Source organism: Nicotiana sylvestris, chromosome 3 (genome assembly GCF_000393655.2).
Source record: "Nicotiana sylvestris chromosome 3, ASM39365v2, whole genome shotgun sequence".
NCBI lineage: Eukaryota > Viridiplantae > Streptophyta > Magnoliopsida > Solanales > Solanaceae > Nicotiana > Nicotiana sylvestris.
Genome location: NC_091059.1, coordinates 29,610,677 through 29,682,765, shown reverse-complemented (window position 1 = coordinate 29,682,765; position 72,089 = coordinate 29,610,677). Strand labels below are relative to the sequence as shown.

Sequence of the window (72,089 nt, the reverse complement as noted above, 5' to 3'; positions counted from 1 at the left end):
GAAGGAAAGCATCGGAAGAAAAGCACCGGAAAAAATGCAAGAAGACAAGAAAGCAAGGCAACAAGAAAAAATGCAGTATAGCCTAGCTTCTTGTTTTCTTTTAAGCAAGGTGTAACAAGGAGATCGGTAAGCAGTAGTAATAGCATGCAACAACAGTAACAATGCAGTCCCACGGTAGTCCCAGCTACCAAAAAACTTCCCGAACTACATTGACCTGATTCCTGTTTAGCCCAGGATATGTAGGAAACCTTTGAAGCAAAGGTTCGGTCAAATCTTTTTCAAAAAAATGCTTCACACGGAGTACTCGGATGGGCAAAAAATCGCTCGCTTTATCTTTGCACGAAAACCCTTCGTGTCTTCGGGCAAAGAGGGACAGCTGTAAGCACGTGATTTTTGCCCAACATGAGAATTACTCCCAAAAAATTCAAAAATAAAATAATTTTCCTTGGTGTGCAATTTTTGTGATATTTTGTGATATTTTGAATAATTATTTGTATTTGTCTGTGCATGTTTATTTGTTAAATTAATAAAAATACAAAAATATGTCGCATTTTGCATGTAGGATTTAATTCTACAATTGTTAGTAATTAAGTTTGTTTTACAAAAAAATAAAAATTACAAAAATAGGCATCGTTTGCATTTTTAGCATTTAATGTCCAAATATACAATTTTATGCTTAATTATTACTTAATTGTGCGTTAATTGTTATTGGGAGTTAATTTGCGCTTTTATAACTTAATTTAATTCTTAATAATAGTTTAAGTATTTTTATAATTTAGTTTTAGAGAAATAAAAGAAGAAAAGAGAGCGAAAATATAAAGAAAGTCGGAATTGGGCCTCTTCTTCGATTTCAAGCCACAGGCCCAAAAAATGGCCCAATCTTCCCTACGACCCAGTCCATTTCGAACTGGGTCGACCCAGTCCATAACCCAACACCCCCCTATCTTGTAAAACAAAACAAAAGAAAAAAAAACCAAAACCCTAAAAACTTAAGTCATCCGCCCCCACCCCTCCTATCTTCTTCTTCTTCCTCAAGCTTCTCCACCTCTCATGGCTTCCCTTTGCCTTCAACCTCAAGAAGCCATGGCTACACACACACATACGCACGTCACCCTCACGACCCCGTCTCAACCAAACGACCTCCGAACGCGGCCGAACCAACAACCTTCTCCAACCCCATCGTTGCTTCGTCTTCGACAACCAACAACCAGTCCGTCGAGCTCCACCATAAAAGCCCACAGTTGAGATTTCCGCTGCTGCTTCAACGTCGCAGCTGCTTCCCGCGTCCGCCATTGACGCAGCCATTTCTGCTCCTTCACCTGCTGCTCGATGTGCGCTGCTGCCATGGACGTCGTCGTTCGAGCTGCTGCTTCATCTTCCTCCTTGACGAACAGCTGCTCGACATCCCGTTCGAGCCAAACAGACCCATCAATCTGCTACTTCTGTTTCAACCTCGCCGTCCGAGCTGCTGCTGCCTCACTTCGTCTTCTTCAGCTCGAACAACTATGGCCATGGATATTGTTGGTGCTCGAGCACAATTTCTGCTGCGTCGACTGTTGCTGTTCCTCATCGACGACCTTAGTTGTTGAACGCAGCAGCATGTTGACGACCATAGCTGCTTCAGCTGCGTCCGCCACAGTCCGTCGACCTTGCTACGTCCAACGCCTTCTTCATCTTCTTCGTTTGCTTCGGATCGTCTCCGTCGTTTGTTCGTTGTTGAGTTCGTTGTTGAGTCCGGGCAGATTTATTCCCATTTGAGGGTTGTCGAAACAGTCCATACAATCGAATTCGTCGTTGTTCATCTCCGATTAGTAGTTTTTGAGTTTTATTTTGTCCGTATTTTGTTTTGATATTTTCGAATCTAAAATCGGCAAATGTTTGTTTTGTTCATGTCTATGGTTAGATATTTGATTTTTTTTTTAGTCATGTTCATATGTTTTGTTAAATTAATTTTCAGATTTCAAATGGAAGTTAATTAGTTGTTTTTCATGTTTATTTCATGTTTGTATTGTTGTTAGAATAAATATTTGTTAGTTTAATGTTTGTTAGATTCAAATTGAAATCTAATTAATTATTTCTTCAATTTGTTTCATGCTGTTATGTATTTTCCAGAAATTATTAATGTTGTTTGAATCATTTAATCCGTCATGTTTGTTGTTTTAAAAAATGGATTCATTCATGTTCATACTTTGATCTTGAATCCGAAATTTGTATAGTTTGATTTCTTGTTTATCATTTATGATTATTTCTTGAAATTGTCTCATAATCTTGTTTAAAGTTTAATATAGGAATTGTTTGTTGTAATGTTGTTAGAGTTAATTTTAAGTTCAATATTATTGAATTTAGAAATCTAAATATGCTTGTTTGATTGTTGTTGTTGATTGAATCCGAAAATAGGTTTGTTGTTGCTAAAAATATTGTTCAAACAAATCTTAGTTGTTCTTTGTTGTTCAATTTGTGTTCATGTGATATTGTTGTTATGATGTTCATCCGTGTTCATATTGTTGTTTGAATTTATATAAAAATTGGTCATATTGGCTATATTTTGGTTGAGTGTGATTAATTGATGTGTTATAGCTGATGGGGTAGTTTGGTAATTTGCAGTACGTTTAGGAGTTAGTTTGGTAATTTCAGTAAGGTCGGAGGGGTAGTTTAGGAATTGTACATTTTGTAATTTTTTATATGAAGCATGAGGGACAAAATGTAATGGGGTGGGTTGTGATATGGTTATTTAATATAAAGGGGGGACAAGACAAAATTTAGTGGGGGAATCTTGTATTATTTTATGTTAGGCATGGGGGACAAAATATAATGGGGTGGTGTGATATGTTTATTTAATGTAATGGGGATGAGTGGGAAGATAATGGGTTGGGTAGAGAAAAAGTATTAATTTTAATTAATTGAAAGATTTATGGGATGGGTTATATATAAGAAGTCTTGAAATCAGAATAAGGGGAGAGATACGAGAGAAAAAAAAAGAAGAGAATAACAGAGAGGAACGAATCTGAAGAAAAAAAAAGAACAGATAGACAGAACAGAAAAACACAAACAGAGAAAAAAAAGAGCTGAATATTTAAGAGAGAGAAAAATTCCGAAAAATATTCAAACCTTCAAATAAAAAAAACAAAAAAAATATTCTGCTTTCTTTTATTGTTTGAAATCAGCATTAATTGTTGTTGTTTCATAAAAGTTGGAAGCATTTGTTTTGGGATTACTACTCCACCGGTCTGTTACTGGGTTGTTACTGTTGCTGGGCTGTTGTTGCTGTGTTGTACTGTTATTACTGCTGCTGATTCTCATCTTCATTTTCTTTTGCTTCCAATATCAGGTACACAACTGAAAAGCTGGTTATTGTAATCCGAATATGAAGCATGAATACGAAAAATGAAGAGTTGAAATTCTGAATTAGCTTTAATTATATTCTGATTTTTATTTGTATGTACAAATTATTTAGCTTGCAAAAAATCAGAATCATGTAGCTATTTAATACACATAGTGGAACATTCGACGATAGCTTAACAGTTGAACTATCTGCATATATTGCCTAAATAAATAAATGGTGTAGTAACTTCGTCGAGTCAAAAATCAAACGAATAGGCCATCTAGTAGGAACTTGGTAGAAATATTGTTTAGTTTTATGTCATACACGTTGGGCCTGGGCCCGCAGTGGCAACGGACTGTCCTGTTTGCATCATTTTCAGATTTTATGAATCATATTCGAAACCCATCTATAACAACTCAAGCATGTAAATAAATTAAGACATTTTCTCTTTTATTTTGTAGAGACAAATTTAATAAGAGAAAAATGTAGGCATTTTAGGACTGTCCTTTAAAAATAAAATGAGATGAGCCTCGCCCAATAAAATGCACCAATTGCGGGGCCCTCAATAAATGTTTAATTGAATATTTAGAATTCGGGATGGACTGTTTAGTGAATTCCACGGTCTTACCCAAAGTAAATGATACGCTAGTCGCTTTAGGCGCGCCTTTAATAATTTAATTTTCTTAAACTCGGGTGCACATTTATGTGACACAAATCCAAATCTCAACAGAGTTGAAATATGCCCACAACCACGGGTGCATTGATGCGACGTGGTTCGAGATGTGTTTCCACGATGTTGCAATTCTTGATAAAAATAACAATAAATGATAAAAGCGGTTAAAAGTTAAATTTTGCACATAGGTTCAACATGTATTAAATCAGATAATCAAGCCGAATATGACAGTTGAGCGACCGTGCTAGAACCACGGAACTCGGGAATGCCTAACACCTTCTCCCGGGTTAACAGAATTCCTTATCCGGATTTCTGGTACGCAGACTGTAATATGAAGTCATTCTTTTCCTCGATTCGGGATTAAAATTGGTGACTTGGGACACCTTAAAATCTCCCAAGTGGCGACTCTGAAATAAATAAATAAATCCCGTTTCGATTGTCCTTTAATTGGAAAAAACTCCTTGCGCCCCTCGCGGGGGCGGAAAAAGGAGGTGTGACAGCGGCCATGTTGGTCCATGATAGTTGTAAGAAAAATATGAGTTACAAAGTGGTTCGCTCGGGCCAGTACGACACCGGGTTCCAACCACGCCTCCCCAGGTTTGTTGGCGTGATAAAGTGGTATCAGAACAGGTCATATCTTAGGGAGTCTACAAAGCGGTACCTAGTAGAGTCTTACTTATGAGTGTGTTGCACACCACATTTATAATTGAGATGCTATAGGGTATTTAGGAAATGTCACCCTTCTTTTGTTTCCAGATCGTGCCATAGAGTTAAGTCTTAGCATCATGAATACTAAACATGCTTAGTACCTTCTGTATGTACTTTTCTTGAGACAACTTTAAGGTTCCTTCCAACCTATTTCTAGTAATCCTCATCCCAAGCATTTGCTTAACTGGTCAGTCTTTCATTTCAAACTCCTCCTCCAGTTGTTACTTAACCAAGTTAATCTTATTTATGCTAGATCCTGCAATTAGCATATCATCAACGTACAACAGTAAAATGATATAGGATTCATCAATATTTTTTATATAATAGCAATGGTCCATCTCACATCGTGTGAAACTATTGTTATCCATGCATCCATCTAATTTCTTGTAACATTATCGGGGAGCTTGTTTCAAACCATACAAACTCTTCTTCAACTTACACACAAGATTTTCTTTATTAAAAACATGAAAACTTTCAGATTGCTTCATGTAGATGTCTACTTCAAGGTCACCATGCAAGAAAGCGGTTTTAACATCTAGCTGCTCCAAATGCAAATTTCTACAGCAACGATACTTAGCACCAACCTGATAGTTGTTAATTTAACTACAGGAAAGAAGATATCAGTGTAGTCAATTCTACTGAAAGCCTTTTACTACTAATCGTACTTTGTATCTCTTCTTACCATCATGCTCTTCCTTGACTCTGTACACCCACTTGTTTTGTAATGCCTTCTTTCCTTTTGGTAGCTCTATAAGTATCCATGTTATATTATTTTGAAGAGAATTCATCTCTTCTTTCATGGCTAGCTTCCACTTATCAGAGTCTATCACCTGCATTGCTTCAACAAAATGCTCTGGTTCTCCAGCATCAGTCAGAAAAAATAGTAAAGAGAGAGAGTTAACCTATCTGGAGCATTCGTGACTCTTTTAGATTTCCTTTATGTATGTTCAAGAGTAACTGATCCCGAATTTGATTCAAGTCCTGACTCCAGATTTGGTTCTGTATTTGATTCTATCTCTGATTTCGATTCTGGTTTTGATCCAGATTTGGCTTCTTGTTCTTCATCTTCAATTTCAGAATCAGTTATAATCCCTCTAGCCACTTCATTTTCTGAGATTTCTTCTAACTCAACTATTTCAGATGTATGTTTGTTGGTGCTGGTTGGTTCTACTTTAAGCTTTTCCTTGTACATCACATTATCATTAAATGTGACATTCTTGTGTCTTAGGACCTTTAGATTCTGATCATCCTAAAATTGATAACCAAAATTATCATCACCATAGCAAATAAAGAAATATTTTTTGGCTTTAGGATAAAGCTTATTTCTATTATTAAAGTTTACATGCACATAAGCAACACAATAAAAAAAATTCAGATGTGAGAGAGTTACCTCCTTTCCTATCCATACATCCTCAGGAATTTCAAAATTCAGCGGTACAGAGGGTCCCCTGTTTATGAGTTAAGTTGTTGTGTTAACAGCCTCGGCCCAAAAATACTTCGGCAATCCAGAATGTATTCTCATACTTCTGGCTTGTTCATTCAGGGTTATGTTCATCCTCTCAACAATGCCATTTTGTTTCGGTGTTCCAAGAACTATCTTGATCATTCTGATCCATTTTCCAAGAAGAATGCGTTGAACTCTTGAATATCATATTCTCCTCCATTGTCATACTTCAGACATTTGAGCTTTACACTTGTGTGATTTTCAACTTCAGTTTTCCATCTTTTAAAGGTAACAAATACATCAGATTTATTTTTCAAAAAATAAACCCAACCCATACCTTTCTTGTGGAATCATCAATGAAGGTGACATAATAGGGTGAGCCTCCTAAAGAAGTTACAGGAGTTGGTCCCCACACATCTGTATGCACTAGTTCCAGTTTCTCTTTCTTTGGCGTCCTTTCCACCTTTGAGAAACTAACTCTCTTTTGTTTCCAGTAAATGCAATCTTCACACAAACCTAATTCAACATATTTTAGGTTTGACAACTTTTCTTTGAATGCCAACAACTTCATTCTCTTCTCACTCATATGCCTGAGCCTCTGGTGCCACAATATTGTATCACGATCATGATCAACTATTGTTATAGTATCTCTCTGTATTGCAGTTGCATACAGTGTTCCCTTCTTGAAGCCTCGTGCCATAACCAATTTTCCTTTGGTTATCTTCTACGATCTGTTACCTAATGTTGTTGTATATCATTCACTGTCAATTTGACGCATAGATATAAGATTTTTCTTGAGGCCAAGAATATGTCAGACATTTTGTAATTTCTTTAGTGTTCCTTGTGAAGTCCTTTCCTAGCAATGTCTAGAGGTTCGTCGTCTGCTAGATAAACTTTTCCGAATTTTTCAGTAGTATAATTATGCAATAATTATTTGCATGATGTAGAGTGAAAGGATGCACCTGAGTCTGGAATCCAAGATTCGACTGGACTGTCTGCACAATAAATTAGTGTATCACCAACTTGTTCAGCAATTATATTTGCTGAATTTTCTTCCTTTTTCTTCTTTGGTTCTCTACATTGACTAATGTAGTGATACTTTTTATCGCAGTTCCAACAAATAATGTCTTCGCGGTTTTTCGATTGCCCTTTTGTCCTTGACATTGATCTGTCACGACCATGACTCTGTCCTCTTGGTTGCTTCTCTCCCTACTTTCGGTATTAAAAGCAGATCCTGGGAATCACTTGATTCTCTTCGGCGAATATCTTCGCTTAGAACCAAGTCTCTAATATCATTCAATTTGAGTTTGGCACTTCCCGATGAACTGCTAACTATAGTTACCATTGCAGACCAACTCTCCGGTAGAGATGATAGTAGAATCATTGCCTGATTTCGTCATCAAATGTCATATTAACAAAACTCAACTGAGTTAATATTATATTAAACTCATTGATATGTTTCGTGACAGATCCACCTTCTGTCATCTTTAAGTTGAACAGTCGACGCATCAAATAGACTTTATTTGAAGTAGATGGCTTCTCGTACATATTTGATAACGCCTTCATCAGGCCTGCAATGGTCTTCTCGGTAATGATTTTAAACGCCACATTTCGTGTTAGCGTCAAACGAATCATGGCGATCTAATATATCTCAATCCGCTTTGGCCATAGTCTCTGGTTTAACTTTGGTCAGAGATAAGTGTAATTTTTTCTAGTACAAATAATCTTCTATTTGCATTTTTTAGATTCCAAAATCTTTGTCATTGAACTTGTCAATCTTAACCTTCCCTTCTTCCGATGCCATTTTTCACAAAAAAAATTTATATGAATTGTGCATGTGAATAGTAACGATGATCAATAGTGTCGCACTATTCTTGTGAATAGTACCTGCAAAAATACCATACCTTTCTACCAGAATTACACTGTTTATGCTCAAATATCAGTTGTTGGGAAGCGTGTCAGGCTAATAGAAGGGAAAATATTTAAAAGAGAAGCAATAAATAGCACAAGACAAGACAAGATTTACGTGGTTTGACAATTTTTGCCTACTCTACGGCCACACAAAGAATAATTCTTTATTAATTGAAGAGAGAAAGAAGAAGTTGAGGGATGATCTGCAAATGAAAATGCAGACCCCTTTTATAAGCATTTGAATGTCCTGCCGTAAGCGCTTACATCATAAGAATGCCAACGTAAGCGCTTACATCATAAGAATGTCGACGTATGCGCTTACATCATATATTCATCTCTTTTTGACTTTTCCTTTTTTGTTTTGTCTACTTTTCTTTCTTTCACATATAACAACAGGTTTGCTCCTATCATGATTCAGCTGTAAAATTTGCGAATTGCCCTCCATCTAGAATTTCACCCATTGTTCAAGATTCCTCAAGGACTTGGGAATCATGCCGGATAGCTTGTTGCTGGATAGATCCAAGTAGTCCATTGAAACCAAAACTTCAAATGATTCAGGTATAGGACCATCTAACATATTCATGGCTAAGCAGATTTTGAAGTTGTCCAATTGTGCTTGGAATTTGACCAAAGAACTGTTTACCAGATAAATGTAATATCTGCAAACTCCTTGAGTTTTCAATTTCTATATAGTGCAAGAGATCCATTTAGAAAATTGGAGGACAAATTGAAAATTGAAATATCTTTATTCCTCCATAAAGTTGATGGAATACCGTAAATTAGCACATTGGCATCTAAGTAGAGAAAGATTTTCAAAGCAACTTGATATTTAGGGATGACATTTCTTCCCAAAGCAACTTGGTATTTAAGGATGACAATGGGGCGAGCGGAGTGAATTTGAGCATTTGCAGTTGCGATGAAGGGTGATGCACGTTGAAACATAGTTATTTAAAATTCAGGCGGGCGTGGGATGGTTGCATGTTGAGGTCATGAATTGACTACATATTGCAACGAAACATTGTAGACCGTCCTAAACCCATTTATTTTGTTCTTTTGTCCTGCATTATAAAGAACACCAAACTCATTTACTTTTATTGGAGATTCATAATCTAATCTTTTATTGTTTTGTTTTAAAATTCCATTTCTTTTCTTGTTTTATACCCAAATCAAGCAATAAATAATAACAACTTTCCTCCGTCTTCGTATATATTCTTCCTTGGTCTTCCTTTTTTTTGATTTCTAGTATTCAAATAAGGATAAAGATTTCCTTTTTCGAGTTAAACGATATTTTAAACGTGGATAGGACTTTATATAATTAAGCAGTAATTAGGGATGACAACGGTGGAGGGCGGTGCGGGGCGGGCCCTGTTTCAACCCGCCCTGCCCCGCATAGGACTTTCACCCGCGTTCACCTGCCCCACATCTATACCTGCATCCACTCGCCCCGCTGATTTTTTTTTTCTTTTCATTTGTTAGTTTCTATTTAAGCTTTTGACTGGAATTTTTATTGTGAACAGGATTTAAACTTGGGCTGAAAATGTCGAGGTGTTTTTTTATAATTTCACAATGGTATACACTATAAAATCTTTTTGTAGTAGAAACCAAAAGCCATAAACAACTGACTGGAAACATTGTGTCTATTTTGATTCTATTTAGGTTCTATTTACTTAAATTTGAATTGTAAGCTGTCACGTATGCAGAGGAATTTGAAGTGCTAAAAGTATTTTCAATTAAACTAGGACAAAAGTTGATTAAGATAAGAAAAAAAATCTAGTCAAAAGTTTTTTGTATAAACTATACAAGACTAGAGAACTTCAGTCATCATAGATTAGAACAAAGAGAGGAAGGTCACCTTCCGAAGAAAATAGGATAGCCGGAAAAGTTGTAATTTTGTAAGAAATTTTAATCTTAACCCGCACCAGCACAGAACTGAAAAAAAAAATTATTTCAACCCGCTCCGCTCCGCCCTGCCCCGCCCCGCATATATCTAAACCCGCACTGCTCCGCACCTGCACTGCGCCATTGCCATCCCTAGCAGTAATACATATCAACAAATTGATAGTGAAATATCAAAGCGTTGTACTAGCTATCATATATATGACCATTTTTGTTATCTGGAAAAGATGGATAACGCCGAAGGTATGCCAAGGCAGTTATGACGATTGACGTGACCAAAATATGACTTGCAATATTGTGAGGAAAATAAATCATGGTGCATTAAATATTATTATGCAACATTTTCAGCCAGTATCTGATGGTTATATGTCCATGATATGAGACATATAAAGTTACACAGAAAATGAAAAAGAAAAATATATATATATATCGAAGAAAAGGATGTTGTTTTACGTCAATCTATTTTTTGGTGAAAGACTTGGTCGCTGAAAAGCTAATAATTTTTTTTTAAAAAAAACTTAAGCGGGGTGGTACGGGTGGACATGGGTGTAGGTGCGAGGCAGGTGAACGCAGGTCCAAATACTATGCGGAGTGGGGTGGGTTGAGAGTTTGCCGGTTAAGACCCCTCCCCACTCCTTCCCCCCGCCCAAATTCCTAAACTAGGATCTCTTATCTCTCACCCGAGAATAGGGATGGCAAATGGGGTGGTGCGGGTGCAAGACGGATTTAAAACTATGCGGGACGGGACGAGTTTAAGCTATGCGATGTGAGATGGGTGCAGAGCAGGTTAAGATTATTTTTTAAAAGACCGATGCGGTGCTGGGCAGATTGCGGGTCTAGGCAGGTTTATGCGGGGTTGCATAAATTTTCTAGATTTGGCCTATTGTACAAGTTATCCGGTGCGGCAAACCTTAACCAGCTTGTTTAAATATTTGATAATTCATAGAAATAAAAATAAATCATTTTTTAATTTTTTTTTCAAATATACCTTTTAGTGAAATGTTAATTAAGTTAGAAATTTTGAAAAAAAGAAAAAAGTTAGACATTCTAGGGAATATAAAATGTTGTTCAGACAAATATTTTTATGATTAAATTATTAACGTTTGTCACTTAAATAATCATCTAATGAAAGTTCGTTACACAAAAAATACTATTTTAATTTTTGTCACTTAAAAAATCATATAACTAAATCCTGAATTTATATTTATATTAAACTAAACTTCATTTTTATTTCGAAATTAAAAGCATACAACATAATACAGCCAATCAGAATTGTAGAAGTTTGAAGCCACCGATTCCCACATTTGTTTTCAAATTCCAATACCATCGGCAATAGTGTTCTGGTTTTTGTCATTTTTAGTATTCGCTCTTTTTCATACAAAATGAGGGAATCCTCAATTCTAATTGAACAAATTTAGTAACATAGCAACAAAAGAGCCTTTCATTTTTTGGTTATGAAATTGAAAATCAAGCAAAAAATTAATTAAGAAAAACTAGGAAAATGAAAAGAAAAAAAAAATAACTATGCGGGCAGATGAATGCAGGTGCAAATGCTATGCGGTGCGGGGCAAGGCGGGCGGGTTGAAACCTTCGCGGGTTTAGGCGGGTTTGCCCTGCAACCGCATCGTGTCGTTTGCCATCCGACCCAAGAATACAACTTATTCAAACTGTTTGCAACTAATTTTCAACATATGAAAAATAAACTGCAATCACAAAATAAGAGAAAAATATTTTTACTAATTAATTATGAGTACAATTCTTCTTCTCCCTTGATTCTTCTCTCCTGAATATTTCTGTGATTCAAAGGCTGAAACCGATTATTTCTCGAATGTAGGATGATACAGACCTTCTGAGGTTAGTATTTGATCTTCAGCTCCTTGAACTATTTGCGTGACAGTGGTTTAAAGGTAGTCTCTGAGGTCTAATTAATTACAATTCTTAGATCATTAGTTTACTTATTGTCAAATTGAGTCCTTAGTTATTTGCTGTTAAGTCCCTGAAGATAGAAGCGTAATTAGCTGCTTTCTTTATATTCCTTTGCACTCTCCATTTCTTGAATGAAAAATCAAATTTTATCTTTCGCTTGTTCGGGAATCGCTACATTTGGTATCAGAGCCGACAATTCTCGGTTGGCCATCGGTGTTAATGGCGGAGAGACAGAAAAATATGGAGTCCGGCGGAGGTTCGAATCAGTTAGAGCAACAGATCCAAGCTTTCATTGATAGATCGAACAGAAAGTGCAGCATATAGAAGAACGATATCAACATCTTTGCAAGACTTCGTATAGTTCACCAAATCAGTGTGGGGTTCAAAGGTCGCAGAGTGGGCAACGGGTTGCCAGCGACCCATTCACATATCATCAGTATTCGGGTGCAAATACACATTCCTATCGAGAGTTCTCCGAGGTTGAGCATTACAATGAAAATCCATATGCATACACTTACTTTCATCAGTATTACAGTCTAGCTCATCAGTATCACAGTCCAGACCTAAGTTCCAATTCCTATGGCTGTGAGTATCACTATGGCGACTCACATCCGTACTCTTATCATGTTCCACATGCTTGTCAGATTGACAATAATAACCCAGGTTTTTATTTCGTTCAATTCCGTGATGGTTCGGTAGAGTCGATGACTGCGGCATGGCTGGAGAGCTTGCTTAACTCTAGTGCCAAGCATTTGGAGACTGGTCACCCTTTAGCAAGCGATGAGTCACCAATGAAAGATGATGATTTAGCAAAGGAACATTCTGAAAATATCGAATACCAGCTGTTCGACAAATTGCCCCAAAAGAACGGAACTGAATCCCTGGTTAAGTTTCAGTCTACAAACGAGAAGGAGGAGATAATGGTGGATGTGGTAGGTTCTGAGGTGTTTGCTAATGGAGTCGGGGGTAATTCCACTGGCCTTGGGCAAGAGGATTCGGGAAAAGGAGTCGACACTTTGGATGAGTATAGGGACTTACAATCAAGGTATGCTGAGGAAACTTCAGGTCAAGCAGGTCAACAGGATGGGGGAAAGGTAATTGAAGATGCAGGATTAATTATCATTTTTCCACCAGGTGTTTCGCCAGTTGCTACGCCAGTATTGGGCGCTAAAATTTCTGATGTACATTATACATCCCTTGCATTTTCCAATTGCAATAAGGACCAGGTTTTTGAAATTGATCCAGATGTTGTGAAACCAGAGAATTGGAATAAGGAGGTTCCAGTTGGGATCAAAAGTGAATATGAGGAAAGTTCTGTAAATGAAGAGAGCCAAGTGTTTCACAATTGTTCCCACGAAGATAAAACTGGATTTCCGGCTACTATAGTGACGTTAACCGATCTTTTCCTTACAAAAGCTCAAAGTGAACTCAATTGCGAGAGTTTTGTATTAGCTGAACTCTGGTTATATGAGCTAGGGGGAAGGTTCTCTAGTGCTATTGATCAAGCCACACGGGAGGAGTTGAACGAAACTGAAAGGCTTAATGTAATTCTTCGTATGAGCCTCATCAACAATGTGACTAGTAAGTTGGTTTGTGACTAAGTTAGTCCGTGATAGTATGGCAAGTCGAAAAGAAGCTGTAGCTAAGGGTCGTGGGAGAAATCTATATTATATTAAAAGCACGAAGGCCCTTAGCGAAATGTCGTTCGCCTTTTTCACCCCTTTAAAATAGAATTTATACGGGACAAAATAGTGATTTAATTATCTTTATATATATATATATATATATATATATATGATTAATTATTTAATTTAGTTTCCTAATATTTTGGAATGCTTATTTTAATTATTTTCCTAATATTTAGGACTTTTATTTAGAAAAGTAAAAAATTACATTGATTCCTAAAATTCCTACCATAAATAAATGAGAAAAGTGTTATAAAATAAAAGCAATTTAGTAAAACATGAACAAGAAATAGAGATAGAGAGAATGAAGAGATTTTCTTCTTCAATTGTGTATTTTTCCTATCTATTACAAGGCCTTTATATAGGCATAAAAAGTGAAGAAAATATGTCATGGAATATGTCATTGAACATACAAATTATGTCATTGAATATGTCATTAAGCATTTTAGATGAAGATCATGGAAGAAGAGTAGACATCCACCATAATGTGATATTCATCATAACACTCCCCCTTGGATGTCCATAGATAATGTGCCTTGTTAAAAACTCTCTAAAAAATATTGGGATGTACATAGTTATTTATGATATGCATTGCTTGCTGCCTCATTAAAAACCTTACCAGGAAAACCCAGTGGGACAAAACCTTGGTTAAGGAAAAGAGTGCAGCGTATAGTTACTCCCCTGATGAAAAATCACTTAATGTCTCGAAGACGACGCATTCCAATCTTATATATCAGCTTTTCAAATATTGAGGTTGGTAATGCCTTAGTGAACAGATCAGCCAAATTATCACTTGAACGAACTTGTTGTACATCTATTTCACCATTCTTCTGAAGATCATGAGTGAAAAAGAATTTTGGTGAAATGTGTTTTGTTCTATCTCCTTTGATATATCCTCCTTTCAATTGAGCTATGCATGCAGCATTGTCTTCATACAATATTGTTGGAATATTCTCTTTCGAAGAAAAACCACATGTTTGCTGAATGTGTTGAGTTATAGATCTTAACCAAACGCATTCTCGACTTGCTTCGTGAATGGCTATTATCTCTGCATGATTTGAAGAAGTAGCAACCATAGTTTGTTTTGTCGAACGCCATGATATGGCTGTACCTCCACTTGTAAATAAATAGCCTGTCTGAGATCGACCTTTGTGTGGATCAGACAAATATCCTGCATCTGCATAACCAATCAATGATGGCTTGGATTCGTTTGAATAAAATAAACCCATATCAATGGTCCCTTGGAGGTATCTGAATATATGTTTAATACCATTCCAGTGTCTTTGTGTTGGCGAAGTACTAAATCTTGCCAATAAACTTACTGAGAAAGCTATATCTGGTCGGGAATTATTGGCAAGATACATTAATGCCCCAATTGCACTAAGATATGGTACTTCGGCACCAAGAAGCTCTTCATCATTTTCATGAGGTCGGAATGGATCTTTCTTTATATCAAGTGATCTCACAACCATCGGGGTACTCAATGGATGTGCTTTATCCATATAGAATCGCTTTAAAATCTTTTCGGTGTATGTTGATTGATGGACAAATATTTCCATCTTTCATATACTCAATTTGTAGACCAAGACAAAATTTTGTCTTTCCAAGATCTTTCATTTCAAATTCTTTCTTCAAACAGTCTACTGTTTTTGGAAGCTCCCCAGGAGTTCCAATGATATTTAAATCATCAACATACACAGCGATTATAACAAATTCAGATCCAGACCTTTTTATAAAGACACAAGGACAAATTGGATCATTCTTGTACCCTTCTTTCAACAGGTATTCACTCAGGCGATTGTACCACATACGACCTGATTGTTTCAATCCGTATAAAGATTTCTGAAGCTTTATTGAACAAGTTTCTCGAAAACTTTTATATGCTTCTGGCACTTTAAATCCCTCAGGTACTTTCATAAAAATTTTCGTTGTCTAATGATCCATACAAATAGGCTGTAACAACATCCATTAGATGCATATCAAGTTTTTCTTGCACTGCCATATTTATGAGATACCTGAAGGTGATAGCATCCACTACAGGAGAATATGTCTCCATATAATCAATTCCAGGCCTTTGGGAAAACCCTTGTGCCACAAGTCGTGCTTTATATCTAACGACTTCATTTTTATCATTTCGTTTCCGCACAAAAACCCATTTATACCCTACTGGCTTTATGCCTTCAGGTGTTCGAACTATGGGTCCGAAGACTTCACGTTTTCCAAGTGAAGTTAACTCTGCCTGGATAGCGTCTTTCCATTTTGGCCAATCATTTCTCTGTCTACATTCATTGACAGATTTTGGTTCAAGATCCTCATCTTGTTGCATTATTTCAACAGCAACATTATAAGCAAAAATGTTATCGATAACAACATTATTTCGGTTCCATCTTTTCCCGGTTGAGACGTAACTTATTGATATCTCTTCATTTTCATTATTTTCAGGTACCTGGACCTCCCCTAAGGTCTTATCATTTGTTACGTCTTGGGGCTCTTCTTGAGCCACTACCTCCGTGTTATGTTCACTTTGATCATTTGCTCCTTTTCTTCTTCGAGGATTTTTATCTTTAGAACCGATTGGTCTACCACGTTTCAAGCATGGCTTAGACTCATTTGCTTTAATTAATTGTCCTGCCGGGATATCAACTCGAATTGGTGCATTAGCAGCTGGAATATGTGACTTGGTCACCCTTGGTAGGTCAGTGAATGCATCTGGCAATTGATTTGCAATATTTTGCATATGAATAATCTTTTGAACCTCTTGTTCACATTGATTTGTTCGAGGATCTAAATGAGACAGTGATAATGCATTCCAATCTATATTCTTTTTCAGCTGCTTATTTTCTCCCCCTAATGTTGGATATACTGATTCATCAAAATGGCAATCAGAAAATCTTGCCGTAAATAAATCTCCAGTCATCGGCTCTAGATATTTTATAATTGAAGCAGATTCATATCCAACATATATCCCCAACCTTCTTTGAGGACCCATCTTTGTGCGTTGTGGTGGAGCAATTGGAACATATATCGCACAACCAAAGATCCTAAGATGAGAAATATTTGGCTCCTGACCAAAAGCCAATTGCAATGGGGAGACTTTATGATAACTTGTGGGCCTTATCCGCACAAGTGATGCTGCGTGCAAAATAGCATGACCCCATACTGAAATGGGAAGTTTTGTTCTCATAAGCATTGGTCTAGCAATTAATTGGAGGCGTTTGATCAATGATTCTGCTAGACCATTTTGTGTATGAACATGAGCAACCGGATGCTCAATTGTTATCCCAGTTGAAATACAATAATCATTAAAGGCTTGGGATGTAAACTCACCAGCATTATCAAGACGGATTGTCTTAATTGCATAATCTGGAAATTGTGCTCTTAGCTTTATTATTTGAGCCAACAATCTCGCAAATGCCATATTGCGAGTTGATAGTAAGCACACATGTGACCATCTTGTAGATGCATCTATCAAAACCATATAATATTTGAATGGTCCACATGGAGGGTGAATGGGCCCACATATATCACCTTGTATACGTTCCAGAAATGCATGGGATTCCATCCTAACTTTAATAGTTGATGGTTTAATAATTAATTTTCCTTGAGAACATGCAGCACAAGAGAATTCCTTAAATTGAAGAATTTTCTGATTCTTCATTGCATGTCCATGTGAATTCTCAATTATTTTACGCATCATATTAGAACCAGGATGGCCCAACCGGTCATGCCAAATAATAAAATTATCTTGATTAGTAAACTTCTTGTTTACTACGGCATGTGTTTCAATCCTGCTAATACTTGTGTAGTATAAGCCGGAGGAAAAAGCGGGTAACATTTCAAGCACATATTTCTTACCGGACGTTATTGTAGTAATATAAAGATATTCAATCTTTTCATCATTTGTAGTCTCAATATGATAGCCATTTTGGCGAATATCTTTGAAACTTAATAAGTTTCTTTGAGATTTACTACAATATAGTGCTTCATCAATAGCCAAATTTGTTCCTCCTGGTAGTAATAAATTGGCTCTTCCAGAACCTTCAATTAATCTTGTACTACCGGATATTGTATTAACATTCGCTTCTTTCATTACCAAATAAGAGAAATATCTCTTATCTTTTAAAATAGTGTGTGTTGTAGCACTATCCAGAAGACATATATCATCTTTATTAATCTTGAGTCCAACTGAAGACTGGGGAATTTTCATATTCTTCATAAAAAAGACAAATAATACATCATAAGAAATATGAAAGACAAGCAAAAAAAAACATTAAGAAATACATTAGAAATATAGAAACTAGCAATACATGATGCATTAGGAAAATACACTCAAGAAAAAATAAACTAGTTGCAAACATAAACATAACAACTTTTATAACTTCATTCCCCAGTAAGATGATTCATTCTTCAGTCAATATCCTCAAAGAAGTCTCCAACTTCTAAATGAGTAATATTTGTTAGGCCTTCAAAATCATCATCTTTATATGCAGGATGTGCCTTAGAATCATATTTATTTGAGGGACCTGCTTCATCATTATTATTTTGAAAGGTCAAGTGTGCCTCCACATTATTTTCTTTTTTCTTGAGGGAGGCTTGATAAAGTTTGACAAAATGTTCTGGCGTACGACAAATGCGCGCCCAATGACCTCTCATACCACATCGGTGACACATACTAGCTTTACCTTTTGAATGATTAATTTGAGAACCCTTATTGTTCTCCAATTTATTTCCACCATAATGACGATAATTGTTTCGCCCCCTGCCACGTCCACGTTTACGACCATGTCCACGACCACGGTAATTATTTTGTTTTCTTTCAAACTTATCATATGTTGCTACAGCATTCACTTCCGGAAATGGAGCTGACCCAGTAGGACGGGCTTCATGATTTTTCATTAATAGAGTATTATTCTGCTCAGCCACAAGTAGGCATGTGATTAACTCAGAATATTTCTTAAAACCTTTTTCATGGTATTGTTGTTGTAGCACCACATTTGAAGCGTGAAAAGTAGAAAATATTTTTTCCAATAAGTCCTCATCTGTGATAGTGTCTCCACATAATTTTATAGAGAACTTACTTTAAAGATAGCAGAATTATACTCACTTACAGTTTTAAAGTCTTGCAACCTTAAATGTATCCACTCATACCGAGCTTTTGGTAATACCGTAAGTTTTAGGTGGTCATATCGATCCTTCAAATTAATCCATAATTCAAGTGGATCTTTTACTGTTAAATATTCAGTTTTTAACCCTTCATGTAAATGATGGCGAAGGAAAATCTTGGCTTTCGCTTTATCCTGATTTGATGCTTCATTTCCTTGTATAATCGTATTTCCAAGACCTTTAGCGTCGAGGTGAATTTCAGCATCAAGGACCCATGATAAATAGTTCTTCCCGGTGATGTCAAGTGCCACAAATTCAAGTTTTGATAAATTTGACATAGTGAAAACTATCATAAAAGATGAATAAGTTAGAGAAATAATTATAATAATAAACAATTAATGAAACAAATCGATTAAGGTAAAACAAATGAAAATAAAGCTATATCATGTTAGCAATCTACTATTTCATTTTATTCATGCCATAAAATAGAAACTATATATTGTTTCATTTCACTTTATATTATTGATATATATATATATGTTAATAGAATTTAACGTTTTATTAGTTGCAGTGACTAGATAATGTATACACTACATACATATGCATACATTTTTTTTAATGGTATTGTGTCAGGTGTGAAAAACAACATGATAAACAAAAATATGAAAAAGGGAACAACAACATGAATGATGTAAATTATCAAAAATTGCAAAGAAAAATTTAGGTTGTAAGAATTAAGCATATGATATATGTACTGCCATAAATAAAATGATTATAATGATACATACCTCAATAAAATATGGCTCAACTTAGCTGGAGTTAAGAATAAAATTAGAGCTTCGTGCTGATAACGTGTTATAAAATAAAAGCAATTTAGTAAAACATGAACAAGAAATAGAGATAGAGAGAATGAAGAGATTTTCTTCTTCAATTGTGTATTTTTCCTATCTATTACAAGGCCTTTATATAGGCATAAAAAGTGAAGAAAATATGTCATGGAATATGTCATTGAACATACAAATTATGTCATTGAATATGTCATTAAGCATTTTAGATGAAGATCATGGAAGAAGAGTAGGCATCCACCATAATGTGATATTCATCATAACAAAAAGTATGTTTTAGAGAAGGAAATAAACTGTTTTCAATTCCTAAAACATAAGTTAATGAAAAGAATATACATATATTTTCAAGAAGGAATCAAATTATTTTAAATTCTAAATTTCTCCTATACGTAGAGTAAAAAAAATATATTAAAAGGAAAGTCTTAACCACTTTTGGTATGAGTAAGGTTTCGGCAACTTTGCTGCTTGTCAAACAAAACTTAGAATCTTTTTTTTTTTTACCTTCTTTATTTACATGTTAAATTTTTACTTACTAATTATACATACAAAATAATAATACTATTATAATAGACTAAACATATTCATAATACTTTCTAATAGCAAAGATCCTCTCTTTATTATTCCATTTTTTAACTGTATTCTTATTATATGCAATTAATTACCTTTTTAGTTTATTTCCTAAAAAGAAGTATAAAGGTTATAGAGGAACTGAAAGTGAAAAATATTAATACTACAGGTATTTTACATTGTTCTTACTCTGTTTGGGTTTCTCAATCAAATACAAAACTCATGGATCGAAATTACAATGAGGCATATGAGGATTTATGTGGAGTAATATTTTTTTAGTTATAGAGTTAGCTAAACAAAATCAATATTGTCATTTTTTTAAAACTTACACTTTCCTTTAATTTTTATGTTATAAGGAAGATATATTTCTAAATAATATTTACGTCATTTGCGAAAAATATTACTCATTGTTATGGTACTGGGTACACGCGCAACACACATATAATTTCTAATATTTTAGAACAGTTAGTTAGTTAATTACATAATATTTAGGAGTTGAAAATCAAGTAAAATTTTGCATATTAAATTTTTCCTTATTTGAACTGGATTGAAAGTTCTTATATTTAGAACTTTAAATAATTAAATTTTACCTTATATAAATATTACATTTAAACTATATATAAATTATAAACAAAATGAACAAATGAGATAATAAAAAATATGAAATAACGAGGAAGTATAGGGTTTTGGATAATAATGGAGGTGGTCAAAATCTTTTTATAAAATTTTATATGCTTTGATTTATATAAAATAATTATCAATTATTCCAGTAAGATAATTTATAAGATATTTTAATTTTTCTAAATAAGGTTAAATTTGGATGAATATAAGTGGGGTTTTTTACTACAATTATGGCTTGCATTTAATTTAGAATTTATTTATAGTATATAGTGATTGTTAATTCTTTGAGATTTACGATGTATTTCTATTGCTTTTTTTTTCTTCTTCTAGACCATGTCATACATGGATTTTTTTTACCTAATTGATTTTTTGTCATTTGAAAAAAAAAAATCTTATGAATAAGAATATAACTACAACTTAATATTTAAAATTTGGTATGAGTAATATGTTTAAATATTAATCTCACTTGAATAGTGACTCTTCAAAATCAAATACACACTTCTAATTCTAATTTCCGTCATTAGAAATAAATTTTCAGTCGAATTATTGACTGATGATTGAGTATTTATGTTGGGCAGTTTCTTTTTTTAAAGAGATAATTATGCATGATCAACATTCATCATTTTCAGAAATTTATATTGTTATTTTATAATTTAAAGATAAATTAAAAACAAAATTTTAATTATTGAGATAGGTACACGCGCAAAGCGCGTACACAAAGGCTAGTCTTTAAAAAAGTGTCTGGTGCTAATCGATACATTTGGTGCGCCCAAAATTACTTCGGCATGTATAAAGGAAATTTGTTAGAGGACACGGCAATACTACTGGTGAACATGGACAGTAATTCGCTGGACACATGGCAAGCAATGGTGTTAATATGCTCAAGAGAGAGCGACATGAAGCCTCGCTTTCCAATGATAGAATGTTTATTAGCGGCAAAGACTAATCCATTGGATGTAAGCAGTTCTGAAGTAATCCGTGATGCTAATAAGACATTAGTGTTGTGGTTTTCGCAATTTACGTGTTCGAACAGGAAAGTAATTATGGCTAATGATATTGGAGGAGGCACCTCTCTTCAATCAGGATGTGAAGACAGTGATGGTACCTTTGAGGTGCTGCCTACTGTGAGTATTATCTATATTAGTGATCACACTGTTCAAATGAAAATGGCGATGCAATGTACTGTATATTGGAGTACAGCGAGCGTTGTACACCTGGTTGTTTGGGTATGTAGGGTTGTGACTTCTATTGCTAGAGTTCAACAGCAACTAGAAGTTTTGCATTGGTCATCAGAATCATTGAGCGAAGAATTGGCTCAGCGTGGGTATAAATGTATTTCGCTGGACACTGGCCAAGGAACCACTACTCTAGTAACAAGGTTTGAACGTTGTGAGACCTGGTGCATGAAGGAGATGTTTGATAGGACAATAGATGTTGGAGTTAAGGCTGCAGAATTAATTGGGCAAATGATTTATGATCTTGTTAGCTTTTTAGTTACATTGGTTTCTTGTAGCTATGCCTGCTCATTAATTTATGTGTGGAAAACATTGGCATCAAGGAGCGAAGACCAAAAGACGAAGCCTCAACAACTGCATTTTGCTTGTACAGGGGAATTGTTGAGAAATTTTGAACAAATGGAGAATGTTTTAGATGTCAGTATTAAGTTGACAAAAATGAGACCTCTTCATTCAGGTTGCAAATTTTTTGATATCCTTGAAGTGGTAGCTGTTGAAGTTTGGCAAAATGCCAAAGTCCCACATTGGTTGGGAGTTAAGTTTGGAGGGGATTTTTCCCCTATAAAAGAAGGCCTAATGTTTAGGATTGAAACACACCTCTCATTTGCCTTCTCATCTGTTTAAGGCATTTGTATCTTCTCTCTTTAGTATTATTTCACTTGTATTTTTGGAGTGGAATAAAATATTGGTTGTGTCCGAGGAGTAGGCAAAATTAGCCGAACCTCGTAAATTCTGGTGTTTCCTTTATTGTTGTTTTATTGTCTTATTTATTATTTGGTGGCTGTCATAATTTTTGGTATAGTAGTTGTGACTTATTCACACTATATACATTTGGCTTCCGCAACAATTGGTATCAGAGCCAAGGTACTGTCTAAGTATGCTCTGTGGTTGCAGCATAGTCTGATCTTCCACATCAGAAAAGATTTATCTTGGTAACTGAGTCAAGGTTCTGTCTGAGTATGCTCTGTGGTTGCAGCTTAGTCTGATCTTCCACACCAGAAAGGAAATAATCTTGATTTGTGTCGTCAGCTATTAAATAATATTTGTGTCAAAGATGGGAGACAATAAACAAGAAGAATCTACATCAAGTGTCAACAATACGTCATCATTGGCATCTTCGCTTATGACAAGAATTGTGTCAAATGCGAAATTTGCGGTCGAAATATTTGACGGGTCCGGACATTTTGGGATGTGGCAAGGCGAGGTTCTAGATGTCCTTTTTCAACAAGGGCTAGATCTGGCCATTGAAGAAAAGAAACCAGATGTTATTGGAGAAGAAGATTGGAGAATTATCAACCGTGTTGCTTGCGGTACCATTCGATCCTACCTTGCTAGAGAGCAGAAATATCCATACACAAAGGAAACTTCTGCATGTAAATTATGGAAAGCACTGGAGGATAAATTTTTGAAGAAAAACAGTCAAAATAAATTGTACATGAAGAAGAGACTGTTTCACTTCACCTATGTTCCTGGTACCACGATGAATGAACATATCACCAGTTTCAATAAGTTGGTTACAGATTTGCAAAATATGGATACAACTTATGATGATGGTGACTTGGCCTTGATGTTGTTGGCGTCACTTCCTGATGAGTACGAGCACCTTGAAACTACTCTACTCCATGGAAATGACGAAGTTTCTCTCAGAGAAGTTTGTTCGGCTTTGTACAGCTATGAACAAAGAAAGCGAGAAAAACAGAAGGGCGGAGAAGGAGAAGCACTATTTGTGAGGGGTCGTCCTCAAAATCAAACGAGGACAAAGAAGGGAAGATCCAAGTCAAGATCCAGACCCAGCAAAGATGAATGTGCCTTTTGTCGAGAAAAAGGGCACTGGAAGAAAGACTGTCCGAAGTTGAAGAATAAGGCCAAACATAACAATGGAAAGGCCATTATGGATTCAAATGTAGCTGATTGTGATGATTCAGACTTCTCATTAGTTACAACAGAGTCATCAACATCTTCAGACATATGGTTGATGGACTCGGCTTGTAGCTATCATATGTGTCCCAACAGGGACTGGTTCGTGGAATTTCAAGAAGGAGAATATGGAGTCGTCCACACAGCGGATAACAGCCCTCTTACCTCATATGGCATTGGTTCAATACGATTAAGGAACCATGATGGAATGATCAGAACATTGATAGATGTTCGATATGTACCGGATTTGAAGAAGAATCTCATCTCTGTGGGAGCCCTAGAATCAAAAGGGTTCAAAATCATTGCAGAAAATGGAGTGATGAGAGTATGCTCCGGTGCACTAGTGGTAATGAAGGCTAATCGGAAGAATAATAATATGTACCGCTATCGTGGCAGTACAGTTATTGGGACAGCGACAGTGACATCCAGTGACGACAAAGAGGCAGAAGCAACCAAGCTATGGCACATGCGCTTGGGACATGCTGGAGGAAAATCCTTGAAAACTCTATCAGATCAAGGATTGTTAAAAGGAGTAAAGGCTTGCAACTTGGAGTTTTGTGAGCATTGTGTTAAAGGGAAACAGACAAGGGTTAAATTTGGTACAGCGATCCATAATACTAAAGGCATTTTGGATTATGTACACTCTGATGTTTGGGGTCCTTCCAAAACACCTTCATTGGGTGGGAAGCACTATTTTGTAACCTTTGTTGATGATTTTTCCCGAAGAGTATGGGTGTATACAATGAAGAGCAAAGATGAAGTGTTGGGAATTTTTCTCAAATGGAAGACGATGGTGGAAAATCAGACAGGCAGGAGAATCAAGTGTATTCGCACAGACAATGGAGGTGAATACAAAAATGATCATTTCAATAAGGTCTGTGAAAATGATGGCATCATCCGACACTTCACTGTTAGACATACACCACAACAGAATGGAGTGGCAGAACGTATGAACCGGACCTTGCTGGAGAAGGTACGATGTATGTTGTCCAATGCTGGCTTGGGCAAAGAATTTTGGGCTGAGGCAATTACATATGCATGCCACCTCATTAATCGTCTACCATCTGCTGCTATTGATGGCAAAACACCATTTGAAAAATGGTACGGAAAACCTGCTGTAGATTATAACTCTTTGCACGTGTTTGGCTCAACTGCATATTATCATGTGACGGAGTCAAAATTGGATCCAAGGGCAAAGAAGGCTATTTTTATGGGAATTACTTCTGGAGTCAAAGGATATCGCTTATGGTGCCCTATGACAAAGAAAGTAATATTCAGCAGAGATGTTACCTTTGATGAATTTGCTATGGTAAATAAGGTAACAGAAGATACCAAACAAAATGAAGGTGCTTCTAAGCAGGTGGAGTTTGAGGGAAAATTTATTTTTCCTACACAAGAAGCAGAGGAGGAAACAAATGAAGATTACCCTCTGGAAGGAGAGCCAGTAGAGGAGATTCCAACTCAGGAATCTCAACAACAACTTGAATCAATAGCAACCAGCAGGCCAAAAAGAACAATAACGAAACCTGTTCGTCTCATAGAGACGGTTGCTTGTGCAACCTCAATTGTAGCTGATGATGTTCCTACTACTTATAAAGACGCTGTCCAAAGTTCAGAAGAAGATAAGTGGAGGATTTCCATGAATGATGAAATACAGTCCCTTCATCAGAATCATACATGGAGATTGGCCAATCTCCCGAAGGGAAAGAAAGCAATTGGGTGCAAATGGGTATTTGCAAAGAAAGAAGGATTTCCTAACCAATTAGATGTTCGCTACAAAGCAAGATTGGTGGCCAAAGGATATGCTCAAAAGGAGGGAATTGATTACAATGAAGTGTTTTCTCCAGTTGTAAAACATTCCTCCATTAGAATTATGTTGGCTTTGGTAGCACAATTGGATTTGGAACTAGTTCAGATGGATGTAAAAACTGCGTTTTTACATGGAAACTTGGAGGAGGAAATCTACATGACTCAGCCAGAAGGATTCAAAGTTGCTGGAAAAGAAAATATGGTGTGCAAACTTGAAAAATCGTTGTACGGATTGAAACAATCTTCTAGACAATGGTACAAGCGATTTGACGAGTTTATGTTGCGGCAAGGGTACAAGAGAAGCAAATACGATCATTGTGTGTATTTGCACAAGCTTAAAGATGGTTCCTTTGTATATCTTCTCCTATATGTTGATGATATGTTGATAGCTTCCAAGAATTTGGAAGAAATTGATAAGTTGAAGATTCAACTGAAGAAGGAGTTCGAGATGAAGGATTTGGGTGAGGCAAAGAAAATTCTTGGCATGGAGATAATTAGAGATAGACGTTCAAAGAAACTCTGTTTATCTCAAAAGGAATATTTGAAGAGAGTACTTCAACGTTTTGGCATAGATGACAAGACTAAGCCAGTTAGTACTCCACTTGCTTCCCATTTTAAGCTAAGTACTACTATGTCGCCAATGGATGAAGCTGAACGAGAGTATATGTCAAAGGTACCATACGCAAATGTTGTTGGTAGCTTGATGTATGCAATGGTTTGCACAAGGCCTGACATTTCACAAGCTGTTGGAGTTATTAGCAGATATATGCACAATCCAGGGAAGGAGCATTGGCAAGCTGTGAAGTGGATTCTACGGTATATTCATAATACTGTAGATGTCGGGTTAGTTTTTGAGCAGGAAGACAATCAGTCTGTAGTTGGATATTGTGACTCAGATTTTGCGGGTGATATGGACAAACGAAGATCAACTACTGGTTATGTGTTTACTTTTGCAAAGGCACCAGTTAGTTGGAAGTCTACTTTGCAGTCAACAGTTGCTTTGTCTACAACAGAGGCAGAGTACATGGCTATTACAGATGCTGTGAAAGAGGCAATTTGGCTTCAAGGATTGCTAAAGGAGCTTGGTGTTGAACAAAAAGGTATCACAATTTTTTGTGATAGTCAAAGTGCTATTCAATTAGCGAAGAACCAAGTTTATCATGCAAGGACGAAGCACATTGATGTTCGGTATCATTTCGTACGAGAAATCATAGAAGAAGGTGGAGTCACGGTGAAGAAAATTCATACTACAGAGAATCCTGCTGATATGCTGACAAAGGTGGTGACTGCGGTCAAGTTTCAACATTGTTTGGATTTGATCAACATTGTTGAACACTGAAGATTGAAGATGAAGACACAACCAAAATTTGTTATTGAGAGAGAATTGAAAATGTGGAATTTTGCCAAGGTGGAGATTTGTTGAAGTTTGGCAAAATGCCAAAGTCCCACATTGGTTGGGAGTTAAGTTTGGAGGGGATTTTTCCCCTATAAAAGAAGGCCTAATGTTTAGGATTGAAACACACCTCTCATTTGCCTTCTCATCTGTTTAAGGCATTTGTATCTTCTCTCTTTAGTATTATTTCACTTGTATTTTTGGAGTGGAATAAAATATTGGTTGTGTCCGAGGAGTAGGCAAAATTAGCCGAACCTCGTAAATTCTGGTGTTCCCTTTATTGTTGCTTTATTGTCTTATTTATTATTTGGTGGCTGTCATAATTTTTGGTATAGTAGTTGTGACTTATTCACACTATATACATTTGGCTTCCGCAACAATTGGTATCAGAGCCAAGGTACTGTCTAAGTATGCTCTGTGGTTGCAGCATAGTCTGATCTTCCACATCAGAAAAGATTTATCTTGGTAACTGAGTCAAGGTTCTGTCTGAGTATGCTCTGTGGTTGCAGCTTAGTCTGATCTTCCACACCAGAAAGGAAATAATCTTGATTTGTGTCGTCAGCTATTAAATAATATTTGTGTCAAAGATGGGAGACAATAAACAAGAAGAATCTACATCAAGTGTCAACAATACGTCATCATTGGCATCTTCGCTTATGACAAGAATTGTGTCAAATGCGAAATTTGCGGTCGAAATATTTGACGGGTCCGGACATTTTGGGATGTGGCAAGGCGAGGTTCTAGATGTCCTTTTTCAACAAGGGCTAGATCTGGCCATTGAAGAAAAGAAACCAGATGTTATTGGAGAAGAAGATTGGAGAATTATCAACCGTGTTGCTTGCGGTACCATTCGATCCTACCTTGCTAGAGAGCAGAAATATCCATACACAAAGGAAACTTCTGCAAGTAAATTATGGAAAGCACTGGAGGATAAATTTTTGAAGAAAAACAGTCAAAATAAATTGTACATGAAGAAGAGACTGTTTCACTTCACCTATGTTCCTGGTACCACGATGAATGAACATATCACCAGTTTCAATAAGTTGGTCACAGATTTGCAAAATATGGATACAACTTATGATGATGGTGACTTGGCCTTAATGTTGTTGGCGTCACTTCCTGATGAGTACGAGCACCTTGAAACTACTCTACTCATTAGTTTACTTATTGTCAAATTGAGTCCTTAGTTATTTGCTGTTAAGTCCCTGAAGGTAGAAGCGTAATTAGCGTCCACGTGTCTAGTTTGTTAGGAAGTTATTTCTGCTTTCTTTATATTCCTTTGCACTCGTCCATTTCCAGCGATGTTGAATGAAAAATCAAATTTTATCTTCTTGTTTTCTCTATTTTCTTTTCATTGCTTTCTTAGTTCATTTTTATGGCTTTTCTCGTTCGGGAATCGCTACAATTTGATGGTCAAGAAGTATCTGGCCGTATTTTGATGTTTTTGTGAATATCCCAAGAGTTTATGGGATTTTCGAGATATCTCTTCAAGGGAATATGTATCCCTTTATATATGTGTGAGTTAGGCTTTAGGGTAGAGTAACCTCCAATAAACCCTAATAGACTCCTAGGATTTAAAGAGTCCTGTAGTTTCTTTAATCCCTTAACATTTCGATGTCTGCACAAACATTCCGACATTCCAAATTAAAAGAACTATAATTCTTACAAAGGTATGCCTGATTGATAACTTCACTGGCTACAGATTGATTGCAACTGCTACCTCGTGCCACCCAACTAGCACCAGAAAATATTTAACCCCATCATCTGATCAGTCGGTCATGTTAAAGAATTCTAAGTAGCCATCAGAATTTGGAAACTGACACTTCTCCCTAAGCTAAATGCCAAAGCATGCCGACACAACAGAGAAATAGTTCACATGGTATATGGAAAACCATCAAAAGAACAAAATTCTTGAATAAAGAGAAGCTTAAGTTCCTGAAAATGATTGTATCATAAACTTCATCACTCAGTCACCAGAAAACTGATAATTCTTTACAGGCTACACCACAGTTCTAATTGGTTATTTCTTCTCTGCTTCAGCTGCTCTCTTCAGCCTGGCTCCAATGTGTCGTGCATTTGTACGCTCGATACGCAGCTTGCCATAGGCATTGAATGATTTCATCTCATCTGGGACCTTGACAAGGTCAACAGCTAGTTGCTCCCTAGTAATAAGCAGGCATGTATGGACCCGGGTGGCAGTAGCAAGTTCCTCTGCACTAGAATCACCTGTTAGAATATACTATAAGCCATGCGTATTGTTATAGTATTTTTTATGAACAATTATTTATTTACTTGTTTAAATTCAATAAAGTTTCATTTTAAATAGATCATGTGTTGGTTTGTGCGTCCATTGCTTACATAGTAGATGATTTAGTGTATAGAGTTTAGCTTATACACGGAAGATTAAATCATCGGTTCTTGTAAGACATAAAAGTTAATGTTCACAATCTAATGATGGAATTGGACAAATCATCGGAATGATTGTAGCACAAGATTAAATATAATTTATCTTGATTATGGGAATGGTTTAATTCCAACTTCTTGTGCTAGTACATTTTGTATGTATTGAACGGATCAAGTAGAGATGAGTATTTTATACTGACTTTATAAAATAATTTCTCTAGTCCATTTAATGTACTTATACTCTTAATCCTGATATAATTATTATTAGTTGTGTATGTCACTTGTTGTTTTGATTTATTAAAAGGCGAGATTCTTTCGCGAGTCAATAAGCCTGGTAAATTGGATAACAATGATATACATTGGCGAAGTAATAATTAGTTGATGGAATCCATGTCTCGATTTTGAGATTGATGATACTCCTTTATGAAAGCTTATAAGTTTTCATGTGTAAACCCGGCCGGTGGATTTTGTATCCGACACATGAAATAAGTTAAGTGTAAGTCTAAAGGAAGTAATCAATAAATTAAATAGTCAGTAATTTAATTTGATTGATTAGTATCTGAATCTTAACATGGGGAGTTAAATAAGGTTTTATGGAAGAATTTCGAAATTGAACTAAGGAGTGCAATTACGAATTTTTAGTGGAATAATTCGTAATTTATTATGATGGAAATTAGTTTCAGAATTTCGAAATTAATATCATAATAGGAAGCCTTGTTAATTAAATTCTGTGGTCCCTACTGTGCCTAAATAATAGAAAATAGTGGAAACTGTTACTTAGTGGGAAAGAAAACGTGGAAACCGTCCCTTAGTGGGAGAAGGAAACCTAACAGGTTTTGAAAACGGTTTTGACCTAAAAAACGCAGCTATATATATGGATATAAGGGCTGGACGTTTTTTACATGATTCTGACTGCGGTTTCTACTAGAATTTTGCCCACCCAAAATTCTCTATTTTCGGTTATTGTTTGGGTAACACAGTAGAAGACTGTGGAAATCTGCTAGTGTGTTTTCAACTGAGGAACTGGAGAACGACATAGATTTGTTGTGTTTACGCTTCAAGAGGTAATCCTAAAATCTCCATACGTGCTAGTTGTTTAGATTACACGTGAATAAGATTCTGTTATTGCTTCCGCTGTGGTATATATTCCAACATCACCGGCCTGCAAGAGAGAGTTCAAGGTAAATTTTAGGCATAATGTGTTCAGACACCAAAGCAGGAATCCTGAACTAGCAGGGCAAAGAATAATTATTTTCAAATTTACCTTGACTTTCTTAGCACGCCTAGGAAGGATGACAAGCTTAGCCTCGTAAGTCTTAAGCCTCTGGATATTGGTTTGGAGACCTTCCAAGGATCTATTCCTGCGGCGATGATCAACAGCAATGCCGATGGTTGGTGCTAGTTTCTTGGGAACACCAGCTGCCTGAAATCTAAAGCTACTTATTAATGGGGGAAATCAAATGTACAAGTGCTTTGATGATAGGCTATAATTACGTGTTTTAGTTGATTATTACACTCTAATTTACTGCACTTTAGTTGAGTTTGCGCTTTAATCGCTAGTGTTTTGCACTAATTATATGTTTTATGCCTTGTAGGTGTGATTCCGAGCTATATAGATGTTATGGAATGAATTTAAGTGATTTTAAGCTTTGAAGTCAGAGTAAAAGCTCAAGGAATTAAGCCGGGATCGTGTTCGGGGGTCAAATTTGATAGATGAGAACAAACGAAGACTCGATGAGGCATATTGCGCACTATCTAGTAAAATGCACATAACTTTTTAATAAGAACTCCATTTTGGCTGCATAATATATGGTTGGAAAGATAACTCAAAGGGATACAACTTTCATGTTTTGCGTTTTTCCAAATTCCAAACGGAACAGGATGAAAACCCGCGGTTTCACCGCGACCGCGGCAGAACTGCGGCAGAGTGCAGACGCAAACAATTGAAGAATCAGAGACCATGTTTGGCCGCGGTTTGACCGCGAATGCGGTAGAACCGCGGCAGGAGGCGGAAATTTCAGGGACTAAAGTGCAAAACATGGGATTTTTAACCCAAAACCCTATTTTTAAACACTAGACTCTGCCCAAGAGAGGAGGTATTGATTTTTAGAGTATCTTGGCAAGAAAAACAATTGTGAGAGATCACCCAAAACATCTTTCTTCTTTTCTTTGATTTTGATTGCTAGTTTATGATGGATCTTATCTTAGTTTGTTTACCCATAGTTATGAGTAGCTAAATCTTTTGTCTAAGGTTTTGATGGAACCTATTGGGGGATGAACTTCTTGTTTATGTGAATACAAATTGCTAGTTTCAATCTTTATTTATTCAACTATGTTCTTGTTGTAGTTAATTGACAGGATCCTCAATTAGCTATGCCTATTTAGTGTGCATAACTCGGGAGAGAGTGCATATTTAGGTTATTGTTGAATAACACCACTCCTAAAGTATAAGAGGAATCTATAACTGCGGGTTTAAAGGCGGGATTAGGGATAACGAAGCCTTGGGTGCAATCTTAAGTGAACTGTGTTAATTAAAGCTAGCTAGTGTATCTCGGGAGAGTGCAATAGTATATTACTGTGATTACTCGGGAGAGATTTATGGTAAGACGAGCGTTCATGATTGATAGAGAAGTGTTGGTACATTTGTATGAAGCATAAACAAAAGGGATTCCATCAATAGGGGAAATCTTTACCTTAGCTTTATCTCATCATTGTTTACAACCTTAGCATTTTAGTTTACAACCTGTTTAATTTACTTGCAATCTTAGTTACTAAAGAAACCATCAACTTGTGATTCAAACATTTGGGAAGCTGGTTCTGAAGAGTTTAGTGGGTCTAAAGATTGTGATTGATAGGTTAACTCTCTGTGGGATTCGACTCCGGACTTGTAAATCGGATCATATTTGCAACGACCGCATTGTCCTTTTTATAAGGCATAGTTGGGCGTGATCAAATTTTGGCGCTGTTGCCGGGGAGTTAACGGAATTATCAATTACCATTGATAGAAATACCAAAATTCTTAGTATGGTCAGTTTTCTCTATACCCAACTTGTGAATATTTGTGTAATTAATTTTTCTTACCTTAGTCTATTTTTATTGTTTGGGTCTTGTTTATTTTTTTAGTTTTGAAAAATGGCATCATATAATAAAAATTGGTGGGATGGTAGTTGTTCATACTGTGATGACCCTTGTCTTTATTGTGGAGGACCACACTCATGGCAAAATTGTTTAAATTTTCCCGGGGGTGGATTGTGCACACAATCTCAAACCCATGAGTGGAGTATTCGTGATAAGTGTGGTTTTCAAAATGGTCATTGGTCCTTCCCTTCCCTAAGCCCCCGCTATGATGATTCTATTGTTTTTGATGAAAATGATAGGGCTAACGAATTGGAAGAAGTTGAGCATGGCCGAAAGGGAGAGTTCAAGCTCATGTTGGAGTACTTACTTGAAGGGGGACACACAGAACAAAGTGTCTTGGAGGAGCTTTTGGAAAATAGTCTCCAAAATTCCTTGGCACTTAATCAAAACCAAGAACTCTCAAATGCCCAAAATGAGAAAATAATGCTCATGTTGGAGACCATTCTTGAAAATGAGGAAGAATGTGAGCTAAAATTTGAAGAGTCAAGAATTGAACCTCCGCCAACCGACCCCATGAGTACCAATGATGCCGAGAAAAACATGGACTTAGAATCAACCGGTGTAAATAAAAATCTGGTTGAGAATGACTCTAGTCCGGGGGAAGAAGAGGATGTCAGAATAGAAAAATTGCAAAATGAAGGTTTGAAGTCACATTCCAAGCATTTTTCAACATTAGAATTGTGTAGTGATATAAAAATTGAACTACATGAGTCCGTGAGGGACTGCGAGGAGGAAAGGCAACAACCATACATTTTACAATTTGAGGAAACAAAAAACCAAAATGACATTCCTCACATGAGAGCCAAGAAGTGCAAAATGAAGAATTTAAGGCTCGGCTCGATAATCAACTTACCACCCCCTATCGCTCGTGGTCACAAGCTTGATTCCAAGCTAGGTACACAGTTCATATCGTCCAAGTGGCGAGAAAAGTGGTAAAATTACTTGTGTCGTGCTGCGACTTTAAATCAAGCGCTTGTTGGGAGGCAACCCTATTTTATTTTATTTGTATTTATTATTGTATTATTCTTGTAGTGTAGATTTTTTATTTTTAGGAACATGGAACACAAAGTCATTGGAAGGATGTAACAAAAAACTATTGGTTGGAACTAAGTGTGAGGTACCCGCACGAAGGACCAAGATTGGGAGAAGTCTGAGTACCCCATGAGCTGCTAGTGCTTCGGCCTTTAGCCTACCAGGGAGTTTCTTTTACCCTCTTATTAGTATGGTGTGCATTGGAGACAATGCACAATTTTAAGTGTGGGGTGGGAGACTAGCCTTGATACTGTATTGTAGTGTACATAGACATGGAACATGTTCTAATATTGTATATGTGTTGTTGCGTATAGTTGACTGTACTCACATTAGGAGTAACTAACTTGGACCAACGACGGACGCTTGTCGACGGGTCTCTTGAGGGTCAAAGTAGGATCTAAAAAAAACAAAGGTACAGGACTCTTCTTGAGGACGGACCACTTGGACAGTACTCTTGAGGGAAGTAGTCCATGTAGCTTCTTTTTATTTTATTTTATTGTTCTTTTCTAGGTAGTGTAGTAATTCCCCCTTGGTTTTTCTTTAAACCACGGTTCTTTTCCAAGGGTTTTATTTGAACCGGGTGTAGTTAGTTTTTTTTTTGGGAGTAGGAGCCATTGTGTTGTGTTTTGAAGTGAAGCAATATCTCTTGACTTTGTTATGCCTTGAGAATAGTGAGTACTTTGGTTGTGACGCTTAGGCTCAGTTTTTGACTCTTGTAGAAGTACCTTAAATTGTATTATCTTAACTTTGCTCAACTGCTTTGACTAGAGTGTCTTGATGAATCCAATCCTGAGTGAGTTATGTGCCATGCGTGTGTGAGGTTTGTTGTATTCTGTGCATTGCATTTGATGTCTAGAACTTGCCCTGTGTGTTTGCAAAGCGAAATAGTAGTTTGTTCAGTCTTGGAAGTGATATAGGCATTTCTTTGTTGAGCCAGATATCTATATTTTACCCGCCTAATTGTTATATATCGTAGTTAACCCCTTTGAGCCTGTAATCCTGTTTCTTTGGCAACCACATTACAAGCCTTACCCAATTGCTTGAATTAACCATCTTTGTGAACCATTGTAACCTCTCATGAGCACTTGAATTGTTTATGAACTTTCTAAAAGTTAAAGTGTGAGGTGGTTGGTTTGGCTTTTGATTGGAACCAATGAAATAAGGAGAAAGGTGCACTGATTTGAAAAGGCAAGAGCCACTTGAATTGAAAAAAAAGGAAAAGAAAAAAAAATATTCTTTGATAGTGGTGACTCTTGATATAATTGAGCTTAAATAATGTGGGAGTTGATGTATATTGATGTGAAGGTGGAGTTTGGTTTGACATAAGTATGGAGTTTGAATGTTAAATTATATATATTAAAGTGCTTAGGGAGGTGTAGTCACTCTTATATCTAAATGTATCCTACCCGTCCCGTAACCTACATTACAACCAAATAAAGTCCTAATTGATCCTAGATTGAATGAGCTCGATTAGTGGAGTAGTACACTACGGGCAAGCTTATGGTGCATCTTTTGTGACATATGAATATTATTTCTGAGAGTGAGTGAATTCTTTCTATCTTGGGTTCCTAATTGTTCTTAAATTTTATTGTGTGGAACCACTTTTTTTTTGTTGTGTAAGGGCACTTGATTCATGAAGGAAAGATAATGTCAGTGACCTCTATATTAGAGTAAGTGGGTGAGTTGTGAATAATACGTGGTACTTGTGAGTCAAATCTTGAGGTGACGATGCTACGCTTTTGTGCTTAGTCTATTTTAAATATTCTTGGTGTGATGAATTAGGAAAATTGCTTTAAAAAGGTCGTGTCTATATAAAGTGTAGTTTGATTACTCGAGGACGAGCAATGGTTTAAGTGTGGGGTGTTGATGATAGGCTATAAATACGTGTTTTAGTTGATTATTACACTCTAATTTACTACACTTTAGTTGAGTTTGCGCTTTAATCGCTAGTATTTTGCACTAATTATATGTTTTATGCCTTGTAGGTGTGATTCCGAGCTATATAGATATTATGGAATGAATTTAAGTGATTTTAAGCTTTGAAGTCAGAGTAAAAGCTCAAGGAATTAAGTCGAGATCGTGTTCGGGGGTCAAATTTGATAGTTGAGAACAAACGAAGACTCGATGAGGCATATTGCGCACTGTTTAGTAAAATGCACATAACATTTTAATAAGAACTCCATTTTTGGCTAAATAATATATGGTTGGAAAGATAACTCAAAGGGATACAACTTTCATGTTTTGCGTTTTTCCATATTCCAAACGGAACAGGATGAAAAACTGCGGTTTCACCGCGACCGCGGCAGAACCGCGGCAGAGTGCAGACACAGACAATTGAAGAATCAGAGGCCATGTTTGGCCGCGGTTTGACCGCGACCGCAGTAGAACCGCGGTAGGAGGCGGAAATTTCAGGGACTAAAGTGCAAAACATGGGATTTTTAGCCCAAAACCCTATTTTTAAACACTAGACTCCGCCCAAGAGAGGAGGTATTGATTTTTAGAGTATCTTGGCAAGAAAAACAATTGTGAGAGATCACCCAAAACATCTTTCTTCTTTTCTTTGATTTTGATTGCTAGTTTATGATGGATCTTATCTTAGTTTGTTTACTCATAGTTATGAGTAGCTAAATCTTTTGTCTAAGATTTTGATGGAACCTATTGGGGGATGAACTTCTTGTTTATGTGAATACAAATTGCTAGTTTCATTCTTTATTTATTCAACTATGTTCTTGTTGTAGTTAATTGATAGGATCCTCAATTAGTTGTGCCTATTTAGTGTGCATAACTCAGGAGAGAGTGCATATTTAGGTTATTGTTGAATAACACCTGTCACACCTCCTTTTTCCGCACCCGAGGGGCGCAAGGGAGTTTTTTCCAATTAAAGGACAATCGAGACGGGATTGGTTTATTTATTTCAGAGTCGCCACTTGGGAGATTTAGGGTGTCCCAAGTCACCAATTTTAATCCCGAATCGAGGAAAAGAATGACTCCATATTACAGTCTGCGTACCAGAAATCTAGATAAGGAATTCTGTTAACCCGGGAGAAGGTGTTAGGCATTCCCGAGTTCCGTGGTTCTAGCACGGTCGCTCAACTGTTATATTCGGCTTGATTATCTGATTTTATACAAATGTGAACTTATGTGCCAAAATTTAACTTTTAACCGCTTTTATCATTTACTGTTTTTATCAAGAATTGCAACGTTGTGAAAATGTATCTCGAACCGCGTTACAATCAATGTACCCGTGGTCGTCGACACACTTTGACTCCGTTGAGATTTGGATTTGGGTCACATCAATGTGCACCCGAGTTTAAGGAAATTAAATTATTAAAGGCGCGCCTAAAGCGACTAGCGTATTTATTTTGGGTAGGACCGTGGAATTTTACTAAACGGTCCATCCCGAAGCCTAAACAATTTTTAAAGCAATATTTATTGAGGGCCCCGCAATTTGTATTTTTATTTGGCGAGGCTCACCTCGTTCTTTATTTCTAATGAATTTGCAACGTCATGGACATGCATCTCGAACCACGTCACAGTCAATGTACCCGTGATTAGAGAGGCATTTCGAATCCGTCGAGATTTGGATTTGGGTCACATAAATGTGCACCCGAGTTTAAGAAGGTAAAGTTTATTAAAGCGTATCCTAAAGAGACTAACGTGTTGTCATTTTAGGAAGGTTGTGAGATTTGCTAAACAACCCGTCCGGGAAACTAAATGCTTCAATGATTTACATTTAACAAGGGCCCCGCATCTGCGTGTTTTGTTTATTTTCATCGAGGCTCATCTCGTTCTTATTTTAAAAGGATATCCTATAGCAACTACGTTTCTTGTCGTGTTCGTCTCTATCAATTGAAAACGGTAGACAGTCCTAATTAATTACATGATTGCGAGTTTACTTATAACAGGATTTAAAATGCTTTTACAGAATAATAAAATGTGACTGCGATTATGGATAACTAGCCGAAAATTATGGGCCCAAACCTAGCTCATGCGAGATGGCCAGACTTAGGCCCCCTTTTTCGATACATGCCTAACTGATTTGTTTCGATTTGGGCTCGGCCTTCATGAGGTCGAGGCCTAGAACTGATTCTTTGTTCTTTATCAATTTATATGTGACAATATGGCAAAAGGGGAAAGAACTTTAACTCATGTGGATAGTTTTCCTATTTGGCCTACATTAGAGAATATACTACACCATCAAACTAAGTCTAAAATACAACTTATTACACTGGGAATGTTTTTCACCTAACAGCATACATACGTGACTATCATTCATTAACCTACATTGATATACTGAGCATGTAGGCTACTTCTATTATCCAAACGAAAATGTAACTATTTCATGACATTTAATGTAACAGTTCATGTATATATAAAAACAATCTGCAGGTCCTCTCTTTTGCATTCATGCTCAAACTCTCAGTTACATTGGTGGTATCAATTGTGTACCTGGTAAGGAAAGGAAAGGAAGAAGGAGAGTGATCAGTTGAGTAGTATGCAACGAATACAGCAGCAGCAGACACACAGCAACAACACAGCAACAACCAACCAAGTGTTTTCCACAGCCACAGACAAACAACAATGTTTCCCAGAACCAAAGAGGACCAGCAAATAGTCGAGTACCAAACCAGTGAACCCAGAAAAGAATGATGAAGCAACAACAGAGTATTCAATACAGCAACACTACCAATTCAACAACCAGAAACAGCTCAGTCAATGTAAACAACAGAACTTGGCCAAGACAACTTGACCAAAATGCACTCTTATACAACTTTCAAACAGTGTTTGGTTGCAATGTCTTACTGGAACTCTCTTATGTTTTCAGTCTTTTCTTTTAACTCACAAACCTTTCTTAAGACTTAAAGATTCCAGCCTCAAGACTCAAAATTCTTCCTTTTTCTGAAGACTAAAAGTCCAACCCCATTTTAGTTTTCGAATGGCCTATTTATAAGCCAAAATGACCAAGTGCAGTTAAGCTGCCTGCCCTGCCAATTGGCAGAATGTCCATACCCTTTAAACCCATGCCTAAGCATCTTTTGATGCCAGCCATTTGTTCCCCACGCCTGGCTTATTCTTTAATCAAGAGTTATGGGCTCATTTTAGTATTCATTTTAAACCCCATACTCTTGTGTCTTGTTCCCCATTGGTATTAGTTTAATCCCAAATTAGTACCCTACTTGTCAGCTCATTTAAACTAATCATTTTTGTTCTTTTCAAACCCCAGACTACCCCTGTCAACCTTGATTATTACTGCCCCTGCCTATTGCAGCATCAGGGCATTTTTGAACTGATGAAAGTTCAAATTCAAGACTGCCTGGACTGAACCTTTTCAGTCAGTTTTACAATGCAAACAAACCATTTCAAACAATGCTGGGGCATTCAGTCAGTGGCAAAGTTCAATTAGTCATGCGACATTATTAGCTCATTCGATTTATTAGTTATAGAAAACTAATCGACGACATTTATCGAGTCGACTATACTAATTATAACAGGTAATAATCAGTCGTTCAAATAAACAACACATACAGGGACCTAAAGGGCTTCGGACAACTTGGTCAGTCACTAGGAACCTATATAAGTTTATTCATGCGATGACCATACTAATCGGACATGCTTATCATAGGACACATTTAAATCATACACAGAAAACAATCGACCAAATAAAAGGTCTTTACAGAGATGAAAGAAATTAAGAAACTATCAGAAAATAACAAACAATTACCACAAAGCATGCTAATGACTTAATCAGCAGTTAATATAAACGAAAAGGGAAAGAAAAACTTACCGACAAAGTTTGAAATCAAAATGGACCCAAATCAGACTCAACTTCGAACTCTTGAGGCCGAACAAACTTTAATCAGGGTGTTCTCACATGAGAACACCTTGATTAAGGTCTATTAGACCTCAAACCCTTGTCAAGACCGGCCGGATTCCCCAGGTGCATGTGTTTCAAGTTCTGGATTTTCAGATCTGGATTTTTAGGAGTTGTGGGTAGATTCGGACCAAACCAAGCTTGGTTTGGTCACGAGGAAGGTCAGGGGAGTGTCTGGTATGAGGATGGGGTGGTTTGGCATAGTTCCGGGTTCGACTCAAATCTTCAAATGAAGATTCGAGACGAACGAGAGTGATTCGAGGCAAATGGATAATAGATCCATGTTCAGGACAGTGAGGTGGTCCTAGGGTGTTCAGGAGGTGGCCACCGGCGTTCGTGCCGCCGGCTTTAATGGCGAAGGAGACTAGGGCAGCTGCTAGGGTTCGGGGGTTTCAGGTTTGAGTTTGGGGACGATGAAGGGGGGTTCGGATAGGGGGCGTGGGGTGAAGGGTTGGGTTTATATATGGGGAGGCTGATTGGATCTGAGCCGTTAGATCATATGATCTCAACGGCTTGGATCTGAGGGTGAGAAATGAGACGGGGTCGTATGGTAGTTAAACGGGGTCGTTTGGTTTAAGTGAGGGGTTGGGTCGGATTGGTTATTGGGTCGGGTTTGAACACGGGTTGCTGAAAGGTGTTCTGAGCCGTCGGATTGGCCTGGATGGACGGCTCAGATTGATTTGCCTGAAACGGCGTCGTTTCAGGAGATGCCTGGGTAGCCGGATTTGGACTGGGTCTGAGTGCTGGTTGGGCCTGTTATTTTTTGTTTAATTTCTTTTGGCCCAAACCGATTTCCTTCACTTTTTGTTTTCTAATTTCATTTTTCTTTTAAAACAAAAATAAAAATAACAAATAATAAAATAATGAAATTAAAACTAAGCAACCATGCAACATTTTAACACAATTATCACAAAAATATTTAAGTAAGTTAGCTAAAAGCCTAGAACGAACGATGGACACATATATATATATTTTTTGAATTTTCTTTTACTGACCGAATTATGTTTTAATCATCCTGACATACATATTTTGTATTTTGTCTGCTAATGATTAAATGCAAAAATGGACAGATCCACAAATGACTAACAACACATGTCACGAAAACTCGAACAATTGTACAGCGAAACCATTTGTCACTATTTTTATTTTCTTTTGGAGCGATTGCTCGTAAAGCAAAAATCACGTGCTTACAGCTGCCCCTCTTTGCACGAAGACACGAAGGGTTTTCGCGCAAAGATAAAGCGAGCGATTTTTGCCCGTCCGAATACTCCGTGTGAAGCATTTTTTGAAAAAGATTTGACCGAACCTTTGCTTCAGAGGTTTCCTACATATCCTGGGCTGAACAGGAATCAGGTCAATGTAGTTCGGGAAATTTTGGTAGCTGGGACTACCGTGTGACTGTATTGCTTGCTGTTGTTGTGCGCTGTTGTATGCTGCTGTAGGATGCTACTGCTCAACCGATCTCCCTGTTACATTGCTCTAAAAACGGGAAAACAAGAAGCTAAGCTAGACTGAGGATCATGAAATCTTGTCCATCTTCAACTTGTTCTGGTTGCCTTGCTTTCTTGTCGGCTAACGCTTTCCTCTGATGCCTTTATCTTGTGACTTTGGGAGATGACGCTGGTCCTTCGCTGACGTTTGAATGCCAGTTTTCATCACTTCGCTTGGTCCGCTGGGAACATGCCCTCTTCTTCAAGCCTTTCAATTGTTTTCTCTGGTGGTATGGCTTTTCAACAAAATTGTTATGCTGGGCATGCTATAACGTTCCCAAACTGCTTCTTTTGAGGCGCGTTCCTTTTTCCTTTTGAATTGCGCGCTTGCCTCTGCAGTTGTCTGCTTCTTGGTGCTGGGAATTTTATTATTTCCCGTTTGGGGATCTCTGTTGTACCCTTCCGTCTTCAGGTGGGGTGACTGATTCCAAAATCTAGAGCTAGAAGTATTCCCGCATTATACTGGTGGGCGACCTAGAATTTAAATGTATTCCCGCATTATACTGGTGGGCGACCTAGAACTTAAAAGTATTCCCGCATTATACTGGTGGGCGACCTAGAACTTAAAAGTATTCCCGCATTATACTGGTGGGCGACCTAGAACTTAAATGTATTCCCGCATTATACTGGTGGGCGACCTAGAACTTAAAATGTATTCCCGCATTATACTGGTGGGCGACCTAGAACTTAAAATGTATTCCCGCATTATACTGGTGGGCGACCTAGAACTGAAAATGTATTCCCGCATTATACTGGTGGGCGACCTAGAACTGAAATGTATTCCCGCATTATACTGGTGGGCGACCTAGAACTTAAATGTATTCCCGCATTATACTGGTGGGCGACCTAGAACTTAAAATGTATTCCCGCATTATACTGGTGGGCGACCTAGAACTTAAAAGTATTCCCGCATTATACTGGTGGGCGACCTAGAACTTAAAAGTATTCCCGCATTATACTGGTGGGCGACCTAGAACTTAAATGTATTCCCGCATTATACTGGTGGGCGACCTAGAACTTAAAATGTATTCCCGCATTATACTGGTGGGCGACCTAGAACTTAAATGTATTCCCGCATTATACTGGTGGGCGACCTAGAACTTAAAATGTATTCCCGCATTATACTGGTGGGCGACCTAGAACTGAAATGTATTCCCGCATTATACTGGTGGGCGACCTAGAACTTAAATGTATTCCCGCATTATACTGGTGGGCGACCTAGAACTTAAAATGTATTCCCGCATTATACTGGTGGGCGACCTAGAACTTAAATGTATTCCCGCATTATACTGGTGGGCGACCTAGAACTTAAAATGTATTCCCGCATTATACTGGTGGGCGACCTAGAACTTAAATGTATTCCCGCATTATACTGGTGGGCGACCTAGAACTTAAAATGTATTCCCGCATTATACTGGTGGGCGACCTAGAACTTAAATGTATTCCCGCATTATACTGGTGGGCGACCTAGAACTTAAAATGTATTCCCGCATTATACTGGTGGGCGACCTAGAACTTAAATGTATTCCCGCATTATACTGGTGGGCGACCTAGAACTTAAAATGTATTCCCGCATTATACTGGTGGGCGACCTAGAACTTAAATGTATTCCCGCATTATACTGGTGGGCGACCTAGAACTTAAAATGTATTCCCGCATTATACTGGTGGGCGACCTAGAACTTAAATGTATTCCCGCATTATACTGGTGGGCGACCTAGAACAGACAAAAGGATTTAGTCAGTTTTAATTGTGGTGGTAGAGGGTGCCTTTCTGGCGAGCAATTTTTCTCTCTTCCTCTTTTCTTGCTCTTTGTCCCCATAATTGGTTGGCGGGCAAAGTTGCCCGTTGGGGGTCTCTAGCATGCTGGGGATTGGTTTTCAATTTATCCCCTTTTCTGCTTTCTCTTTAAACACATGATGTGGGAGTCTGCTTCTAACTCCCGAAACCACTCCCTTTTTGGAGCTTACTTCTTCCAAAATTTCCGGGCACAATCACTGCATTGCCCGGGACCGGCCTTTAAGACTGTTTGTATTATCCTGCATTGGATGAATTCCCCTTCGGTTTCTGGTAGTAAGCTTTGAAAAATCCTTTCAAGACACATTTTAGGGAAAGAAATAAAAGATATGGAAAGGAGAAAATCTTTCTGAACCAATATTTTTTGTGGGAGGAGACAATCAAAAGAACTTATCTGGAGGACATGACTGGTCCCCGTGATCATGACGTGCACCATAGATTCCCGACCCAGTCTATTTGTATCAATCGATTTGCCGGATGGTCTGACTTGCTGGGGATGATAAATGACTGTCCATGCTGTTGCAAATGTGGTAGCTTTTGTTGATTCGTCTTGTCGCCTCATAGTGCCCTTCGAGGGGTTTTCACTAATGAGACTCTCTCTTTTCTCTCATCTCCCGGCGCCTTATGGTGCCTGTGAAGGTTTTCACCAATAAGACTCTCTCATTTCATATCCCTCATCTTACATCGCCTCTCGGTGCCTGCGAAGGTTTTCACCGATGAGACTCTCTCATTTTATTTCTTTCGAGGAATCGGGGCGTTGTAGATACGACCCTCTCTTCTGGAGATTCCTTTGACTATCAATTCATTCCCAGTCTTACGATCCTCTTCTTTGCTGGGGATTGGTGTATTATTCTCGGTCTTATTTGCCTGACTCGACATCTCTTGAACATTGATCGGGAGGTCTTTTGGACGTTGATGTTTGTTTTGGTGCGGAGTTAAAGAAAGATTATGAAAAATGAAAATAATTTGATGGGTGGTGCGCTACAACATTTGGAATCAAATCTTTGTTGGAACTTAAAACATAACCTCTGCCCCAGTTTTCTTACTTGGGGAATTTATTTTTTACACTTATGTTGTGTTATGTGCGTTACGCACGCTGTGCCTATTATGCACACTATTATGCATCCTACATTTACTATGATGCATACTGTGACCGAGCCGTGAGGCGCCTACGTATCCTCTTTGAGGAATCAGGTCAAACGTAGTTCCCACGGTTTTGTATTTCTTGTGATTTTATCTTCTTCTTTCTTTCTTTTCCTTCTTTTCATCATTTTTTTTTATATCTTTCCCATTAGTGATTCCAAAAGAGGGGTATGAAAGAATTACTTAGGCTCAAAGGGGGAAGCAAGGGTTAAAAGTGTTTGGATAGAAGAAAGAATTGCCTCCGTCATCTCATTATCCAACAAATGCCAAATACAAACAAATAAACCAAAAATTGCCATAACTAAAGAAATTATGCATAATATCTCTTGACTGCATCTGAATTGATAGCCATGTCGACACATCTACCCTCGACATCTGTCAAACACAAAGCACCGTTGGACAATACTCTGGTCACGATATAAGGCCCTTGCCAATTTGGGGCGAATTTGCCTTTTGCCTCGACCTGATGTGGGAGGATCTTCTTTAATACCAACTGCCCTACTTCAAACTTCCTGGGGCGCACCTTCTTATTATACGCTCTTGCCATTCTCTTCTGGTACAGCTGACCATGGCATACTACCGCCAATCATTTCTCATCTATCAGGCTCAACTGTTCCAATCGAGCTTTGACCCATTCATCATCATCAATCCCGGCTTCAGCGACAATTCGGAGGGACGGAATTTCGACCTCCGCTGGTATCACGGCCTCAGTTCCATACACCAACAAATAAGGAGTTGTGCCTATGGAAGTCCGGACGGTAGTGCGGTAACCCAACAAAGCAAAGGGTAATTTCTCGTGCCATTGTCTGGATCCTTCCACCATCTTCCGCAGTATCTTCTTGATATTCTTGCTGGCTGCTTCGACTGCTCCATTCGCCTTGGGACGATATGGGGTGGAATTGCGGTGTGTAATCTTGAATTGTTGGCATACCTCTCTCATCAAGCTGCTATTAAGATTCGCACCGTTATCCGTGATGATCACTTTTGGGATCCCAAATCTGCAGATGATATGGGAGTGAACAAAGTCCACCACTGCCTTCTTGGTTACTGATTTGAAGGTTTTAGCCTCAACCCATTTGGTGAAGTAATCAATGGTCACTAGGATGAACCTATGACCGTTGGACGCTGCTGGCTCGATGGGCCCAATGACATCCATGCCCCATGCTACAAACGGCCAGGGTGCTGACATCGTATGTAACTCTGTTGGCGGAGAATGAATCAAATCTCCATGTATCTGGCACTGATGGCATTTCCTCACGAAAGTGATACAGTCGTGTTCCATGGTGAGCCAATAACACCCTGTTCGAAGGATCTTTCTTGCCAACACATACCCGCTCATGTGTGGTCCACAAACTCCAGCATGTACTTCTGCCATAACCGACGTTGCCTGCCCGGCATCTATGCATCTCAACAATCCCAAATCCGGGGTTCTTTTGTACAATATTCCCCCACTGAGGAAGAAACCATTCGACAAACGCCGAAGGGCTCTTTTTTGGTCTCCAGAGGCATGTTCTGGATATATCCCCATCCTGAGGTATTCCTTGATATCATGAAACCAGGGTTCGCCATCTGCTTCTTCTTCTATGGCATTGCAGTAGGCGTGCTGATCACGGACCTGGATGTGTAGAGGATCAACATACATTTTGTCAGGGTGGTGCAGCATTGATGCTAAGGTGGCTAAGGCATCCGCAACCTCATTGTGAACTCTCGGGATGTGTTTGAACTTTACCGATCGAAATTGCTTGCTCAGATCATGCAAGCATTGTCGGTATGGTACGAGTTTTAGATCTCGTGTTTCCCATTCTCCCTGAATTTGATGTATCAAGAGGTCCGAGTCTCCCAAGACCAAGACGTCTTGGACATCCATGTCAGCAGCCAGGCGCAGACCCAGAATGCAAGCCTCATACTCGGCCATATTGTTGGTGCAATAGAAGCGTAGTTGAGCCGTAACAGGATAATGCCGTCCTGTTTCAGAAATGAGTACTGCTCCTATTCCAACCCCTTTTGCGTTTGCAGCTCCATCGAAGAAAAGCTTCCAACCTGGTTCCTCAGGTAATTCCAAATCATTCGTATGCATCACCTCTTCGTCAGGAAAATACGTTCTTAAGGGCTCGTATTTTTCATCAACGGGATTCTCTGCCAAATGGTCTGCCAGTGCCTGGGCTTTCATGGCCGTCCTCGTTACGTAGATGATATCAAACTCTGTGAGCAGAATTTGCCACTTTGCCAACCTTCCCGTGGGCATAGGTTTCTGAAAGATATACTTCAATGGGTCCAAGCGGGATATGAGATAAGTAGTATATGAAGACAGGTAGTGCTTCAACTTCTGAGCTACCCAAGTTAGGGCGCAACATGTTTTCTCGAGTTGAGTGTACTTGACCTCATGCACTGTGAATTTCTTGCTAAGATAGTAGATGGCCTGCTCCTTCCTTCCTGTGTCATCATGTTGCCCCAGTACACAACCAAATGAATTTTCCAAGACCGTCAGGTAAAGGATTAGGGGTTTCCCGGGCTTAGGCGGGACCAATACGGGTGGATTAGACAGATACCCTTTGATTTGGTCGAAAGCCTCCTGACACTCTGCCGTCCAACCTACCGCAGCATCCTTTTTCAGCAGCCGAAATATGGGTTCACAAGTCGCTGTGAGTTGAGCGATGAACCTGCTGATGTAATTGAGTCTACCCAGCAAACTCATTACCTCTGTTTTGTTCCTTGGCGGTGGCAAATCTCGGATGGATTCAATTTTGGATGGGTCTAACTCAATCCCCCGTCGACTGACGATGAATCCTAGCAACTTTCCTGATGGAACCCCGAATGCGCATTTGGCCGGGTTAAGCTTGATATCATACCTCCGGAGTCTTTGGAAAAATCTCCTTAGGTCTGCTACATGGTCCTCCTGACGCCAAGATTTGATGATCACATCATCGACGTACACCTCGATTTCCTTGTGTATCATGTCATGAAACACAGCAGTCATTGCTCGCATGTACGTCGCCCCGGCGTTCTTTAACCCGAATGGCATTACCCGATAGCAGTAGGTTCCCCATGGCGTAATAAACGCTGTCTTCTCAGCATCCTCCTCGTCCATTAGGATCTGATGATAACCCGCATAGCAATCCACAAAGGATCCGATCTCGCGCCCAGCGCAGTTATCGATCAGGATATGAATGTTGGGTAGCGGGAAATTGTCCTTGGGACTTGCTTTGTTGAGGTTGCGGTAATCAATGCATACCTTGATTTTTCCATCCTTCTTTGGGACCGGTACCACATTGGCCAACCACTCGGGATATCGAGTGACCCGAATGACCTTCGATTGCAACTGCTTGATCACTTCTTCTTTGATCTTTACACTCATTTCTGTTTTAAATTTTCTTAGTTTTTGCTTGACCGGAGGGTATGCCGGGTCAGTGGGTAATTTGTGAACCACTAAATTGGTGCTTAATCCAGGCATATCATCATATGACCATGCAAAAACATCTTTGAATTCCCTGAGAGTTTTGATCAATTCTGCTCTGACATTCGGCTCAATGTGGATGCTAATTTTGGTCTCTTGGACGTTATCAGCGTCTCCTAAATTCACAGCCTCGGTGTCATTTAGGTTAGGCTTGGGTTTCTCTTCAAATTGGCACAGTTCTCTGTTTATTTCTTCGAAGGCTTCACCTTCGTCACATTCAGATTCATCGTCACAAACGACCTTTTGCATCATTGAGTCGGTTTCAGATTGATTTATTAGACTAGGTCGAAGATCCGCTGTGCATGCCATGTCATTAGAACCAGTAAAAAGAGAACTGTTCAGAAAGAAAAAGAACAAAACAAAAAATTAAAATGGGACAAAAGAAAAGAACTTTATTAAATTTGCGGGACAAAAGGGTTCACACTTTTACAAAACGAAAGTAAAATTTGGATTACACCCTTGAATAATCCGATCAAACAAACAAACAAACAAAACATTAATCAAAGCCTACTACCAAGACTCCCCTCGGACAGGAAGAGGAGTAACCGTCCAATTGTTGGTCTTGGCCTCAGGCCCCACAAATTGTATCTCTGCTCTGCTGGAACCTTCTCCAGCTTCCACCATACTGACATCCGCGAATAGCCTCTCAAAACTCTGATTCAGGTCTTCATTTATACCGATCAAAGGTCCTCGAATCTTTGGGATCGCTGACCCCTTGGCACTTGCTTTAACAAAAGACCTTGAGAGGCGTGGCACTGGTTTAGGCAGAAACCAGACCCTCTTCTTCATTTTTCGCGCTTGCTTCCTGTCTGCTGCGGTTGGTTTGAACCCCAACCCGAAAGTTTCCAGATTCTTAGGAAGGGAGACAGGTTGGACTATCCCTTGAAGTTCAACTCCCAGGCCTTTTCCCGGCACAAACCCATTACCCAGCATTTCTGATACCATCATGACTGTTGCGGCAGCTACCCTAGGGTGCGGGATGATTTCTCCTTCAGAAATTTTGTTGGTCGACCCTGTATCGAGAATCTGGTAGACCCCAGGACCTTTGTCATCAGCGGTCTCTATGAAAGGTACAATGGTTCCGCCCATGGTGCATGTTGTATCCTCGCCGTGTAACACGACCTCTTGTCTTTCCCACTCGAACTTCACCGTCTGATGTAGGGTGGAAGGCACCGCTTTGGCTGCATGAATCCAGGGTCGTCCTAACAGCAGATTGTAAGAAACTGTGGCATCTAACACCTGGAATTCCATGGTAAACAGGACCGGCCCAATGGTCAGTTCAAGTACAACATCCCCCACAGTGGCTGTTCCGTTTCCGTCAAACCCCCGGACACAGATGCTATTCTCCCGGATTCTTCCACGGTTCAATCTTTAACTGGTCCAGGGTGGATAATGGACAAATATTGGCGCTTGAGCCGTTATCCACCAATACTCGAGTTACCACCGAGTCTTCACATTTGACAGCTAGGTATAGAGCTTTGTTATGCTCTGTACCTTCCACCGGCAGGTCATCATCTGAGAATGTTACCCTGTTCACCTCGAAGATCTTGCTGGCAATGGTTTCCAGGTGGTTTACAGAAATCTCACTGGGTACATGAGCCTCGTTCAATATCTTCAACAGGGCCCGACGATGCTCCTCAGAATGGATCAGCAACGACAACAGTGAGATCTGGGCCGGTGTTTTTCTCAGCTGTTCGACCACAGAATAGTCATGTACTTTCATCTTCCTCAGGAATTCTTCAGCCTCTTCTTCGGACATTGGCTTCTTGGTTGCCACTGGGTTGGTTTTTCTTAGCTCCACCGGAGCAAAACATCGACCTGATCGAGTCAGCCCTTGCGCTTCACAACTAACTTCTTCCACCTGTTTTCCTTGGTACGTCACCACTGCCTTTTCATATTTCCAAGGCACCGCCCTGCTGTCAATCATCGGCAGTTGGACCACAGGCTTTATGGTCACCCGTTCTCTACATACCCCTTTCAACACGACTGCCGGTGTGGGCAGGATCCCTGGTATTACCAACTTGCTTGGCTCGGGTTTGCTTGCTATGATGGACGGGCTCTTCCCCAATATCACTACCGGCTTGACGCCTTCTCCCTGCGACTGTACACTCGTTCCTCCACTAGTTAAGACTTCTTTCGGGGCGGCTTGGATCATCATCACTGTTTGTGAGGGTTTTCTTAATTCTCCTCCCTCACACACCAACTCAATCATGTGAGTTTCGTGGTGCGCTGGCAGTGGGTTTTGGTTGATGTTAGGAGCCTCCGGTGTCTGGACCTCGATCTTATTGGTGTCAATAAGATCCTGTATGGCATGCCTTAACTTCCAGCACTTCTCGGTATCGTGCCCGAGCATCCCTGAACAGTATTCACAACTGATTGATCGATCTACATTCTGAGGTGGGGGATTTGGTTCTCGAGTCTGGACAGGACTAACCAAACCCAATTGCCGCAGCTTGTGGAGGAGGGTAGGTGTTTTGTGGTGGTGCATATATGTTCTGGGGAGCCGGTGCGCGCCATTGTGGGCGAACCGGAGGCTGAGTGTATACCTGGGCTTGGTGTACGGAACAATGTGGTTCTCGAGGTGGATAGAAATTTTGTGGTGGGTTGTATGGGTAGTTTGACCTGTGAGGCCTGGGTTGGTTGTAGTGCGGCCTGCCAGCCCTGGACCAACTGCCTGCCTCGATCGTGGCAACCTCTTCTTTCTTTCTTCTCAGCGCACCTCCCGTGCCGCTTTGAATAGCCTGGGTTGTGGCCTTGAGTGCCGAATAGTTCAAGATCTTGTCCGACCTCAAACCCTCTTCTATCATGACCCCTATTTTGACCACCTCGTTGAAAGATTTTCCAACCGTTGTCACCAAGTGACCAAAGTAGGTTGGATCCAATGTCTGCAAAAAATAGTCCACCATCTCTCCCTCTCTCATGGGAGGATCGACTCTAGCTGCTTGTTCTCTCCAGCGGAACCCGAACTCGCGAAAACTTTCCCCGGGTTTCTTCCCAGTTCTCAATAACGTGAGACGGTCAGGGACTATCTCCAGATTGTACTGGAAATGACCTGCAAAAGCCTGCGCCAGGTCATCCCACGTGTACCACCTGCTGAAATCCTGCCTGGTATACCATTCCAGTGCAGATCCGCTCAGACTTTGGCCGAAATAAGCTATCAAGAGCTCATCCTTGCCTCCTGCCCCTCTCATTTTACTACAGAATCCCCGCAAATGTGCCATGGGATCACCGTGCCCTTCATATAAATCAAACTTGGGCATCTTGAACCCAGCCGGGAGTTGGACATCCGGGAAAGGGCACAGATCTTTGTATGCCACGCTGACTTGATTGCCCAGCCCGTGCAAGTTCCTGAAGGATTGCTCCAGGCTTTTGAACTTTCTCAACACTTCATCCTGTTCAGGGGCCTTAACCGGCTTCTCAACCTCTGCCGGTACTTCCAAATGTGGATTGTAAGCCTGTGGTTCGGGTGCATGGAATGTAGGCTCAGGGGGATAGTATTGTGTATCGTGAGCCTGAAACAATGGCTCACTGGTCGTTCGCTGCAAAGGGGCTGATGCAGGTCCCACAAAAATGGGAATATTGGGTGTTGGGAGAGGTTGATGGGGTGGTGGAGCTTGGGAATCATGAGGGCTTCTTTCTTGATGATAGAGGGGATTTGGGCGGCTTGTGGAAGGGCCAGAGTGAGGGTACTCCGGCATGTGTCCCAGTGTTTCAGGACTCTTTTGTGTTTTGGCTAGGGCTAGTTGCATTGCATTCATTTCTAGTCCCATCCTTTCAATCTTTTCCATCGCTTCTTTTAACAACTGGCTCATCGGCCTTTCTTCCTCATTGCTATTCTCCGAAGTAGTCATGCTTGTTGCTACCGGTCCTTTGGATCTGGTTTGGTATGAATGTGTTGCCAGAATTCTTTAACAACTAACTGTCTGATATCAGACAACAACAAACTTTGTTAGTGTTAGAGCTTAACAGATTTGATCATAACACATAGAGGATGCAATGCACCTAGGCAGTTAACCGTTTCTACATGCTTTGCTTCAAACAACATGCGTCATCCCGGTTTGCTCATTCGTCTCTTTAAAGTATTTTGCGAAACCCTGCGTTTTATTTTATTTACATTTTCTTTTCTTTATTTATTAAAAGCGGTCGAATCTTATGGGGATTGCCTACGTATCACGTCCCCGCGTGAATCAGACCAGGCGTAGTTCTGCCTTAAAGTAAAGACACATAGAAATTCTTCCGGAGTCACTTAATTTCATTATCAAAATTTGCTATTACACATTACTTCAAACAAAATAGCAACAGTACAGACTCCAGGGTTTTAAACTTGGTTTGAGGAAAAGAAAACAACATTGGGGAAACAACAAACAAAACAACCAGGACTCGATCAACAACTAATTTTCCAACTTAGGGACCCACGAGGCATCTTTCGGCCCTTTCGCGGCCCTAGGTGTAAGGTCTCTTTGCAAGCTCTTCAACTCGTTCATAATCCGATGGACGCAGCCCATGATGGAAGCAATGAGGGTTTCCCGAGGTGTCTGCTCGCATGCCAAACATTTTAGGTAGATGTAATGCCCGACTTCGTCAATTCTTGCTCGAATGTTGTCCCTTTCTGCGAACAATTGCCTTATCTGTCGTCTCTTTAATCCTAGCGTTTGTGCATTGGCGGCGAGCTGATCCTGGAATATATCCATTTGCCTTTCCATCCTTGTCATTGCATTGAAATAGCGTCTCCGGTCAGCCTGGGCATCTTGTGTTTGCTTGAAGATCCGCTCTTGCAAAGCGGAATTTGTTTCCTTTGCTGCTTTGACGCTCAGTTCACAATTCCTCATGACTTGCTGTAGGCGCTTTCTCTGGGCCATTGTACCTTCTGCCCATTTGACCCTCATCCTTGCTATGCAAGCCTTTGATTGGTCTAATTCTACTTGGCTCTGGATGACCTGATTTCTCAAACTGGCTATCAATCTTTCGTCGGAGCAGCGCCTCTGTCGGTCGATGTTATTCTTACTGGCTTGGCGAAGGCGGGCCCTCAGGGTTTGGTTCTCTTGGGCTAACTTGTCTTTTTCAGCCTGCTCTTGGGTGACTTGTACGTTGTTCTCGAATACCATCCTTTCAATTTGCCGCTTCAGCTTCCTAATTTCAACCAGGTAACCTTCCTCTTTTGCGAGCCAGTCCCATTGTTCTTGCGATGACTCAACAATATTTCGGAGGTGAGGCCGTTTGGTTGGCCATTTTACGATGTTCTTCTTGTTCTGCCAAGTGAGATAGGCCGGCGAGACTTCACCCCTAGACACATCATTTACTCGGGTATTTGCCGTTAAGTACTGGCATTCACTCCATATGCAACGAACTGTCTTTTCAGGAAATTGGCCGTCACTGCTGACCTCGACTGCATAAGTGCTGAGATCTTCGTCCGGGTGTAGTACTTGACATCTTCCCAACTGTCTCATTACCCTGTAAGGGGCATAAGGTTGAATACCCCTGAGTCCCATCAAGAGGAAGTGAGGACCAGTGGCGGGCATGTATATGATTTCTTCCACAGAAAGCCAACCCAAAGTCCAGTTTATTTGGTCTGCGGTGATGATCCGGAGATAGGATATCCATTCTTCAAACCCTCCCGGTGATCGGAAACCTGAAACCCTTAGGCTATAACCCTCGATGCAGCCCCCATTTGTAGACATGTAGCGCATATACTGAGGGTGGTGACACAAGTGTTCGATCATCCACATCTGTAACAACAAGTTGCACCCTTCGAAGAAGTCTGCTCCAGCCTTACAAGCCGTGAGGGCTCGGTATATTTCTGACATTATCATGGGAGCAAGGATGCTTTTATCGTTGGTAATCAGGATTTTGACGATTCCAGCCACCTTTAGGTCGATATTTCTATCTTTTCGGGGAAACACCACAAGGCCCAAAAACGCCACCATAAAAGCGAACCGCCTATGCTCATTCCATTTTACCAGATTTCCCCTGCTGCAAATACCACTTTCTGGGTCATTAAATCCTCTTTTGCTCCCGTACCTCTGGTATATGAATTGTAGGGTAGAACAACCTCTATCCAGTTCAGCGTATGGGACTCCTTTGCTTATCTTCAACAGATCCATGAATTTGTGTGAATTCACAGCCCTTGGAGCGATCAGGTATTTGTGTCTCAAACCTTCAGTGACGTCCATGTAACCCGCCATTTCTTCTAAGGTTGGGGTGAGTTCAAAATCTGAGAAACGGAACACGTTGTGGGCCGGATCCCAAAATGTAACCAAAGCCTTTATGATGTCGCACCGAGGCCTGACTTTCAACAAATCAACCAAACCTCCCAGGTGCAGTTTGACTTTGTCTTGCTCTGACTTTTCCAAATCCTCCCACCATAATCGCACTTCCAGGGGGATTTTGCTTCTAACTGTTACCGGCAAACTTGGACTCATGGTCATTCTGCATGTTTATTGGGGTGATTAAGCAAAGATCCAGACTTATTAGACTCAAATACACAAATTGACCCACTATTTTTTCTAGAAAAACGAAATTTTGGTTGTTTCTGAAAAGTACGATGTTACCTTAAAACTTTCGTTATTTGGTTTGTACCTATATTTTGAAAAACAAGTTGAGCCCGATGGGGGTTGCCTACGTATCCCGCACCATGCGAGAATCAAACTGACGTAGTTCGGGCATAAATCGAATCTTGGGGACACACTATTTTTCTCTTAAAAATGAATCAAAGACTCCTTTTTTTCTTTTTAAAACAAATTAATAAGACACACATTTTTTCTTTTTTTCAAAATTCTGGCAGAGCTTTAATCATTTTTGTGACTTTTCAAGAATAAATAATTAACCCCTTAACCGTTATTCCTCTTCCTTTTCCAAACATTCCCGATATTCAGAAACCGGTCAGCATGCAAGCCTTGAAACAAGTAAATGCATAAAGCGAACAGGATGTAGCAGGATGGTCTTTATTCTCAGGTTGCCTGTCCTAGACGGACCCAACCCCTATGCTGAGTCCCCTAAGTCAAATGCACATGATGCAAATAAGCGTTCCTACTAGGGATCCGGCATGAAGTTATGTTATGCTAAGCTGTAAAACCTAGGTGTTTGTTCTAGACCTGGCTTACCCGAGCGGACAACTCGAGCCAAGGATGGGAGCTGTGTACCGGTAACCAAAAGGCCATCCGATTTTGCAACTCCTCCGAATCCTCGTTCTATTTTGGGCATATGACACTAACAGAAAGAAGCCACGACCAGCGTGCGCTCCTTAAGAGAGAAGAGAAGGGTTTCGGCACAGTTTATATGTACAGTTCCAACAATATCAAAGCAGTAAAAGCAGCATTTAGCACATTAGGCTCAAAACATATAACAAAATTAGATAATAAATAATAACAATTATTCTAAGCTCGAATTCTTAACCCTGAACCAGTGGTTCTGGGTTTATGGTCCCCAGCAGAGTCGCCAGAGCTGTCACACCTCCTTTTTCCGCACCCGAGGGGCGCAGGGGAGTTTTTTCCAATTAAAGGACAATCGAGACGGGATTGGTTTATTTATTTCAGAGTCGCCACTTGGGAGATTTAGGGTGTCCCAAGTCACCAATTTTAATCCCGAATCGAGGAAAAGAATGACTCCATATTACAGTCTGCGTACCAGAAATCTGGATAAGGAATTCTGTTAACCCGGGAGAAGGTGTTAGGCATTCCCGAGTTCCGTGGTTCTAGCACGGTCGCTCAACTGTTATATTTGGCTTGATTATCTGATTTTATACAAATATGAACTTATGTGCCAATTTTATCTTTTAACCGCTTTTATCATTCACTGTTATTTTTATAGGACTTGCAACGTTGTGAAAATGTATCTCGAACCGCGTTACAATCAATGTACCAGTGGTCGTCGACACACTTTGACTCCGTTGAGATTTGGATTTGGGTCATATCAATGTGCACCCGAGTTTAAGGAAATTAAATTATTAAAGGCGTGCCTAAAGCGACTAGCGTATTTATTTTGGGTAAGACCGTGGAATTTGACTAAACGGTCCATCCCGAAGTCCAGATAATTTTTAAAGCAAACATTTACTGAGGGCCCCGCAATTTGTATTTTATCTGGCGAGGCTCATCTCATTCTTATTTTTAAAAATGAATTTGCAACGTCGTGGAAATGCATCTCGGACCACGCCACAATCAATGCGCACGTGACTAGAGACACATTTCGACTCCGTTGAGATTTGGATTTGGGTCACATAAATGTGCACCCGAGTTTAAGGAAATTAATTTATTAAAGGCGCGCCTAAAGAGTCTAACGCATTGTTATTTTAGGAGAGTTGTGAGATTTGATAAACAACCCGTCCTGGAAACTAAATGCTTCGATGATATACATTTAACAAGGGCCCCGCATCTTATGCGTTTTTGTTTGTCGAGGCTCATCTTGTATTTATTTTTGAAAGGATGTCCTATAACAATTACGTTTCTTATCGCGTTCATCTCTACTAATTGAAAACAGAAATAGCCTTAGTCGATTACATGCTTGCGAGCTTATTTATAACAGGATTTAAAGTGCTTTTACAGAATAATAAAACGTGACTACACTTATGGACAACTGGTCGAAAATTTTGGGCCCAAACCTAGCTCATGCGAGATGGCCAGACTTGGGCCCCTGTTTTTCCGATACAGGCCTAACTGATTTGTTTCGATTTGGGCTCGGCCTTCATGAGGTCGAGGCCTAGAACTGATTCTTTGTTCTTTATCAATTTATATGTGACAATCTGGCAAAAGGGGAAAGAACTTTAACTCATGTGGATAGTTTTCCTATTTGGCCTACATTAGAGAATATACTACACCATCAGACTAAGTCTAAAATACAACTTATTACACTGGGAATGTTTTTCACCTAACAGCATACATACGTGACTATCATTCATTAACCTACATTGATATACTGAGCATGTAGGCTACTTCTATTATCCAAACGAAAATGTAACTATTTCATGACATTTAATGTAACAGTTCATGTATATATAAAAACAATCTGCAGGTCCTCTCTTTTGCATTCATGCTCAAACTCTCAGTTACATTGGTGGTATCAATTGTGTACCTGGTAAGGAAAGGAAAGGAAGAAGGAGAGTGATCAGTTGAGTAGTATGCAACGAATACAGCAGCAGCAGACACACAGCAACAACACAGCAACAACCAACCAAGTGTTTTCCACAGCCACAGACAAACAACAATGTTTCCCAGAACCAAAGAGGACCAGCAAATAGTCGAGTACCAAACCAGTGAACCCAGAAAAGAATGATGAAGCAACAACAGAGTATTCAATACAGCAACACTACCAATTCAACAACCAGAAACAGCTCAGTCAATGCAAACAACAGAACTTGGCCAAGACAACTTGACCAAAATGCACTCTTATACAACTTTCAAACAGTGTTTGGTTGCAATGTCTTACTGGAACTCTCTTATGTTTTCAGTCTTTTCTTTTAACTCACAAACCTTTCTTAAGACTTAAAGATTCCAGCCTCAAGACTCAAAATTCTTCCTTTTTCTGAAAACTAAAAGTCCAGCCCCATTTTAGTTTTCGAATGGCCTATTTATAAGCCAAAATGACCAAGTGCAGTTAAGCTGCCTGCCCTGCCAATTGGCAGAATGTCCATACCCTTTAAGCCCATGCCTAAGCATCTTTGGTGCCAGCCCCTTTGTTCCCCATGCTTGGCTTTTGTTTAATCAAGAGTTATGGGCATCATTTTATTATTCATTTTAAACCCCATACTCTTGTGTCTTGTTCCCCATTGGTATTAGTTTAATCCCAAATTAGTACCCTACTTGTCAGCTCATTTAAACTAATCATTTTTGTTCTTTTCAAACCCCAGACTACCCCTGTCAACCTTGATTATTACTGCCCCTGCCTATTGCAGCATCAGGGCATTTTTGAACTGATGAAAGTTCAAATTCAAGACTGCCTGGACTGAACCTTTTCAGTCAGTTTTACAATGCAAACAAACCATTTCAAACAATGCTGGGGCATTCAGTCAGTGGCAAAGTTCAATTAGTCATGCGACATTATTAGCTCATTCGATTTATTAGTTATAGAAAACTAATCGACGACATTTATCGAGTCGACTATACTAATTATAACAGGTAATAATCAGTCGTTCAAATAAACAACACATACAGGGACCTAAAGGGCTTCGGACAACTTGGTCAGTCACTAGGAACCTATATAAGTTTATTCATGCGACGACCATACTAATCGGACATGCTTATCATAGGACACATTTAAATCATACACAGAAAACAATCGACCAAATAAAAGGTCTTTACAGAGATGAAAGAAATTAAGAAACTATCAGAAAATAACAAACAATTACCACAAAGCATGCTAATGACTTAATCAGCAGTTAATATAAACGAAAAGGGAAAGAAAAACTTACCGACAAAGTTTGAAATCAAAATGGACCCAAATCAGACTCAACTTCGAACTCTTGAGGCCGAACAAACTTTAATCAGGGTGTTCTCACATGAGAACACCTTGATTAAGGTCTATTAGACCTCAAACCCTTGTCAAGACCGGCCGGATTCCCCAGGTGCATGTGTTTCAAGTTCTGGATTTTCAGATCTGGATTTTTAGGAGTTGTGGGTAGATTCGGACCAAACCAAGCTTGGTTTGGTCACGAGGAAGGTCAGGGGAGTGTCTGGTATGAAGATGGGGTGGTTTGGCATAGATCGAGTTTTGTCTCGAATCTTCAAATCCAGATTCGAGACGATAGGAGGTGATTCGAGGTTCGTGGTTAGTGGATTCGTGTTCAGGGTGGTTGGATGCTTTAGGGGTGTGAAGGGGGTGGCCACCGGCGTTCGTGCCGCCGGCTTTAATGGCGAAGGAGACTAGGGCGGCTGCTAGGGTTCGGGGGTTTCAGGTTTGAGTTTGGGGACGATGAAGGGGGGTTCGGATAGGGGGCGTAGGGTGAAGGGTTGGGTTTATATATGGGGAGGCTGATTGGATCTGAGCCGTTAGATCATATGATCTCAACGGCTTGGATCTGAGGGTGAGAAATGAGACGGGGTCGTTTGGTAGTTAAACGGGGTCGTTTGGTTTAAGTGAGGGGTTGGGTCGGATTGGTTATTGGGTCGGGTTTGAACACGGATTGCTGAAAGGGGTTCTGAGCCGTCGGATTGGCCTGGACGGACGGCTCAGATTGATTTGCCTGAAACGGCGTCGTTTCAGGAGATGCCTGGGTAGCCGGATTTGGACTGGGTCTGAGTGCTGGTTGGGCCTGTTATTTTTTGTTTAATTTCTTTTGGCCCAAACCGATTTCCTTCACTTTTTGTTTTCTAATTTCATTTTTCTTTTAAAACAAAAATAAAAATAACAAATAATAAAATAATGAAATTAAAACTAAGCAACCATGCAATATTTTAACACAATTATCTATTGCTAGTTTATGATGAATCTTATCTTAGTTTGTTTACCCATAGTTATGAGTAGCTAAATCTTTTGTCTAAGGTTTTGATGGAACCTATTGGGGGATGAACTTCTTGTTTATGTGAATACAAATTGCTAGTTTCAATCTTTATTTATTCAACTATGTTCTTGTTGTAGTTAATTGACAGGATCCTCAATTAGCTGTGCCTATTTAGTGTGCATAACTCGGGAGAGAGTGCATATTTAGGTTATTGTTGAATAACACCACTCCTAAAGTATAAGAGGAATCTATAACTGCGGGTTTAAAGGCGGGATTAGGGATAACGAAGCCTTGGGTGCAATCTTAAGTGAACTGTGTTAATTAAAGCTAGCTAGTGTATCTCGGGAGAGTGCAATAGTATATTACTGTGATTACTCGGGAGAGATTTATGGTAAGACGAGCGTTCATGATTGATAGAGAAGTGTTGGTACATTTGTATGAAGCATAAACAGAAGGGATTCCATCAATAGGGGAAATCTTTACCTTAGCTTTATCTCATCATTGTTTACAACCTTAGCATTTTAGTTTACAACCTGTTTAATTTACTTGCAATCTTAGTTACTAAAGAAACCATCAACTTGTGATTCAAACATTTGGGAAGCTGGTTCTGAAGAGTTTAGTGGGTCTAAAGATTGTGATTGATAGGTTAACTCTCTGTGGGATTCGACTCAGGACTTGTAAACCGGATCATATTTGCAACGACCGCATTGTCCTTTTTATAAGGCATAGTTGGGCGTGATCATGCTTCAAAATAATAGGCAGTTTAAATAAAAGTATCTGGACAATGAAGAACATGACTAACAAATAGAATTTCCATTTGTATCAATGGCATGGCTATTGTTCTTTTCTATGGGGACAGGGTGGTGAAGAGGAGTAAATGACATTCAACAAGTAACTAGAATCTCACTTTCAGTTCTTCAAGAGAAAATCCCCTCCCATCATGGACTTTCATGTTGTATTTAAGTGTTTGTTCACGAACAATAGGTCGAAGTGATCCCGCAGTTGGCCTAGGGAAGATCTTCACAGCCTTCTGCTGCATAGCTGAAGACAACAGAACAAAGACAGGTAGGAAAATGTTAATACTGTTCAACAAAAATTGAATTTCAAAAAGAAAAGGATCATGCCAGGTAGTCCAACAAAATGGTAGCTTACCAGCACGTCTCCTTGTTTTCCTTGCTGGTTGGTTGAACCAAGTCCTTACATAGTTTTGCCAATGCTTCTTGAAGTGCCCGTTGGGTATAACGTTGTTGTGATTCAAGTCTTACCTGAAATTGAATAGAAATGTAATATCTCAAACAAACATCACAAAGCTAGCTGCTCTTGTGAACTAACTAGCATAAAACTCTCACTTGTCTTTCCACAAACACAATCCACTTTCGGCTGGTAGTAAAAGTTCCATTTTTTATAGCACAAACTAGGCAACAGCCGGGAAAAGCCATCCAAACCAAACCAAAAAAACGTTCGATTCCCAAATCTAAAGGTCAGATTAATACAAACTATAGGTCACATTAAGGTTGTATTATGGGCCGGGCCCGGGCCTAAATGAGCTAAACGGGCCAGGTCAAACGGTCTCGGGCTCTGGCGGGCCGGTCTCTGGTGGTCCTGGAGGGTAGAACCGGCCCACTACAGGCCTAAGCCCACATGGTCCGGGCTAAATGGGTCGGGCCCACGAGCCTAAACGGGCTAAACAGGAGTGTTCCGGGCTATTTTTTTTATCTAAAATATTTCTTGTATATTATATATATATATATATATATATATATAATTCAGTATTTTATTTTAACAGTACAACACAAACACTAACATAGAAACTTAACATAACTTAAATTCAGTACAACTAATGAAAACACATGACACGAGAAACATAAAGATATACTACTAGGCTCAACACGTACATGTCATTGTTTAGTCACGACCGCCTAGTATTCTCTGCTCCAACCACTTAAATTTGTCTTCTAGCTTATTTTTTTCTTCTTCCACCTCTTTGAGTTTCTCCTTCAACTCCGCAACTTCTCGTTTGGATTGTCGCTCTCTTTCCCACCGCTTCAAACACAAACGATAAAGATACTGCAACTTTTCTTTGTAGTATTCCTGCTGACAGGGTTCATCAATCCATACTTCAAAATTGCAAACAGGTTCGTTGGGAACCCTATAAAACTTGTTCATACACGCCTAGTAGCGGCGTCCAGCTTCACCATTATCCCAACAGTCTTGCATCATGCATTTTTTGCTGCACTCACACCTTGGCACATAAAGGGGTTCAGACATTTGTTAAAGCATAAAGAAAAACCTTGCTTTTATGGAAATATTTGCTATTGATTATTGTTAAGTGCAGAAAATAACTAGAATGCGTCCGTTATTTGTAGACAAGCCAACACACAAAACGTAGTATTGTACCGCGCTATGCATATTCACTTTTTATGAAACGAAACAGCTTTTTTGCAGTCGATCACCTTTTCAGACCGACAAGACAACACACAAAAAGTAGTCCACCACCACCTATACATATTCACTTTTTCTCAAACGAAACAACTTTTTTGCAGTCGGTCAGCTTTTCAGACCGACAAGACAACACGCAAAAAGTAGTCCACCACCACCTATACATATTCACTTTTTCTGAAACGAAACAGCTTTTTCGCAGCCGGTCAGCTTTTCAAACCGACAAGACAACACACAATTTATGCTTTTAAGTTGATTTGAGACAATTTGTGTTAAATAATATAGCTTATATAAATTATATAGCTTGTCTTATAATTATATAGCTTATATATATACATAGCTAATGTTATATCGAAATTCGAATATAACTTATATACTATACACTTAGGGAGCGTTTGGTAGGAGGTATTAGAAAAAATAATGCAAGCTTTAGCTCTGTGCATTATTAATACCTCGTTTGGTATATTTTTTCAACCTTTGTATAACTAATACCTTGGTATTATGCTATGTATACGCAATGCATAAGAAACCATGACATTAGTAATGCAAGGGTTTTTAATGCTTGCATAAACATGGGGAAAGACCTAATTGCCCCCCTCAAATCCCTAATCAAAGCATTTCCCTATATTATTAGCAAACAGATTTCCTCTGTACGCTTTGGCCATGGAAAAGCACAGTTATTTTTTTATCTATAAAATGTTAATTTTTATAGCTAAAGTTAAAAATTATGGAGGGTACTTTTGTAAACACCCAATTTTTAAAAAATTATGCAATGTTTTAATACACCAAACAAACAGTGGATAAAAAATAATCTCAGCATAACTAATGTCAGCATAACTAATGCCAGCATTACTAATACCAGCATTACTAATACACTCTATTCAACACTATTTTTATACCTCCTACCAAACGACCCCTTAGTAGTTAGTATATTGTCGTATATAGTATATTGTCTTATATAAGATTGTATACATTGGCTATATATATATGCTTAAGATGAACTCGGTATCAAAGCTGCAAATTAAAGTTTACATTTAATACTTCAAATTAAAGTTCAATGCCTTCAACATAATACTTCAAATTAATCTAACAAACTAAAACATTAAGCATAATACGTCTAATAATTTTAAAATAACACAAATTGTCTCAAATCAACTTAAAATCTTAAATACGAATGTCTGGAGAACGCGCAAGACAACTCTTTATATGCCTCCTTAAACTGCTTGTGCCCTCTTTTGGACGACGAGTGTAGACTCGACCACAGTTCTTGCACTTTATTATGTAAACTTCTTCATTTTATTCTACCACATTAAAGTGTTCCAAAATAAATGGGTGCAATCTAGAATCACCGGGCATGATTTAACTTGAATTAAAAATTTGAGTTTGAGAGATGAGTGAAGACTTGAATACTTCCATTTGAGTTTGAGAAATGAGAGATTGATGATTTTGTGAGTAAAAATGAAAGAATGAGAGAGCATTTATAGTTGAGAATAGGGAAAAGATGTAATTATAAAAAGTTTAGAGTTAAAATAAAGTTTGGGGGCCAAATGACTATTTTTTAAAAAGCCAAACGGCTAAAATGGCAGGCCAACGGCTAGTTTTAAAACTTCTAACCGTTGGCCTATTTTTTTTAAAAAAAAATGAAAAATAGCCATTGGGCCCATTTGGCCCGGTTGACCCAGGCCCGCTTGTCGGTCCCGGGCTCGCGGTCTTTTTTGGGAGGACCTGCCCACAATGAGCTTTTAGGACCGTTAGGGACTGGCCCGTTTGCTAGCGGTCCCGGGCTGAGCCCGCCCACAATACAGCCTTAGGTCACATAAATCAAGAAAAATATCTAACCAGGTTTTAAGATACTGTATAAAAAAAGAAATATAGTCCAATAACACCTCCAAATTCCTCCTACTATTGAACAAAGACTTCGCAAAACACCCCGATTTCAACATCTATTAAATTGTACAAGTTTATTAAGGCATAACTATAAGCAAATCGTACTGTATCATAACTAACAAAACCGAGACACTACAAATAAACACAAATAAATCCAAAATTCTCAGTTAACAAATACTCTAAAAGGGTCTGAACAGACGACGATTCAGAAAATCTTTCAAAAACAACTTCATACCAATAGTACAAACAAAAGCCTATTCGCTATTTGTCATTGTGGATAATTGAGATTACATCACATGCGCTGTAAATTGATATTCGGAAACAGCCTCTCTATCCCCTCGGGAAAGGGGTAAGGTCTGCGTACACACTACCCTGGGATTTCACTGGGTGGTTGTTGTTGTTGTTATTGCACTGTAAATTGATAAGCAGGAAGCAGCCTACTCCATGTACTGACAACTAAAGGCCTCCGAAACCAGCAGGGACTATTTATTTAAGTAGAAAGGATTTCATTCTCTGTAAACATTTAAGACTAAATAACTCATCGCATTCGAAATCACCGCACATATTGATCATCCAATTAGCAATTAGATGCGCCGTTTCTTTGGGAGGCGGCATCCATTATGGGGGCGTCGTGTTGTGTCCTCAATGAATACCACAGGATTCTTATCTCCACGAGAATGAGTATAGCCCTCTCTGAAGCTTAGGATTGCTTGTTTCTTTTTCTTAAAGAAAGTAAAGCCATTTACTTTCATGACCACTGACCTCAAGCCCCGGTCTCTGGCTTCACGCCCAACATGTTCTGCAGTTGATTCAGCAGCATATCTTGCAATTTTTGTTCCTTTTCCTGTTATCTTACCTGCAGTAGCCCCAAACTTTTTGTTCCCTTTTGAATCCGTCACAGTAACAAAGGCGTTGTTGCGAAGAACCTTTATATGAACAATATCAGCATCCTGCTCGACATGATACCTAGAAAGTGGAGCACCACCCAGAATACCCCTCGTATTGTCCTCCGTAAGTCCTCTAACAAAGTCCATTGGTCTAGAATTGTTTCCCATCTCAGCTTCCTTTGGGCTTTCAGAATGTATGAAACACCTCCTCCCAGCATTATATGGTGAATAAACATTCATTCCCAAGACTGAGTGCTCATTACTGCATATTTTGCTTTCAGTCTTCCCTTGAATACCTGCAGAAAAATGAACCATTGAGCCAAAAGTTCAAGAATTACTGCTTATCTAAGACCAGAATAAGAGACGGGCATATGCATGCCAGGTATACACAATACTGTTTTGCAGATGCATATTAAGAAGCTGGAAAAAACCAAGTAAGAGAGATTCCTGGATCTACTAAATACAAGTGAGTTAGACATTGTAATAGATTCAAACACATCTACACAATTACAAATCACAAGGTTCTACCACTGCTGGATACAATTACCTTTCTATTACTCAAGCCATTAGTAATGGAGACCGAGACCCTAATTGTAAAATTCACAAGTTCTGCTCCACCTCCTTAGAAGTTCCCTTATAAGGTTGATGGAAGCATTTTTCTTTCTCCCACACTTGGAAGAGTAACAGAAAAATCCAACAGGACAGGGAAAACCAATAGAGCAACATGTAAGAGAGTCAATTTCAACAAGTTCCCCTGATGGAAAGATTTGACAAAAACTATGTGGGCAACCAACAAGAAAACTTATTATTTGAAATGATTTTTTTTTAAAAAAAAAAAGAGAAACAGAAGGAAGGATTATCCTTAATGTTTTTATTTCTCTTACCTACTAAAGCAACAAAACAAATAAAGCGAAATCACGGCAGGTTATCATTGGGGTCTCTAAATGTTTTTTTACATGTTCTTATATGGAAAAACTACTCTAGATGGTCTTGTGTCTTCCATGCAGGACTTCTGTATCTCTTTATAATCCATATATTGATAGAAAGAGATGAAACACAAAAAACACTAGTCTTCTATTCTTTTTCTTTTTTTGAGAATGTAAGTAGCTTGTAATTGAAAAGGAGAAATTGCCCAACACCAAGCTGGTGCTAAGTCTCTACAAGTTATCAGGAGGCCTTCCACACAAAACGAAAAGGAAGGAATTCTGCAGTGACAAAACTATGCTTGCAGGGAATCAATGAAACCTAACATACTTTCCCTCATATGTATGTTCTCTTTTATCTTCGTACCCCTAAAGTCTCAAGCGCTCAGCTGAACTCTTCCATTTACTTGGATCAAAATTTATCCATAAGACCATAACATTTGAAAAAAATTCAAAAATCCGCAAGCAAAAAAAAAACCCAACTATTATCTTCCATTTTGATAGTCCAATTTAATAAATTAAACTTTTGAGTTCTGCCCCCTTTATACTATCTTTTGATCCTCCTCAGGCTGTAGCTTTGAGAAGTCTTTGTTAAAGAGAAATATGAATAGTTTATCTACAATCATGCAATCTCTAATCCTCTGATATAATTTTAATAAAAGTCCGCATGGAGAAGCTTTCACTCTTCGACTGAGATTCAATAACCAAAAAAGGTACTGCCCTACCCTACAACTTTGAGACTAGCAAAGCACATCATTCAACTTATGTCAAGCATAAGTTTTAATCTTTGCATAAACGCTGTATTCATAAAACCATTTAAGTGGTATCACTAAAGGTACAAAATTTTAAGCTCGCAGCCATGGAAAGAAAATTGTAATGGTTCAAAATAAACTCCAAATACGCACACTTTCAATAATAAAGATATGCAATTTAATGAAGACAAGTACGAATCATTTAATAGTACCCACCATAATTTGGAAATGCAGAAAAGGTCCTGAAAGCTTGAGGGTGATGAGAAGAATGTAATTTGAAAGCATTGGCAGCCCATAAGACACTGCGTATAAGTTTCATCTTGCCTGTAACATTATGTAAATCACTTCACCTTAGTATTTATTTTGAACCCAAAAAAAAAACAGTTTAGTACACACAATAAAAATGAAAATTAAACTTCAGTCAAAATCTAATCAACTCATAACAAACAATCACTCAAAAAAATCCATAGATGAGCAAATCAAAATATTCAAACATGTGCTCTTCGTCATCACTAAATACTATTCATCTGGTTATTTCTCTTTCACAAGAATAGGCATTCACATAAAGTTGATCTTTTTCAAGTTCTTTTGTTATTTTCTCCATGAATGCATTAACTTCACTTTGGAGAGATTTTAAACATGCCCTTCTACTTACACAATTTTCTACCAAGAATGAGGAGAAAAAAAACAAAATCCACTGTTGGCTGCTAGTAAAAATTCCATTTCTGAAAGCACAAACTAGTAAACAACCAGGAAAACAATGTTATCAAAGGCGAAAAGCGCAAAAACACTCAAAATTCTGCTGGGGCTTTAAACACAAATAAAGTGTGGGCTTTAATGAAGAAAGGCGCAAATGGAGAAAAACTACAAATATGTATGTGTTAGTCGAAGACTAATATTTATAAGCATGAATGCCAAATATATGGACAAAGAAATTGAAGAAAACTTTTGATAAGGTGAAATATCAATTGTTTAGTGTTGCCTCTTCAGGATTTCGCTTATTGGCAAGGAAAAATATGCGTTAGAGCCTTGACGACAACACTGAAGCGTAGCAGAGCGCTCAACTTGTTTGAGCATCACTTCAGAGCTTAAGCGCGCCTTTGATAACACTGCGGTAGAAGGTACACAAACCAAACCAAACCCAAAAAAAACGTATTGTTAGATTCCAAAAATGTAAAGGTCAGATTTATACCAACTACAGGTCACATAAATCAAAAAAATATCTAACCAGATTTTCAGATACTGTATAAAAAAGGAATATAGTCCAATCACACCTCCAAATTCCTCCTACAATGGAACAAACACTTCGCAAAACACCCTGATTTCAATATTTATTCAAAAGGCATAACCATAAGCAAATCGTACGATATCATAACTAACAAAACCGAGACACTACAAATAAACGCAAATAAATCCAAAATTCTCAGTTGACGTTCTACTCTAAAAGGGTCTGAAAAAACCCCAGAAAAGATTAGGTTCGTTAACCGAGACACATTTTCATATCAAACTCATTTGCAAATACAAATTCAGTAACACATAGCTTACAGATTCAACTGAGGAAAATAGCGAGCATAAATAGGATTGAAAATGAATGACAGATTATTCATAGAACTTTGGGATTTTTCTAGGAGAAAGAATGAGACATACCTGGTTAGCTAGTGCTTCTGGAGGCTATGGAATTACAAAGGCGAAGAAAGCGCTTTGATCTTTGAGATTTCCGAATGGGCTGTTAAATGGGCCAGATCGTTCTGTTCGGGAGAAATTAAAAAATAGCCGCGGCTTCAAAGTAATGGAAATTTAGCTACTATTCATGTAAGGATAAATTTGAACAAAAATACTATTTAAAATCCGAAAAAATACTTCAGCATAATATACTGGAGTTTCAGTATAATATACCGGTCCAGAATAATATACTGGAGTTTGGAGCCCAGTGCTCTAGTCTCCAGTATATTATACTGGAGCCAGCAAAGTATACTGGTCCAGCATAATATGCTGGAAGCTCATACACAGGTGCACCGAACTCCAGTATATTATGTTGGACCGGTCTCTATTGCAGCAAAATAATGGCTATTTTTCAATGACTTGGCAAACGTTGGCTATTTTGAATGACCAGTCCGAAAACTGGCTAGATCGTGCTATTTTAACGTTCTGTTCGACTTACAGTTTTCTTAGTTAAAATAGCACGGTCTAGCCAATTTTTGGACCGATCATTCAAAAATAGCCAGCGTTTCCCAAGTCATTGAAAAATAATCACTATTTTGCTGCAACAGAGACCTCCAGCATAATATACTGGAGTTCGGTGCACATGTGTATGAACTTCCAGCATATTATGTTGGACCAGTATACTTTGCTGGCTCCAGTATATTATGCTGGAGTATTTTTCCGGATTTTGAACAACATTTTCGTTCAGATTTATCTTTACATGAAAAGTAGCTAAATTTTGATTACTTTTAAAATCATGACTATTTTTGAATGACCACTTGTAGATCTGGCTATTTTTGAATTTCCCCCTTAAAAATTGCATATGGATATGAGTTAAAGATGAGGTAAATAGGCCCAGTTCACTTTATTGGACGGACAATTTCCATTAGTAAAAATAGCACGGTATAGTCAGTTTTCGGACTGGTCATTCAAAAATAGACAACTTTTACCAAGTCCATAAAAATAGCCATTATTTTGCTGCAACAAAAACCGATCCAGCATAATATACTGGAGTTCGGTGCACCTGTGTATGAACTCCAGCATATTATGCTGGACCAGTATACTTTGCTGGTTCCACTATAATATACTGGAGACTGGAGCATCGGTGCTCCAAACTCCAGTATATTATGCTGGACCGGTATACTTGCTGAAACTCCAGTATATTATACTAGAGTTCTACTGTACTTATGCTGGAACTCCATCATATTATGCTGGAGTTCCAGCATACTTATCCTGGAACTCCAGTATAATATGTTGGAGTTCAAGTATACTTATGTTGGAACTCCAGCATAATATACTTGTGTATTTTCTGGGTTTTGAAGAGTGTTTTTGCTCAGATTTATCTTTACATGAAAAGTGGCTAAATTTTTATTACTTTTGAAACTGTGTATTTTTGAACGACCAGTTATAAATCTGGCTATTTTTGAATTTCACTCTTTCCATTATGGCTCGTAAGAGTCTGTATACCTATTTAAATGGGAGTTTTATAGCTTTACCCACAAAAACTAAACTAATTATCCTTACCTACCCATTAGCTTTTTATCCACCAAACTAATTACCCTTCCTATTCATTACAGCTTTTGTGAGTAATATTATTAGTGAAAGGAGATATGAAAATCGTAATTGTGGCTTTGCTTTCATAAAGTTAAATGGGAAATCGTGAGAGGCTATTGTTAAACCGTGAGATTAAATTGTGCCCATGATTTATTCTTGACACATTATATAAGGAGGAGGGAAGCGAGCCTGAGAAAGCCAACAAGAGGTTGAAATCATAGGCTGCCCATCAAAGTTAAGTATTGAGAAGAGAGAAATAATTATTATTTTCATCATCTGCTTCTAATACAATAAATAACATCTCCATGAAATTCCATCTAACACCTCTATAAAGGAATTTCTTTTTATAAAAAGCATGATAACTTTGTTAAAATATTTAAAAAGGATCCAATTAAAAAAATTTAAAAATTTAAAAATAACCCAATTATAATATCATATTGTATATTATAACAATATATTATTGTAGTAAACTTTATACTATTAAATTATATATTATACACCAAAATATCAAACAGTATATGAAAATAATATTTTGTGTTCTTTTTTTTTCCGGGTAAACTTCCATTTCTATTTCACCAAAAAAAGATCATTACAATATAGGAATTGGTGACCAGTTCCTTGACTCTGTTCGACAACTGATTTCTCAAATATAACCTATACAAGGTTTCAATTTCATCTATAGCCTATACACAAACTTTAACCTATACAAGCTGCACCATAAACAAAGGGCAGTACATTTGATAGAATAAAGAGCTAGACTTGTCTAAGGATACCAATTCAATGTCTCCAAATGCTTCTGCCAGCTGATATGTGTATTGCCTTTGATATGTATATGGCTTGCATTCTCTGCATATTCTATCTGATGATGAGCTTCCACTTTGAAATCTGATTTTGTTCCTGTCTCTCCATATGAGGTATACCATCATCCCAAAAATAGCTCAGACAATTGTCCTTATTCCCTTCTTTTGCCTAGCACAGGTTGTCACCCATTTCAGCTCTTCTTGCCATGTTCTTATCTGTCTTGGACAACCAAGTCAATTCAATAATCTTTGCCAAATATTCTTCGTGTATGGACAACCAAAGAATAAATGATCAAAATGTTCATCACCCATGCCACAGAAAACATAAGTTTGAGGAACTTGAATACCAATTTTCTGTAGCCTCTCAATAGTAGGTAATCTCCCCTGTACATCTAACCATAAGTTGAATTTGTGTCGAGGGTGTATATGAGGTTATATAATCAGGCATTTCCAGTACACCCTTTGGACCTGAGGAATCTGCAACTTATATAGCTTTTTTATGCTGAATCTTCCATCTGGACTTTGCAATGTCATCTGTCTTGAATTCAGCTCTCCTTCCAAGGTAGGTAGCTCAAGGATAAGCTTCCTGAGTTCAAGAATTTTCCTCACTACCCAGGCTGCATTCTTGGGTATGGACATAGTGTCAATGGTTCTTGATGTAGTAAGCATGGATCCACTTAATCCAAAGGCAATCCTTCTTCTTGGTGATAGTCCATAAGTGTTTTGCCACTGCTGCTTTGTTCCAGTTGTACAAGTTTATAACATTTAGACCTCCCACTACTTGTGGCAAGCATATCTTGTCCCAAGACACCAGTGCTTTCCTAGAGATTTCTACTTGTCCTATCCATAAAAATGTTCTGCATGTGGCTTCAATCATTTTCAACACCTTCTTTTGGCAGTAAGAATATTTGTACCCAGTATGATTGTACACCAAAGATCACTGATTTTATGGGTTGTAGTCTTCCTGAGTATGATAGAAGCTTTGATGTCCAACAGTTTATACTTGCAGTAATATTTTCTACCAGTGGCCAACATTGGTTAATCGATAGCTTCCTTGATGCTAGTGGCACTCCCAGGTATTTGAATGGCAATGTGCCCTCATTGTATCCTAGCTTCTACGAGATGTCCTCTTTCAGATTTGCAGAAATACCAGCAAGGTAGATGGAACTCTTGTCTGCATTTGCTTGTAGTCCTGAGGCTTTTGAAAAATTCATAAAAGCCTGTTGGAGCAGCCTAATAGAAGGAAGGTCTGCCTTATAAAGCATCAGCAGATCATCAACAAAACACACATGGATCACTCCCAACTTTTTGCATCTAGGGTGGAAGTGGAACTCCTTGTTCAAAGCAACTGGTTAAATTGTCTCTGTAGATATTTCATGGCAAGCACAAACAGATAAGGTGACATAGGGTCACCTTGCCTTATTCCTCTTTGTCCTCCGAAGGGTTTAGTGAGCCCTCTATTTAGTGTTAAGAAATAAGTGACAGTTGTTATACACTCCATTATCCACTCAATGAACTTATGTGGGAATCCCAGTTCAATCGGCATTTTCAAAAAATACCAATCCAAAGTATCATATGCCTTCCTAAGGTCGATCTTAAGGACACACCTTGTAGAGATCCCTTTCCTTTTATAGCTTTTGAGTAGTTCATGAGTGAACAAAATATTCTCAGTGATGCTTCTACCTTCAATGAAAGCTGATTGTGAACCTCCTACAAGATGAGCTATCACTTTCTTTAGTCTTCCAGTGAGGGCTTTAGTGATGATCTTATATAAGGTTGTGCAACATGCTATAGGCCTAAAGTCCTTAACCTGGGTGGGGTTGGTGACTTTTGGGATCAGAGTGATAACAATACAATTTATAGCCTTATGCATATTTCCTGTTTGAAAGAAGGCTAGCACCGCACATCATCTTTTACCTCCTCCCATTGTTGAGCGGAGAATTCAATTGGAATTCCATCAACACCTAGTGCTTTGTCAGTTGGCATGCTTTTAATAGCATCAATTATTTCCTCTGTTGTGACATCTTTGATCAGCTCCAATTGTTGTTGTCTTGTTAGGTAGGGTCCTTTCTTAATCACCTCAGAATTTGGACAGGGGAGAATATGTGATGACTCTCCCATCAGCTTCTTTAAGAAAGAAAGAAATTGGTCTTCTACTTTCTTTGGTTCTGTGATTCTGATTCCTGCATCATTATGAATAGAAAGAATTGTGTTAGCATTTGTGTGCATCTTCCACTGAGCATGAAAGTATTTTGTATTGGCATCTCCATATTGTATCCGTATAGTTCGTGATTTTTGCCTTAAAACCTGTTCCTCTATATTACTCCACTTTTTC

General features: G+C 38.6%; 2 protein-coding genes and 1 long non-coding RNA gene across 10 annotated transcripts; all 3 read right to left on the bottom strand.

Moving 5' to 3' along the window:
• Positions 1-17,826: 17,826 nt before the first annotated feature.
• LOC138886854 (uncharacterized) lies at positions 17,827-19,585 on the bottom strand. Its single transcript, XR_011405781.1, has 2 exons — positions 19,457-19,585; positions 17,827-19,014 (listed from the first exon to the last, which is right to left on the bottom strand). It is a non-coding gene; the product is annotated as an uncharacterized lncRNA (long non-coding RNA).
• A 9,490-nt stretch (positions 19,586-29,075) lies between these two features.
• Positions 29,076-60,210, bottom strand: LOC104210327 (large ribosomal subunit protein eL13y-like). Its single transcript, XM_070168897.1, has 6 exons — positions 60,177-60,210; positions 59,964-60,071; positions 59,719-59,852; positions 30,723-30,881; positions 30,617-30,620; positions 29,076-29,281 (listed from the first exon to the last, which is right to left on the bottom strand). Exons 1-6 carry the CDS (start codon positions 60,208-60,210, stop codon positions 29,076-29,078), a joined length of 645 nt encoding a protein of 214 aa, XP_070024998.1.
• A 3,021-nt stretch (positions 60,211-63,231) lies between these two features.
• On the bottom strand, positions 63,232-67,451 carry LOC104210325 (small ribosomal subunit protein uS11m-like). Of its 8 annotated transcripts, none has more exons than XM_070170712.1 (4): positions 67,347-67,420; positions 66,646-66,808; positions 65,916-66,023; positions 63,232-64,320 (listed from the first exon to the last, which is right to left on the bottom strand). In XM_070170712.1, the coding sequence occupies exons 3-4, from the start codon at positions 66,016-66,018 to the stop codon at positions 63,722-63,724; spliced, it is 702 nt and encodes a 233-aa protein (XP_070026813.1). In that variant the 5' UTR covers positions 66,019-66,023; positions 66,646-66,808; positions 67,347-67,420; the 3' UTR covers positions 63,232-63,721. The 8 variants fall into 8 exon arrangements, with proteins under 8 accessions (XP_070026813.1, XP_009757499.1, XP_009757504.1 ...); XM_009759197.2 differs by having other exon boundaries at positions 66,682-66,808; XM_009759202.2 differs by having other exon boundaries at positions 66,765-66,808; positions 67,347-67,418.
• Between the last annotated feature and the right edge of the window lie 4,638 nt (positions 67,452-72,089).

Excerpts from the sequence above, each read along its gene's own strand:
- LOC104210325 (XM_009759199.2), bottom strand. The coding sequence starts at position 66,018 with ATGAAACTTATACGCAGTGTCTTATGGGCTGCCAATGCTTTCAAATTA. Across the intron at positions 64,321-65,915 it reads TTCTGCATTTCCAAATTATG|GTATTCAAGGGAAGACTGAA; the intron begins GTGGGTACTATT and ends ATTTTTCTGCAG.
- LOC104210327 (XM_070168897.1), bottom strand. The coding sequence starts at position 60,210 with ATGGAACTTTTACTACCAGCCGAAAGTGGATTGT. Across the intron at positions 60,072-60,176 it reads ACCAGCCGAAAGTGGATTGT|ACTTGAATCACAACAACGTT; the intron begins GTTTGTGGAAAG and ends ATTTCAGGTAAG. Across the intron at positions 30,882-59,718 it reads TTTCTCTTGAAGAACTGAAA|GCAGCTGGTGTTCCCAAGAA; the intron begins GTGAGATTCTAG and ends TTTAGATTTCAG.